The 72,089-nt window shown below is 33.7% G+C and overlaps 1 protein-coding gene across 1 annotated transcript; it reads right to left on the reverse strand.

The window, feature by feature from the left end:
- Nucleotides 1-16,062: 16,062 nt before the first annotated feature.
- On the reverse strand, nt 16,063-58,322 carry LOC145279671 (succinate dehydrogenase [ubiquinone] flavoprotein subunit, mitochondrial-like). The gene is made up of 16 exons (XM_080130935.1): nt 58,174-58,322; nt 54,058-54,153; nt 53,069-53,230; nt 50,185-50,328; nt 43,905-44,069; nt 40,525-40,673; nt 39,093-39,217; nt 38,401-38,569; nt 35,118-35,313; nt 33,003-33,203; nt 30,468-30,560; nt 20,474-20,572; nt 19,568-19,711; nt 18,851-18,964; nt 17,491-17,587; nt 16,063-16,223 (listed from the first exon to the last, which is right to left on the reverse strand). The coding sequence occupies exons 1-15, from the start codon at nt 58,231-58,233 to the stop codon at nt 17,501-17,503; spliced, it is 2,004 nt and encodes a 667-aa protein (XP_079987061.1). The 5' UTR covers nt 58,234-58,322; the 3' UTR covers nt 16,063-16,223; nt 17,491-17,500.
- Nucleotides 58,323-72,089: the final 13,767 nt, after the last annotated feature.

Here is a 72,089-nt window from a genome sequence, read left to right on the forward strand (position 1 = left end):
GTTTAGATTTGAAACAGAAAACAAAAAGCTATTTCGGAGTAATTTCTATGAGGTTTTGAATTTTTTTTTTTTTTTTTTTTTTTCAATCTATACATTTGTTATGATTACTTTTGTTTAGTCAAGCAGGAGTATTTTCACCATTTGAGTTTACATCCCACCCAAGAAAAAAATATCTAAGAATGTTTATAACCTTTCCCCCATATAATAATCGATATTTTTCTGCATTGCATATATATATATATATATATATATATATATATATATATATATATATATATATATATATTTGTAGTCAGAGGCATGCAATCCTGTTTCGTTGTATCACAACTCATCAGTGCTGCTAGACTAGCATCTCTGCCAAGCCGAGGATTGAACCATCGTGTTGATAGCCAGCAGTTCTGCACATCGACCCACGGGAGCGGTGGCCGCAAATAACCTCGCCAAATGTATATTTTAAACAAACATCCGTCCACCACTTTTTATAGTGTTCAAACCGCTTATTTATAAACAAACAGCGAGCCTCGCATTTTTCAACCAATTAAGTAGCGGATGAGATAAACAAAAGCGCAATAACATTACACTTAGCTGGTGTTCTTCTGCCCTTTCGAAGAAGAATGGTTCTCCGCGAATCCATTTTCTTCTTTTTTTTATGTTGGTAACATAAAGAGACGTTATTAAAGAACTACCTTTACTATTTGAAAAAACGTTATTAGCTAATGAAAATACCGTCTTCTTAATTATTCATAAAATTAAGACATGCGCAAAGATAGCTTTATTTTACTGTGCAATATTATATATTAAAAAAAATGTTTATTTCTAACATACTTTCTTAAATAAAACATGAATTCTCAATATGTTATGTTACTTGATTTCTTGTTTCTATACGTGGAATTTTATATGAAAACATTGGGTTAATTAGAATCTTAACTCGTTATTCTAAGGGAGGTAAGCATTTTACTACGAATTGTAAGAACAATTTTTTTTTTTCAATTATATTATTTAATCTAACAAACTTTTATAGCATTGATAACAAAAAAATTAAAATGCGACATGATATTTTTTCTTAAATTCGAGTAATTTTAAGAAAAAAATACATTTTTTAACTGCTTTAGTAGAGTTGTTTTTCTTAGAACAATAAGTTAAGATTCCAAATAACCAAATAAATATTTATATAAAGGTAAATTGTTAGCATTAAAGAAATTGTTTAGTTAAAACAAACATGTTTTTTGATTTCATCATGGATAAAATGTCATCTTTTAAATCAATCTTTTAAACCTGCAGCAAATATACATGCATATCTTTAGCAAAGAAAGAACACGTTAATTTTTTGACTCTCCAAGAAATACGTCACTATTAAGAAATTATTATGAAATTATCACAAAATTAGTATGAAATAAAATCTTTTGAAATCTGAATATTTATATTCTGGGCTATTTATTTGGAGGTACCATACGTTTTTATTTTCAGATCCTACATTTCATCTGTTTATTCCTCGACTAGTGACGGAAATATATTTCTAAGGCATTATTTTTTATTATCATTATTTTTTTTTTTTTTTGTCCCAATCATGAGTTTCCTTTTTGAGAAAACAGTATTTTCTCAATATTAAAAATCGACCTTGTTTCTAACATTAGATTGCTATACCAAACATTTTTTTCAAGGGAAATAATTCAAAAGAAAAAAAATAGAGTTATTTCCCATAGATCAGTTCAATTTTATGTAACGTGAATAATGAAATTCTAAGATAACATTAGAAACTTGTATGAATGAACAGAACTGGGCACTGTTTTACAATTTGTCATTGTGCTGAGGGAGACAACTATCTTTTACTAAGAGATTTATTCATTTTTCATCTTATAATTTAGGACGCTCAAACCAACGATAATTTTTATTAAATCAAAACATTAAAAAAAGAAACTTGCGACAAATTTTTTAATCAAACAAAGTTGATAACATTAATACAAAATCTAGTCTTAACGCGATTATTAAGAGAATCGTTTCTGTTTTCATTATAAGAAATTATCTTCTCACCTGTTTTTGCTCTAAGACAGTGGTAAAAAAAAAATTCCTCTGTATAGAGCTGGTAACATTTCGAAAGGTAATAGTCTTAATCAGGAACTGGAATACAGGTTCAGCCAGCACAGCAGTACAGCACTGCCACAGCACTGTTCGAAGACCGGATTAATTACAGCCGTTTGAAGAGGTTCGTATGATGCCTTCCGCTGAAAGATTCAATTCTCGACTAGAAGTTCATAAAGAATGTTCAATTGAAGGAAAAGTCATTAATGACAGGTCAATCATTTTTTTTTTTTCACGGTGGTCACCACTTATCAAGGCCCGGAAGCCACGCATGGATAAGGGTTATTGCAAGTACAGTACGTTAGTGTGGAGATTTAATAAAGTGTCTACTTAAGGGGGCGGTTCATCAGGAATTTGTTTACGTTGAACTTGAAGACATCCAGGTTGTAGTCAGGTGGGAAGCAGGCAGACGGAACAGAGTTCCACAGGCGTGCAGTTCTAAGAAAGAAGCTTTGTTTATGGAATCTGTTTTGATTTAGGCATGGATAAAGAGTGGGGAAATCTTTTGACAATGGATTCAGCTAGACCGGTGTTTTTCGTGAAAGATTGGCGAGGGGGAACCAGATATTGGAGTTCAAACGAGCACCTGCCATGGAAATAAAGTTAAAACAAAGATAGGCTCGCAACGTCTCTTCTGTGGGAGAGAGGTTGCAGGGAAGAGAAAAAGGCATCCCCCACTAAGCCACGAAGTCTATTTTGTACTCTGTCAAGGCAGGATAGGCTGTTTTTAGCAGCTCCTGCCCAGATATGGCAGCAGTATTCCATCCTTGGACGTACTTGGCTTTTATATAGATAGAGAATTGCATTAGTAGTGAGATATCTTCTGGAGCGGTAGAAGGATCCCACCATCTTTCCAGCAACCTTGGCAACAGACCTGATGTACGTGTTCCATTTCAGATCAGGAGTAAAGGACAAACCCAGAAGCTTGTCAATTTTGACCTCAAAAAGTCTCTGGGAGACATATATAATGATAACTGAGCCTAATAATTTACGCTTTAAAAATGAAGTCTCAAGGAGACGAATGGTAGAGGCGCCCAAATGTCTTATATCCAAAGAGAGTTGAGTCCCATCCTTCTCCTATGGCTGCCTGTCTGGAACTACCTGAAAAGGAAAAAGACAATCAAAAACCCACCAAACTCAACGCTCGACGGTTAAAATCTTGACCAATCTGATTGGTCTAACCAAAGACAGTTGGTGGCCAATCAGTTAATGAGGGGCCTGCTTATAATTGTAGAATTTCTCACATCATATAATAATTTACGCCCTAAAACCAACGAACCAATAATATTTTCATTGGATGAAAACATTTAAAAAAGAAGTTGGGGAAACTTTTTTCTACATTTTTTACGACTATTTTTTTTTTTTTTTTAAAGTAAAAAGTAAATATTATGGTCAGGATTTGTAAACATTAGTCTTTAACATTCGCGAAAATGCGACAACAGGAAATTATGATTTTTTTCAAACAAAACTTTTTAATAAAACAAGGATGAAAATATGAAAAAAAAAGGCTGCGGCGGCTTTTTTGGAAACTGAACAAAGCTTGTAATATTAATAACATCAACATCTAGTTTTTAATATAAAAAATAAACCACAGTTTTGTTTAATAAAAATTACAATTCCTCTACGGCTATCGTCACATTTTCATTTTTTGTTATGTTAAAAGGGGAATAATTACAAATAATAAATTTTGAGTTATCTCCCTTAGATCGTATTCTATTTTTCCATTTTTTCTTTTTTTTAAAGATTCTGTTCATATATTTATTTAATCTTTTTAAAGATTCTGTTCATGTATTTCATTTAATCTTTTAATTGTTCATGTGATCAGAATTGAGGAAATAACTTCTATATATGTCGATGAAGTTTATCGTCTCATCGAGAGTTATTGACCCCTGTGGAGACGATTAACTTGGTCGAAACGTGGATTAATTCGCCTTGGTTTTTCCTGATGTTTATATAATTTTACTCTACAAATGTACTGAGCACTTTTGAAAAATATTTTCAGTTGAATAAATTTAAACTTAATATACATGTATATCTTTTCTTTCTTTTCTATCCTTTTTCTTTTCTTTTTTATTGATTCCCATAATTTCTTAGAGATCCATTAGGTGTATCAGAATTTTTGTAGGAATTTTTGACACCCCTAACACGAAACTGCAAATAAAATATAAAAATCTCGTAATTTCTCTGTTAAAAGTGGGTTGTTTATTTTCTTTATGGATTATACTTCCAAAATAAGCTATTAAAGTTGTTTTAAAAGTAATAGAAATATTTTTTTTTAACAGTAATGAATTTTCCGAACTCAATATTTTTCAATTTTTAAACTTTAAAAATCTTTCAAAATTTTTCTATTGATTCTATTTTTACGATATTTTCAGGGTCAATGTGAAATTTTATGTTCTTTCCAATAAACCGAATATAATATTTTAGACAAACGTTTTTGTTTTTTTTAATTCACGCCCTCCCCCCTCATTTCAAGTGTCTATTAAAAAGTAATTAATTTACTCACCGAAAAGTAAATAATTAATTTACTCACAAATTGAAGAGAAAAGGTCAATAAATAATATATTCAAATTTAAAACAAAAAAAAAACGTAATGTTTTTTAGAATTTTACCTGTAAAGTTTGAAGTTTAAAATCTTTTTTTTAAACCACGTTATTTTTTTATTTTTTTTTTTTTTTGTATTTAAATGGAACCTTGGTCCTTGCTCCTTTAATTGAAAAAAAAATTAGGGTTTGAATTACATTTTTCGAGGAGTTATAAGCTTGGAAAGATGGGGTGGAATTATTCACTATTTTCACGAAATTTCTGACACACTTAGAGATCCATATCTTTCTTTCTATAATTTACGAGATGGAACGATAAAATTGTCGTCCTAAAGAAAACATTACAGCTTTATTTAAAAACTTTTGAAAAACTCAATTCAGGTAACTTGATTATGTAGTAGAGCTGACGACTATTCAATGTAGCCGCCTTTAGCCTCAATCACCGCCTCAATATATGTCTGGAACTGGGAGCATGTCTTTTCCATGCAGCGGGAGCTCGGCGGATGGCGCCGATCAGGCTGGCTTTATTGTTGTCTTTAAGACTCATGTACTGCTGCATAATTTTTTATCCGATTTAGGGCAAGTCTGATTTTGTTGTAAACTAGTGTTTTCGATAACTAATAATAATCAAAATAGCACGCACAACTTGTAGAATTTTATTGATAAGTATGACTCGGTATATTTTAGTAGTTATTTTGTTGTTTTTTTGGAGGGGGGTACTTCTAATTTAACTTCTTTTTTTCTTTTTTTATTCTCCATTTTTCTTCCCAGGATGGAATGCGATCATAAGAAAAGAAAAAAAATCCAATCAAAATTTCCAGAAACAAAGATGGCTTTTTGTCCCGGTTGAAGCGGAAACCTCTAACAGGTAATCTGTCATTCAATTCCAAAGTAACAAAATACTAATATAAGGGAAAAAATAAAAACACGACTTTAAAAAGCCCCCAAAAAGTCAACATTCCTTTTAACAAATTGATGCATCCGTCTTCTGGAAAAAAGTTACCAAAAGTCTGAGAAAAAGGAATGATGAATTTCTTCTGATCTTCCTACTTTCCCTTGAAAATTTTACAAAAACAAGCTTTTAAATTTAGTAATCAACTGATATAAGTTATTGCACTGTAAAAATAATTAAATTAAAACAAAAATTATTTTTCTTATCTCGAATCAAGTAAGAATTCCACATTTTACTTGATTGCTTAATTTAAAATGCTATTTGTTAGAATAACTTTTTAAATTTAATAATTAAGTAAAAACATTTTGTTGTAATTTAATTATTTTACTCTGAAATAATTTATATACCTTGGAAATAGATTAAACTTTAAAAAGAATTGTTAATAAACATTTTAGTACAAAAATCCACTGATATCGGCCCACTGCTTTGAATTCGAAATAGGGTCATGTGAGTGAGAAAAAAAACGAAAGTAGAATCAGTGAGACAACAGGTACATGAGAACCTCCCAATTTACTATGTCTATTAAGGTGAGGTTTTATTACAGTCGTAAGACCTGCTTTGGGGTTTTATTACAGTCGTAAGACCTGCTTTGAACGTATCTAAAGTTGAAACTGACTTTGTTTAAATGTTAATTTTAACAAATCAATTGCTTATAAAGTGGAACGATGAAGTTGTCACCCTAAAGAAAACAGCACTACAGTTTTATTTTAAAACTTTTATTGAAAGAAATCAATTCAGGTAACTTGATTATGTAGTAGAGCTGACACTATTCAATGTAGGCGCCTTTAGCCTCAATCACCGCCTCAATACAGGTTCAGAACTGGGAGCATCCCTTTTCCACAAGTGCTAGTGGGAGCTCAGCGAATACTTGGCGGATGGCGGCGATCAGGTTGACTTTGGTGTTGTGGGAGGTCATGTTGGTGATGTTCTCGACATATGATCAAACGAAGTAGTCTAGCAGGTTCAGGTCTGGGGAGGAGGGGAACGAGTGAGAGAAGGGTACAAATTCATAGCACGCCTTCTGTAGCCAAGCCTGGATCTTTGGCCTTGTGACCGGCACCAAGTCCTGCTGGCACAACCAGGTCTACCAGCAGCTACTTGATTGCACCAGGAAATTACACACTCTTCAACACACCCAGGCACACTTTGGTGTTAACTTTCAAGCCGACTTCTAAGATGTGAGGTGGCATGATGTGGTTCTCACTCGAAACCACACCAAAGACCATAACTGTGGCCGGAAACTTTGAGCTGTACCCTCAAGCGTTGAAACGTCAGGATTTGCATGTTGCGGGTACTGGCAATGGTCCTGTTGTCATAACTTGGATTGGCAGCGACCTTTCACAGATCACTAGAAAGGAACTATATAAGGAATTAGTAGGGGGGGGCACCAACGACCTACTTGTCAAACGTCTGGGGTTGTCGAAGGAGGAGATCTGCTCCCGGTGGAGCTGAACATCAGGTTTAAGTCATCTCAACAACTGAGTTTTCCTTGACCTGGCAATTGGCCCGAAACGCATTGCCTCTCAATGCTATACCGAAAAGTGCCAGGCTAGTGATGTCATCTGAGTGTCCCTCTTGCAGGATCCCAGCCAAGGAAATGCCGGAACAGCGCTCTTCAAATGCAACAGACTCAGACGGTACTGGGCATATGTCAACAAGGTGACGGCTCGCATCGATCCCGAGCAGCCTCACCCGCTGGACGTATCCTACATCATCCACAGCGCAGAGCCACTGTGGAATAGGGAGAGACAAATGGTGTTTTTTGCGATCCTGGCCATGGTCAGAACGGTGATATGGAGTTCTAGGGTGCAAGAGAAGCGCGGAGTTGAATCTTTTGCTGATCAGGGTCTAGTCCCCTTCTTCAAGCACCAGCTGAAGGTAAAGATCAGATGTGATAGGAAAGATTTTTTTTTTATTACATTTTCACCCCAAACAAGGCACATTGCCACTTTGATGTAGGGGGCGACTATCAGGAACATAAGCTACAGGGGTACTATGTGGGGAGTTGGGCAGCAAGATGTCGGTTCACGTTACACTTGAACTTCTGCATGTCAGTACAGTTGGGGAAGCAGGAACCTGGAAGGGAATTCCAAAGTCTCAACGGTGAAGGGGTGAGATTTTGCTGCTTGTCAGGGGTATTTATGTCAAGGGGGTACAAGTGCTTGTACCTATTTACTATGCCTCCCCACGGGACAGAGTTAGACACCAGGGTCGTTTTTTAACGTGGAGAAAAGGTACAAAAATAAAAATTGTCTCAGTCGTGAAGGATTTCTCCTCCACCGAAAGAGAACAAGAAGTGCTTGTAGTTCTTCGGAAATTCACTGTTAAAGTACATGTAGAACAAGAGGGATGCTACATTTCGTCGATGGGACAGAGGCTAAGCTTAGATGACAGTTCAGGACCTATTAGGTTGGTAACTCTCTTTTGAACCTTGTCTAGGAGTGAGAAACTAGTAACGCATTACATCACGCGGCTTGTGACCAAAGATGGATAAAGATAGCGAGTTTGTGCATGCATAGAAATGTCAAGGTGAAGTTTGTGTTCCCCACCTAAGGATGGCGTGCACGGTTCCAGTGTTTAGACTAGGTTTTTAGCTAGCTAAGTGAATGTTCCCTTCATCTCCGATAGAAAACCTCGAAGAAACCCACACCCTGATTTTTTTTTTTTTTTTTCATACCCGGCCAACCCAATAAGTGATCTTGAAGCAACTTCACATACACCTCCCCCCCAACACCATTTTCTTTGATCCTGCCCAGAATTCAGCCACATCTAGAGAGCAACCTGCTTGTTTTCGACCCACACCAAACTGGAAAACAGTGGGTGTTTTACCACCTAGATAAGGTTGGGAGAGCCGTACTAACATTTTGATTTTACTTTTTGGACTTTTTTTTCCCCCTCCATCCCAAGCCAATGAAATACAATACGACTTTTTATGTAGTTCTGTTTACAAATTTATTTCAATGTTTATAAAATGCACACAATATGGTTTGAGATCTTAAGTAGGACAATCCCCGGTGTGTGGGAGGTATTGTGGTGAATGATAACAATAGCTAGGACTAGCATAGCCCAGAAAAGGTACAGTGATGAGGATGTCCACAGACCTCCCCACTCCGCAATTTTTGAGTGGCCTTGTATCAAATTTTTTGTTTATTAATGTTTTTGCAACTTTTCAGAGTAAATAAAAAAAATATAAAACTCAAAACAGGCTTTTAATGTCAATGCCAGAGCAAGGATAAAAAATTAAACTTATATATATATATAAGTAAAAGTATCTACTGTGTGTGTGTCTGTGGACATCCCCCTATGCAATAACTCTGTCAATTTTCAGTCTACAGACTAAAAATTTGATATACAGGGGTATTGAGATTTGGGAAAATCTTTGTAATCTGTTTTCGGCCAGAAATTTGGCTGTTAAGGGGTCAAAGTTCAACGATTTGTCCTCTGAGAATTCTACGAAACTGCTCCGACAATTTTTGGTATAAACAATTGAAATTTTAGATATAGGTTCCTTGATTTCAGCCCAAAACAATAAATGTTAAGGGGTCAAAGAAAAAAATTTGACCTCTGCGATCTCTACCAAATTACTCAGACAATTTCTGGTTTAAACATTTGAAATTTTACATAAAGGGTATTCAGAGATAGGGCAAGCTTTTTAATCGGTTTGGGTCGAAAATTTTAGCTACCAATATATAAATGTATGTATGTATGTTTGCATGTCTGCCTAAAACTTTCGACAAAGGCAACAGATTTTCACAAGATCAGTATTATTTTGAAGCTCAACCCTTCAGACAACAAATACTGAAAAACTGACTAAAAACAATTTCTTCACCCTTAACTGGGCACTTTTTTACAGGGAGAGGTCACTTTTTTCGCCAATATTTTCGAAAGTCATCCCCTCTTTTCGATTGTCTAGCCTTAATTTAAACCTACATCACTTTTGGTTTGACGGTGGTCGTAACAGTAAAAACATCACTTTTCCCCCCCCCCCCCGTACTTTTCCTCCTTCACAGTATGGGTTCGAGCCTGCCTTCCTACTACCACGTTTTTGGGGGGTTTTTTTTGCTCAACACACACCTCCAAACACCCGGGCACCCATGCTAGTGTATATATATATATATATAGGCCTATATACATACATATAAATGAGAATGTGTGTGTGAAGACAACTCTCAACCTATATACTCAACAAAATTTTTGATCTACAGACTTGAAATTTGGTATATAGGGTATTCAGACATGTGGAAAACTTTTTTTTAATATTTCCATTACATTTGATATTACTACTAGGAATAATATACTTACAGCCACCAAAAGTATTGGCCAAAAATGAATTCCTATTAAGACATATTGTGCCAACAAGGAAAACTCCAAATCAAAAAAATAGTTATAATAGTCATGAATTGTTTTGGTTCTTTTATTATCAAAGGAAGAAAAATTTTCAATCTGGTGCAATTTTCATGTCTTTCTTCACTTGAAGATTCTGAAAGACATGACAAGTATTTTCATCACTAGTGTACAATCAACCAATTCTTTCTATTATATCATCGATGATGTGGCATTTCATAAGTATCTGTATTTTTATAACTGATTTCATCTTTAACAATGTTTTGTCTTCAATCACATGAGAGGAGCCTGGAAAAGACAGAATGAATCTGTATGGAAATGCTTTTGGTGATGTTTGACAAAATGTGTACATTCTAAATATTGATTAGATTTCTTTTATTGTATTGACCAAAAAAAAAAAAAAAAATGCAGTGCTGGTCATTTTACCAAAGAAATTTTGTCTTATGGTTTTACTAAATTTTTTTTTTTTTTTTTTTTTTTTTTTTTTAAATGCAGAAGCATTTTCTCGTTCTATTTTTATGAAAAATTGGTCCAGCTTTTCAACCAAAATCAATCATAACAGTCTTGTAGTCTATTACATTTATCTGTATTTCATTTGCTTATTTAATATTTTATTCATTTAGTTTTTGCATAAACTTTGTGTAAATCATCTGCCCCCTTATATTTCTAAATTTGTCTTTTCATGCTTATAAAAATCAATTTGCATTAAACTTTTCATGACTATCCTTCGTCTTCAGTTTCATATACAATTTTTGTTACTAATCCACTTTTACAAATATTTGATTAATTCAAAGAAATTTTAAAAAACAAATCATTGCACTTCAAAACTTTTCTATCAAATAAAGTTTGAGACTTTTTTTTTTCCACCCATTGTGCGGTTTCAGTTGAGACGCTTTCATCCTAAGCCGTCTATCCCTTCCTATCCCTCATCTTATTACACGAGTTTATAGAATTTTTTTTTCTTCGTGAAATTAAATAATGACAGAAATTCACACTAACAATGTAATTAGCATAAAATCAATCTCCAAGAAACTTTTCTGATTTACTTGGGAGAATCATTTAACATCTGCTTCTTAACCATGTAAACTATAATACTATTTTGCTGGACTTGAAAAAAAATATAAAGTTGAAAGGTCTGTTATATTTTACACCCCTCCCCCTCAACTTTCACCATAATATTAAAGTTATGGAGCAAGTGGTTTGGACTTTTCTTTTGCAAATATTAATTTTTTCAAAGTAATTATCTTATTGAATTAATTTTTGGAATTATTTTGGAGATGAGTAAATTTGTTTTTTTATTTAATTATTTGGACTATTATCCTCATCTTCTAGTTTTTTTCTACGTTTCGGCCAATTATTCCTCTGGACTTCATCAGGTAAACAAATCGCAACGGGATAGGAATAATTTCAAAAAATTAATTCAATATAACAATTGGTACGGACCCAACAATTGGAAGATTGTAGATTTATAAGATCAAAATATCCAACCTTTGGGGCCTGTGGCATAGTGAATAGAGATGCAGGAATATCAAAAATTTCAAGTGAGTATTGTCTGGAGGTAGCGGTTTCAATCCCACCCAAAGTCGGTCAAAGGATAAGTTGACCAAACCGTGGTGAGATAACTACAACTACTGAAAGCAATAATTGCTCTGGATGTAGTTGGAGGAATCGACATTTCTATCCCGTTGCGGTTTACCTGACGAAGGCTAAAGGAATAATTGGCCGAAACGCCGTAGAAAAAAAACAACTAGAAGATGAGGATAATAGTAAAAAAAAAAAAAAAAAAAAAAATTATCTTATGTAGAGATTTTGTTCATCAATAACAGCTTTTTTTTAAGCACAATAAATCCATTAGAGAATTTGTCTTATTTCAAGGGACAGGCTAACTCAAATGGAAATTTGTCTAATAAAACTTCGACAACTTTCGGAAATTAATGAATAGAGCTAGAACAAGAGAATATTCTTTTCATTATTTTGACTCTTGAATATATATCAGTTAATACCTTCTATGTTTTTAGATAAAGTGATGTGGTTCTTGATTAAGTTTGTTTATCTGTGTGGGATATATACTCGAGAGTCCAAACAATGAAAAGAATATTCTCTTACTATTCTATTACTGAATACATAAATTGCAGATTCAGTTTTTACGCTGAGTATTTAACATGATTGCATCTAAACTTTAACTATTTATACTATACTATTACTTGTAAAACCTTAACCTTTTTTTCCTTATTATTGCTCTAACTAATCAATCCTTCTACTATAGTCATTTTTGACTTATGAATTGAAGTGTAGGGAATATGGGGGCGACACATTTCTACAGAATTACATTTGTTGTGACTAAAATAGTGTAAGGCCATACCCATCCCTTAACAACCGTTGAGCTGTTGAGCTCAGCGCTTGTGTGCCGCTGTTTTTTACTCCATCTTGTTATCATTCTAGAGGAATCATCTTGGTGATCACCAAAGACATGAGAACTGGTTTACAAGTACATAAAACAATACAAACTCACAAGAGAAAACACAAATTCCGATGCATAGTGTCTAAATCAGTTGTGCTGTGTGTAACACAATCATGTAGCAGAGATAAAAGCCCTTCTCTAATCGTTTGTTGATAACTGTTTGCCAAGGTATCTTTGATCAATTCATTTTCTCATCTCCACCAACTGCAAACTCAAACTGATTCCTAAATATATTAACTCAGAACCAGAAATCTTAAGCACCATGTCTTTGTCCAAGCAAACATGAAATTAAGTCTTAAACCTGCATAATCTCTTGAATGTTTCGTCCTTACATTGCAATGAATTTCATTTCATACAAAAATAAAATAAACCATAGAGGGAAACATGACAATTCCCTTTTCATTGGCTATTATACCAAAAAGTGCAACTCCTCAGATTGATCCACTTATCCTTGACATTTATCTTATATTAAGTGCTTATGTAAAAGACAAAGAACAAAGTGTGGTATCTGTTCTGAAACTTCATTTTTTCTGTCATCATTAAGTGAAGGGGGGGGGTCTTTCAAAACTAAAGCAATTCTTATTTTTGTTTCAATTCAGAGTGCCCCTTTTTTGGGGGGGGGGCTGGATTTTTCCTACATTATAAAACTGATCTTGTGTTTTTCTATACTTTCTTTATGAGACAAATAAATAAAAACAGACTTTAAAAAGAATATAATGATGTATCAAGTACCATTTTTTAGTCTTTGGTATGACTTGAGGATCACACCCATCTTCCTATCCAATGGGAAAGGTTAACTATTATGTCAAAGAGACTAGTTAAAGAATAACTAAAATAAATATAAGATAAATGTTTTTTAATCTGTTTATTTTTTGTTTTCTTTTCCTTCAAGATTGTGAATTTTTTTATCAAGTGCAATCGATATTAATACAACAGCTTACAAAATGTAAATAAAAAAAAAATTACAGATATATATAGAATCTCTTTTCAGCAAAAACTAAATGCTGTCATAGATTTTTATGGCAGATAAATCAAAGATTTGTCTAAAATAAAGAACTGAGCATCACTTACAATAAAACAAAGATGGTAAAGATTGCATAGAAATTATTGTAATGCAAGTATTTTCCCTTTAAGAAAACAAATTCATTTTCTTCCAAACACTTGAAACATATCTTATGCTTGAAAGAAATAAAGAATAGGATTTCATAATAGAAGACACCATTTTGTTTTGTTTTACATTTTATCTTTCCAAAAGACTGCAGATTATTGTGGATTACATTTAGAAGATGATTATTGAAAAATATATTTTCATGGATTGAGGAGCTGACTTTACTATTAAAGCTTCATTGTAAAATTTGTAGTCAGTATTTATGAAATCTAATACTTTTATATAAAGGCAGAATTGGCATTTTACATTTGAAATAAGCAATTTTAGTTGCATCAAAAATCAGTGTCTGCTTTATAATGAAGCTATAATAGTGAAGTGTATCCTTTTTTCAACATTAAAATATTTTCATATTTCATAAATTAAATGAAAACAAACAAAAAGACAGAAAAAAATGCGTCGATTCTGAAGCTCAATTTTTTCTCAAAGGAAATTCCAAATTAAAAATAACTCTAGAAGTGAACCTGCCTGCCGTCATCTCATATATGATGTGAGTCAGTGAGTGATTTTTAAGTGCAGCAATATTCTCAAAAGGTGGATACAACAAAAATGATTTTTCTAGAACACAAATCTCAAAATGTCAGATTTAGAAAACTTTTTATGCAACACATTTTTACAGTTTGTTAAGGTGTATGAACCAACGAATAAAGATGCTATTTGTCTTTTGACAAAATGAAAACCATTATTTCATATTTCTTTGAGAAAGTGAATCGGTCGCTTGAACAGTTTGGAAATATTTGCTAACTGTTCAACTCTTGTCCAATCTCTTTGTCTAAGAAAAACAATAAACCAAAGGGAATTTTTGCATATACAACAATAGCAAGATTGAAATAGGACTGTCAAATATTCTTCTGCTGCTTAAGTAAGCTTTGGAATATTTTAAATGTGGTTCTAATAAAGAATACAGCCTAATTTACAAGTAAAAGTCAGATGCTTCTAAAACAGATGTGAAAAATGATAAAGAAAATCTATTGGGGGAGATCTCAAAACAACTTTACAAGCAAGAAACAAAATAAATAAGCAAAAACGTTTTTTTACAAAAGCAATTTTCTATTTTAATAACATTTCTGGCAACTTATTTACACTTCAAAAGGAAAAACCAGCTGCTCATACACGAGAAGAGAAAAACCTCATCTAAACCTGATGCGGATACATATGCTGCCACTCATTCTTTTCATCTGTGGACACAAGTTATGAAACCCAATAATAAAGTGTTCAAATTTTAATTCACAAAAATCTGATAAGCTTCTTAAAATAAAAATAAAAAGCCTGCAAATGCAACAACGATATTTTCTGATCAGGAAATTCTTGTCAAAGATTCGACTAGGAAATAAATAAACACTTGAATCTATGTGCAGATACATAATAAACTGATTTTCACAAGTAGAACATTTCAATGTCAATCGAAAAGTTGTCAGGTGACTCATTATTTGGGAAAAAATTTTTAAATATTTTAATGCAAAATGTTTTATGTTTAAATTTTACAATCTATATCAAGGCAAAATATAATATTGTACCATTAAAAAAACTTTGGTGAATTTAACCAAGAGTGATTTTTAAATATTTTTCTAAAAAAAATGTAATTTCATTTTCAACAAATTACAATCCATCATATCTAAAGGTTACTAATTACAATACATTAAATAAGATGACTTTCAGCAATTTTGCAATTTTTGAAGATTTGTGTTATTTGGTTACATGACATCAAAATATTTTCAAATTAAAAATTGATTTGAAACAATTCCATTCTCCCTCCCTCCCCCCCAAAATACCTCTTCAAAACTAAAATGTAAACCCCCAACCCACAAAAAAAAAAAAAAAACCTTTCCTTTCACATATTTTCCAGATATGAACCTTTGATATTTCAGAGATCATTCAAAATTCTGACAAGTGACAGAAATCAAATGCATTCTGTCTGAATCAGATTCATTCAAGAAACATTGTAAATGTTGAACAGAAGTCATTTATTTGTTTTATTGGTACATGTAAAAATGATCCTGAGAGGATGGTTTTTTTTTAGTAGAAAAAAGTTTGTCACAAAAAGGTTTTAAACTTTTTTCAATTTTAAATAAAAAAATTGATCTTTTAAAGTCATAAAAAAATCTTAATATTTGAAATAGTTATATACACTTATAATATAAGATTTCTTATATTGAATCTTAAAAAATGAATTTTAAATTTTACCCACATAACTTATTTGGGTTTATGATGTTAAATCCCAACATTTTCAAAAGATCCAGTCTGTTACCTTTGGCCGATACAGTAGAGAAAGAGGAAAGCCTATTTCTTTAAAGTATGAGAACAAGGGAAAAAAAAAAAGGATCAAAAACACAGAAATGTAACTTTTACCTTTTTTGCAAAGTAAAAAAGTGGAAAAGTTTAAACTAGATTAACTTCTGCACGTAAAACTAATGTAGTTTTCTTGAATTACATTCAAAATAACTACCTTCTTGCAATGAAGACCCAAGGCTAACTTTTTGGCAATAACAATGACAAAAGAAAAAAAAAAGAGCCTATATACAGTGCATGTTGCTTTTTTGTTATATTTTTTTTTCTAACAAAGAAAAAAGACAAATTCATATGTGAATCTCTTATAAAGATTGGGGATCATCTTCGATGTGCCATCCAGGAAAAGGAAAGAGGCAGCAGAGTGCGGAGTAGTAGACTGCACTAAATTAGCTGAAAAAAAAAAAAAAAAAAAAAAAAAAAGGATTTAAAGCAAGACAATAAAACATTTACAGATCAAATCTAATTTCACTCAAAATACATTCCTGCTCAAGAAAAAACTTCACTGTTGCTAACTTTTTTTTTTTTTTTTTGTTGACTAAGTTTCAACCAATGATTCCATATACAATGCTGTTATTTTTGTTTTATTTTACAGTATATCAAACCTCTTTGGGTTATTTAATGCAAAATCTAGTCATTTTGGAAAAAGGTTTTATGCTTCAAATTTTTAATATATTCAAATATTTATTCATGATGTTTGATTTGATTGTTTTTGATTTTGCAGAAGATGCAGAATTTTGAAAAAAGAAATGAAAAAATACCAATATTCAGTGCATATTAAGTCAGGAAGCCAGTATCTTCAGACAGCCTACTACAACTACCAGATCAAACTATCTACAACGGTGGGTGTTTTTCTGTATACATTTATGTAACAACCATTTAAGATTAATTTTTTTTACAAAAGAAAAAGAAAAAAAAATGGCATCATTCATTACACAAAACTTAAATGTTTTATGATATCTCAACCATCGTTCGATTATTTTATGCTTAATTACACGCTTTTTTGAATATGATTATTTTTTTACATTAATCTGAAGAGATTTTTCTTACATCTGATCTTTCAAAATGGCCACCCATTCAGTATTGACCAGGATTAATGTCACTTAACCTCAATGATTTAATGCCAACTGGTAATTATAGCCATATGTTATTGAAATATGAAGGTTGTTGAAGTATAAAAACAATGTTTTTCAACATAATTATTTTGATACTAATTTTATTTTTTGTCTTTTTAATTCATAAAAATGCCTAACATGCCAAAAGCAATCACGTGGATTATGACTATTATTCTTAACAGTTGTGTTATTGTGGGTACGACATTCATCCTAGGTGAGTTGAATCGGCTTACTCCAAAAGAGGAAGTGTCAAGGGAATATTAAATTCACAGGCAGTCCCCAGTTGCGTGTAATGTTTGGTACATTTTGATCAGGAAGCCAGTATCTTTAGACAGCCTGATCTGGTAGCACTAGATGCCCCAACAAGTATTACCACTCTGGGCCAAAATGAACCTAGAAGCAATGGTAACTAAGGGACAACTCCATATTTACCACAGCCCCCAAATGGGGCCTTACCAGTGGATGTCAAGATAAAGAAATCTTGAATTGTTTCATAACAATAAGTGTTATTAACAATTAAAAATAAGTAATTAGTAAATACTTACAAATCTTAGGTTAATATGAACGAACAGCGGGCACAACATAAGGACAATCTTGCATGTCCAATGTGTCATCTATAACTGGTCTGTAGGTTAAACTGACCTGAAATAAAAGACAATGATTAAAGAAAAGAAAAAGGCAATATTCAAAATAATATAACATTGTCTTTTTTTAGATAAATCTAAAGTTATTGATAAAATACCTAACAGGAAATGCTTTAAAAAAAAAAAAAAAAATGAATTAATTTTATTTATTGACTGAAATATTTTAACTCTTGTGAGAATTCGTTTTATTTAACTGACATTTTCAGCATATTATGAATGCATTTGATGCTCTGAAGGTACATGATACATAAATTCCTGGATCTCCCAAAATTATTATTTCTGTTTTGCTTGTTTTAAATCAAAATCATATTTTATAGTCAAAAATATGATAAATTTAATTATAATGGAAAAAGGCACTTGAGAAAGATTTTTAAAAAAAATGTTTAACTGGTACATTTTTTCTTCTTTTAAACAATTAATGAAAATATTGTAGATCAAATTTTCACAGTCAATCCATAATAATCAATATTATCACTAGAAATTGTTTGTTGGTCACTTATAGATTTTTTTTTTTTTTTAATCATTCAACAATATTAAATTACAGTTTAGCATGAAACATCTTGAGATGCTGAGCGTGTCAAAGGCATTTAAAAACACACAGCAATAGTCACATCGTTGTACTGGTTTCTGTTAGTACAACAATACTAACGTAATTCTATCCAGTAATTTTAAATTACTGGATAACATTACAAATACTATAGAAAATCAAAATTATGCTTCTACTTACTAATAATAATGCACATTTTAGAGTACTGAACAAAATTGACTAAATTTAGCATGAAGATATTTTAGATGTCATAGATGGAGATGGATTAAAATACTATTTAAATATATTATTTAAATAGTAGTAATAGAACTACAATAATTATTATTAGAAACACTATTGTACAGAATTGCAATAAATTTGGAATAAAGCGGTCTTGGAATGTATTAAAAAAGAAAATGTTTGCTAATGATTCATGGATAAATATTGCAAAGCTCCTAGTTTTCAGGAACATGTAAAAAGGCTACACACCCCCAACCAACTTCACCCCCTCAAAAATTTTTATGAATAAGAGTTCACAACAGAGCTACTGCAAAGACAGATAAGCTTATCTGCGAAATACCAAAGATCACTGTCGGAAAGGAATAAGGGACGGATGCTAAAAGTTTGAAATGTTGTCCATGGATACAAGATAAAAAAGCTGTCATTTGAGCAACTTCTTGGTGGAAATGAATTTAGTTTTAACAAAAATATTTGTTTTTAATATGAAAGTCTTACTTTTCCTGTTTTGATATCAATATCGCTGATCGTATGTTTTCTCCAATGTTCTTCAATTGGTTTCTTCACTTGGCCTTCCAAGGGTCGGCTGTAGTCATATTCATCGATACGTGTCTACAAACAGAAAACAGAAGTTATTAACGAATTTGTCCAAGTCAAAGTAAATTATCACTACGACTGACATTGCAAATTCATTTGCCAGACATCTATAACACTAAAACTCTAGTAATCGTGAAGATTTTAGATGGTCAGAAGAAAGGAGGATGAAAATAGAGCAGCAGCAACAAAAGAGAATAAGAATAAAAAGATAAGAAAATGAAAATGACTGGAGCACAAGCAATATATTAAAGACAAATGAAGGGCAATTGAGATAAAATATCTATCTTTATAATTGGGTCATGGTACTAAATGTAATCACTAATGAACAATATAGCAATGGTGACAATTAAAACGTTACATTTCATAATGAAATAAAAATAGGGTATGATGATACAATAGGGGTGTTGTCAAAAAAATAGTTTTTTTTTTTTTATTATTTGGTTGAAAAGAACGGATAGAGCTATTAGATTTACAGTTAGAGCAGCAGGATTATAGTTTGACAGAAATAGACAAGAACAGAGAAACAAACCAAAGCCTGCAATATTCTGACCTTGATGTATAATTCATCACTGTCAATCTCATAATTCAGGAGGAAAAAAAAACAAACGAGAAACACACCTGGAAATCTTCCCGTGCATGAGCTCCTCTGGATTCTTTTCGATTTTCAGCCGAATAAATTGTTTGCATTCCATTAATCATCAAGTTTTGTAATTCGAGAGATTCAATTAGATCTGTATTCCAAACTAAACCACGGTCAGAAATCTGGAAAAGAAACAGAAAATCACATTAACACAATGCGTCATGGCATATTAACATCTATATTGGCCACAGCGTTAGAAACATCTTGATAGATTAAATCATGGTTTTAATGTAATCATATCAAATTACATTTGATAAATAATAAAAAAGAATGTTCCAGAAACATTACACTTGCGTAATCTTTTTAAACTGCTAAAACCACAAGCAAATATTAATTCAGTTTTTAAATGTTATTTTAATTTTTACAAGCATGACAAAAATTTCTCTAAGAGTGTGGTCCTATTATTAGGCTATAGTTGGCTTTGAGGCAAACTTATTTGGTGACATACTGCTGTCAGTTAAATGTCAAATGACGTGTGGGGAAATTAGAGAAGAGTTTTTATAGACTGACATATTGTTTATATTTCAGAATTTGCATAAGACACAGTCTCTCGTAGAGGAAATTAGGCCTTAGAAGAGATGATCATGGGACAGGAAAACACAGCAGATAAACAGTAACAAGAAGCATCCGTTAAATTCAGATACTATCCTTTCCCTGCTAATTGGATGATGAGGGTTAAGTTAAAACCCAGTTTTAACCATGTAACAATAAGATATTTTGTTAGAAACAAATATGAAATTTATTGAAATGACTGACTGGGAGTTAGAATCAGGAGTCAGCAATTTTTGAAGGAGTCAGAGTTGCCTCACGAGTTGTTTTTTTTTCTATTTTTTTTCCGAACAAAAGGCACCTTTGATTAGAATCAGATAAATTACTTTTATTACCTTCAAATCATCCAACTGAGAATAAATTTCAGACATCACTTCACAGCCTTTCTTCAGAGTGTGACCTTCTCGGAATACAGCCGCATGGTTTTGCATGGCCTAAAGAGATTTGAAAAAAAAAAAAAAAAAAAAAAAAATTTTAATTAAAATAAAAAAATAATTTACAAAGTGAAAGGAAAAACTATTGCTCCAAGATCAGTGCAAATTATTTCTGGGAAAACGTTTCATTTGGAATCGATGTTTTGTTAAATTGAAAGCTTAGATTGGAAACTGAAACGTGAGGAGGAAGAAAAATGAAAAAGCTCAGTTACTTGTTGCTACCAAAATTATAAAATTCTCGAAGAATGACGAAACTGTAAAATATTTTTGACTCCTAATGTATGAAACAAATGAATTCGCCAATCATTTTTATAACCACCGGCTGTGCTAACAAACCAATGAAAACCTTCTAAAATTATTATAAAAATTGTCGAATTTTGGATTCAATCAGTTCACCGCTAACTACATCACGGACCGCATTTGATTCTTGGCCACCATCTTGGTTACTGCCAATTACACTCAGGATCTAATCTGAACTACGCCGCCATCTTTGTTCAACATAATGTCACAACACTTAACAGGTTATGCGCCCAGCCATCGTCTTTTCTTTGATGGATCGGAATCTAAATCTGAATTGTGGCAGGTACAATTTCTGGGATATCTAAAGATTCGAAAACTACACAAAGTGATACAATCTCCAACAGAGAATCCTAACAACTCCGAATTTCTCGAAAAGAATGCGACTGTTTTTGCAGAATTGATTCAATGCTTAGACGATAGAAGTCTGTCTCTGATTATAAGAGATGCCTTGGATGACGGACGGAAAGCATTGAACATATTAAGAGAACATTATTTATCAAAAGGGAAACCGAAAATTATATCACTATATACAGAACTAACGTCTCTGAAACATAACGAGGATGAAACTATTACCAACTACGTTATAAGGGCAGAAACAACCGCCAATGCCTTAAAACTCTCAGGTGAAATAAGCGATAGCTTGTTGATATCAATGATCCTAAAGGAACTTCCAGCAGATTTTAAACCATTTACAACTGTTATAACGCAAAAAGACAAACCCATAATTTTCAATGAATTTCAAGTGGCATTGCGCAGTTACGAAAAGACTAATCGTATGCTCGTGGACAATAATAACTCCAGCAATATTATTATGTTCAAAAATGCTTCTTGAAAACAGACACCAAATTACGCACCGCAACGTGTTCCCCAAAAGTAATTTCCCCAAGAAAAAGAATAAAATTCTCTGCTATAATTGTGGACAACCCAACCACAAAAGTTTCCAATGTTGATATAAAAGCTCTAAAATGGACTTCATAAAAAACGTTGAGAACTTTGAGGAAGAACATACATTTCTATTCACATGTAACTTTGACAATACCACAAACGGTAAAAATCTTGTAGACTGTGGTGCTACAGCACACGTTATCACCAAAGAATCTGATTTTATTAAGTTTGATTCAAACTTTAATTCACAAAGTCATTTTGTCTAACTTGCCGACGGTAGTCAAATAAATGATATAGTCTTGAAAAGAGGCGATGCTAAAATATCCCTAAAAATAATAAAGGTGAAATCTGTAACTGTATTCTAAAATAATGCTCTGTTCATATCTACATTTAAGCAAGACATATTTTCCGTGCAGGCTGCAACTAAACAAGGCACGAATATAAAGTTTGGCCAAAACAAGTCAAAATTGATATACCCCAATAGAACTGTATTTGACATTAAAGAAAATGGCCGACTATATTATTTAAAAAGTATGGTTCCCTCAAAAACTGCCTGTCACAACTTAGAAACCTGGCATAAAGTTCTAGGACACTGCAATACAGCTGATATTAAAAAAAAAAATTTTTTTTTATTACATTTTCACCCCAAACAAGGCACATTGCCACTTTGGTGTAGGGGGCTACTATCAGGGGCAACAACTACTGGGGTACTATGTTGGGATTTGGACAGCAAGATGTCAGTTCACGTTACACTTGAACTTCTCCATGTCAGTACAGTTGGGGAAGCAGGGACCTGGAATCGAATTCTAGAGTCTAGCGGTTCTGGGGAAGAAACTACTGGAGTAGAAAGATCTTTTACATCTAGGGATCTCTACTGTGTGGGGGTGGAATTTAGCTGCCTGTCGGGTTTGTCGAGGGTGTCTACGTCATGGGGGCACAAGTGTCTGCAGTTCACCTGAGCATTCACCATTAAAATACTTGTAGAACAGGCAGAGGGATGCAACGTTTCGTCGATGGGACAGAGGCTGAAGCTTAGATGCCAGTTCAGGGCCTATCAGATTGGCGACTCTCTTTTGAATCTTGTCTAGGAGTGAGAGACTAGTAGCAGATGCACCAGCCCAAATGTGACAGCAATACTCCATACATGGGTGAATGATGGCCTTATCGAGGTACAGGATACTTTCGGGTGTTAGTAGTTTTCTAGCACGGTAGAGAGAGCCTACCTTCCCAACTCATGTTTCCTGTGAACATTAAGCCAAGCAGTTTGAAAGATGTACTCTCAGATAAAGAGTCACTGGCCATTACTATTGGTGGCAGAGAAGGGTTCTTGTAATTATTGAAGGAAATTAGTTTAGTCTTGGCAGTATTGAATGTGACCATCCATTTCTGTCCCCATTCTACTACAGATTGGAGGTCATCCTCTAGTGTTTTTGCCATTTCTTTAGATATGTGTTCGATAGTTTTCCTGTCATGCCTGTTATAGAGTGTGGTGTCATCAGCATATATACCCATCTCAGAGGCAATTTTGTTGGGGAGGTCATTAATGAATATTAGGAACAATAGAGGTCCAAGGATAGACCCCTGAGGCACTCCTGCATTTATATCATTGTTTGGATGTACGACCGTTGAGGACAATCTGGATTTTTCTCTTATCTAAGAAGGATTTAATTATGTTAAGTATTTTACCAGTGATACCGTATGATTTAATTTTCCTGAGGAGACCCTCATGCCTACCCTGTCAAAAGCCTTAGGTATATCTAGAGCTACCGCTCTGCTCTCCCCTGCTTTGTGCAGTGAATGGTACATACATTCAGAGATTACAGTGAGGATGTCTGCTGTGGAACGGGCTTGTCTAAATCCATATTGTTTGTCAGTCAGTAGTTTAGCATCTGTAAGGTGACGGACTAGAGCATGGTTAATTATGGTCTCTAATATTTTGGCAAAAAATGGGAGGAGGCTAATGGGGCGATAATTTGATGGGTCAGTTCTTTTGCCAGAATTCTTGAATACTGGTACCACAGAAGTAGTTTTCCAACAACCCGGATAGTAATATTCATTAAGGCATTTGTTGTAGAGTTTAGAGAGAACTGGAGCTACTTCGGCTGAGCACTTTTTTAATAGCAGAGCTGGGATGAGATCGGGTCCACATGCTTTTGAAGTGTCAAGGTTTTTATGATAGCATGCACCTGAGCAGAGGTGATTTTTAGATCATCTAGCATGGCGTCTGTCCGCAAAGGAAAGTCGGGCAGGAGGTGGTTGGAAGGGTCCAGTGTGGAGTTTGAGACAAACTGACTGGCAAACATATTAGCCTTGTCAGTTGCTGAGCAAACAACCTCGTGATTGTTGGTTAGTGGCGGAATTGTTGATTGCCCATTATTTACCAAATGTAGTCGAAGGCATGAAAATAATACCTTCAGACGATCTCCCAAATTGTGATGTGTGTGCGCAGGGGAAAGTGACAAAATATATAAGCAGAACGCCAGACAAAAAAGCTACGGAAATTCTCTCACTTGTACATTGTGATTTAGTAGGTCCGATCAGCCCGATGGGGAGAAATAATCTAAGGTACATTTTGAACTTTATCGATGATTTTTCCGATTTAATTATAGTTTATTTTCTAAAAAACAAATCCGACACTATCCTCGCCACTAACAAATATTTAGCTGACATTGCCCCGTACGGCTCAGTAAAATGTATTCACTCAAACAATGGGACTGAATTTACTAGTAAAGACTTTGAATTTCTCTTAATTAACCAGCGTATTAAACACGAGAAATCTGCGCCGTATTCCCCCTTCCAAAATGGCACTGCTGAAAAAGTATAGCGAACCCTTTTTGAGATGACAAGATGCCTACTTATCGGATTGAAATTAACGCATAGTTTATGGACGTACGCTTTAATGGCAGCAGCATATATCAGAAATAGATCGTTCAATAAAAGACTAGGCAAGACCCCGTATGAAGCATTTTGCGGTGTAAAACCCAAAATGAACCAAATGCATATATTTGGTTCAGATTGTTTTGCATTTTTAGAAAATAACAGTAAACTAAATACTAAAAGCGAAAAAGGTATTTTCGTAGGTTATGATAAAAACAATCCAGCATATTTAATTTACTTTCCAGCTCAAAATGCCATAAAAAGGGTGAGATTGTTATATTTTGACGGTCGCTTATTATACTTAGATGATGAATGTTCTTTTGTTTCCATATTAACTATTCTTGTTAAGAAGGATAAGTCTTAAGTGTGATGAGAGTCTTATTATAAGTGATGTTGCATCTTAGAGAGAGTCTTATTACAGTGTTTGTCGTTGAGAGAGTTTTATTACATATGATGTTGTAAGACTCAGAGAGAGAGAGATGTTGTTGTAAGAGACTTAGAGAGATTGTTCGTTTATAACGATTCCTATATTTTAAATGTTCATTCCTTAGACGTGTAGAAGAAGAAAGCTCTTAGAATGATGAGATAGTGTTCACTGTTCAGACATTGTGTAGACATGAGATGTCGAGACGTGTATGTAATGACATTTTATAACACAGACATATAATAATAATTCACTTTACCTTTTTGTAAGAATCACAAACACAAGACAACGTTTTTATCAAAACACATAACGAATTTATTTCTTCATGACCGGCCGTGGTTTCCATCATCAAGAATTCAAAGCTTCACATTTTAGTTTCAAAGTGACGTCTCGCTTCCTAGACGTTCGAATTCCAAACTCCAGACCCTCTCTGAGTTTTTCACTGACTGTCTCTAACTAACTATCACTTCCTATATTGAGAAATCCATGCATCCCGGCCACGTGAGCAAAATTCACGTGTTTCAACATGCGCGACTTTGCACGTTTTTCCGACATTATGATTTCCCAATAACCTATTTTTTCTTTGATGTTTTTACAAAGGAATTCAACCTACATATCTAATTTATTTAACCAATATTTTATTATCCACATTCTTTCTAACAATTGAATAGTTTATTTATTATTTATTTCATCCGAATTAACAATTTACTGGACATTCCATTTAAACCTATTGTTCTTTAAAACTTATGTCCAGGGTTCGACTTCTGCTTTCTCTTATTTTCATTTTAACTAATCTCTCTATTTTTATACTTACATGAAAAGGGGACAGCCCTTATGTAAGAAGATGTGTAAAATTCAATGATACATTAAATTTAAAAAATAGCGATCCAGTGGATGAAAAACGTGAAGTATTACCTAGCATCTTAACTGATCACAATGAAAGCATTAATATGATAACAAGTACAGAACTACTGACAAAAATATTAACCAGACACATCGATACCCAATAAGGGATCGAAAAAGGCAGACTTCTTACAAATTGAAAAGATACAAGATTACGCAGTGGATTACTGTTACTCATTGAAAAACACACCAGAAAGTTATAACGAGGCGATTAATTCAGAAAATCAGAAAGAATGGAAACAAGCTATGTTATCCAAATTGAAAGCGTTATCTGAAAATAACACATACGAAATAGTGGTAAAACCAACAGATAAAAATATAATTTCTTTATGCTGGGTTTTTTCAAAAAAAAAAAAAAAAAAAATCACAGCTTCTAGCAGTGTAACTTTTAAAGCAAGATTTGTTGCAAAAGGTTTTTCACAAATTTCTGGAGTGGAATATTTTGCAACATTTTCACCAACAACGAATTTAACGACAATTAGAATTTTATTACAACTTGCCGCTCAATACAATTTAAAAATACATCAAATGGATGTAAAAAATGCTTATTTAAATGCTCCAATTGACTGTGAAATCTATATTTACCCTCCAGAGGGATTTAAAATGAAAAATAAAAATTGCGTGTGGAAGCTGAATAAATCATTATATGGACTAAGACAAAGTGCTCACAATTGGAATCTAACACTCCATAATTATTTAATAGAACAGGAATTCAAGCAATGTCCCGTAGACGCGTGTATGTATACCAAAATAAATTGTTGATTTTTTGGGGGGAGGTTGACGATATATTACTCGCCTCAAACTGTAACAACACTTTAAAAGATGTTAAGAATAAATTAAATAAAAAATTTAAAATGACCAATCTTGGACGACTGTCATGGTTTCTCGGTATAAAATTTACCTGTGAAAATGAAACTATAACTATGAACCAATCACGATACATTGAAAAAAATTCTGCTCAAGTTCGGAATGCAAAATTGCAAACAGCGTTCAACTCCCATCGAAATGGACATAAATAAAAATATAGGGACCGAAACAAAATCCATAGATAATCGATTATACAGGGAAATGGTAGGAAGCCTCATCTATTTGATGACCGCAACTAGGCCTGATATATGTTACACTGTAACAAAGCTATCTCAAAACTTATTGAAACCGACAATTAAGGACCTTAATCATGCAAAACAAATCCGTCGTTACCTAAAAGGAACCAAGGAACAATCTTTAATATTTAAAAAGTCTACATATCCTCTAAATTTAGTAGGATTTTCAGATTCAGATTGGGGTAACTGAGGATAGAAAAAGTATAATAGGGTATTGTTTTAGACTGTCAAAGACTGGATCTATGATCTCTTGGAAAACTAAAAAGCAAAAAATTGTTGCCCTTTCTACTTGTGAAGCAGAATTTGTGGCTCTCACTCATTCCGTGCAGGAAGCAATTTTTCTAAACACCCTTCTAAAATCTATTTTAAAACCAGATATAAGTAAAAAAACCTATAGTAATTCATTGTGACAATCAGAGCAATATCTTATTAGAAAATAATTCTATGATTCATCAAAGGTCGAAGCATATTGATATCAGATATCATTTTATAAGGCATGAAATAAGTAAAAAAGCTATTACTCTTACTCATGTGATGTCTGAGCATAATAATATAGCCGACATTTTCACTAAACATATAAAAAGAATAAAATTAAAACATTTTATAACCAAACTTTTTGGAATTTAATCATGAATAAATCTCTTTTCAGAAAGCCAAAAAGAGAAACATGAACAGTCGAAATCACACAAAAAAAAAAAAAAAAAAATGTAAATTATCCCGGGCACGACGTTAAACTGCGACCATTTCTATCTTACTAACCAAATTAACCAACTAATACCTAACATAATGTTTCCAGTTTTTGTTAAGAAAAAAAAAAAGTCACTTTTTAAAACCTTTTCTTTGTAAATTTCCTTTTTGTCAAATAATCTTTTGTATCATTTTTTTTTTTTTTGGCAAACAATTTTTTTTAAAAAAATGTATATTTGTGAATTATTGTACATATGTTTATATGCATTCGAAAAGTATTCTACGAGGGGCGTGCAATAAGTAATGCCCCTGACCCACTTCCAGTTGTCTGATCTAGCTGAAATTTTGCATGTGCAATGATTTATATCTCTACGGGTTATGTGGCAAATTACAGCCCTGAACTAATTGTGGTTTCTGTTTTACAGGTGTTTGAATGGAGTCAGGTGTGAAATGGAGCCTGTTGAATGTCGAGCAGTGATCCGGTTTTTGTATTTCAAAGGATGCACACCACAGGAGACTTTTGATGAAATGAGAGAAACTTATGGTGATAATGCCCCATCATATGACCTTGTAAAACGCTGGCATCGTGAATTCAAACATGGCCGGAAGTCTATGGAAAAAGCTCCCAGACCTGGTTGCCCTTCTGCCATTGATGAGGCATCTGTCCGTCAAGTTGAGGCTGCCATTTTGGAAGATCGGCGCATTACTATTCGCCAAATAGCCCAAGATGTCAAGATTAGTACAGGGTCTGTGGAAACTATCATTCATGACTATTTGCATAAGGTGTCTGCCAGATGGATTCCCAGGTTGCTCACCATTCCAGAAGCGAGAACGCGTCAAGTGCTCGGGGATAAATTTGGAGATGTGGCTAGAAGATGAGTAGAAAGTTTTTCAAAAGACTGATTACACAGGATGAAACCTGGGTCCATCATTATGATCCAGAGACCAAAGCCCAGTCAATGAAGTGGAAGCACTTGGACTCACCACCTCCAAAGAAGGCAAGGGTGCAGCACTCCGCTGGCAAGGTCATGCTCACAGTCTTCTGGGACCAGGACGGAGTAGTGATGACAGATTTCCTGGCAAAGGGTACCACAATTACAGGAGCCTATTATGCTTCACTTTTGAGGAAATTAAGGGAAGCTATCAAAATCAAGAGGCGGGGAAAAATCAGCAAAGGTACCCTCCCCTCCTGCAGGACAACGCTCCGGTCCACAACTCGCATGTCGCCAGATCAGAAGCACGGGCGTGTGGTTATGAAATCCTCCCCCATCCTCCCTATTCTATTTACACACAATGACACTTGTGCCTCAATTAGAGCCAACACTCCTGACATCATGAAACCAAAAAAATAAAAAATAAAAAATGGTCTTCAAAAGTCTAGATATCAGCATGATAAATTTTACTGTTATATCAACTTTAATTACAGAGGAAAGAGGTCACATGACTACAATCCTTAAAAACTTTGTTGCTGGAAACTTGGATCATTTGAAGTCATATGAAAGAGGGGAACCATGGCCTACTATAATAATATGTATAGTAGGACATGGGGGCACTGGAAGTTTGCAAAGCCATCTAAACCATTGTGCAGCTGCTCATGGACTAGGCACATTGAGCATCTAATTAGAATTTTCTTTTGTTTTAACAAAGATTCTCTTAGTTTTCTTTTCAAACAATTACAGGAAGTAGAGAATAATGCTGATATTATACCTATTTGCTACCTTCACCATGAGGATAAACGTTGTCAAGAGAGTGTAAGAAACTGTGTTAGATTTATTTTCGAGGGGAGTAATACAGGATAAAACCTTTTGAAAAGAAAATTTATTCCTTAGTCCTTTCTATGCCATTGTAATTCCAACTTGAGCAATGCTAATAATCCTGCTAGTATACATATAATTTTAAAATTCAAAGAACGTTTTTACATTTATATAACTACTATTAGAAGTATGTCTACTATATAAAAGGTCTTCATGTATGTCGAGCTAAAACTACAAACATTCACAAAGTTAATATTTTCTTGATCAACATTGATCCTGATAAATATCTAGAATTTCGAAAAAAATAAATGTTCACCCTTTGATTCTAAATTGTGTAGAGATTTTTTTTTTATTATTGGATTGTTTTCAGCCATTTAATGTACTAGCTAGAGGGAAGTAACTGATTTTTTTTTCAAGGAGTTATTTCCCTTAGACAAACTCGTTCCTCAAGAAATCTTTAAAAGTGTGTGTGTACGTCCAAAGAAAAGAATATGCTGAGCAAAAAAGCAGTGGGTAGAAAGAGGGAGAGGATTGAAGTTTTAATAGAAATATATGTAACTTTTGCCCTGAGTGACGCTGAATTGCCCTGCTAATTTAATATAAATGTTTCAAGTTATGGATGCTCCAAAAAAAAAAAAAAAAAAAAAAAAAAAAAAAAAATAGATAAATTTTTATGGTGTCATTTTTAACCTATATATTTTATTTTTAAAATTAAAATGAGACAGATCAGAACGATTGTCAAATAGTGTGAATATTGATCATGCTAGACATGAAAAACAAGAAAAAAAGACTGTCAAAGGATTTTTTAGCAACAAATTATAGAAGAGGATATAATCATAATAAACCTGTGTTTGACCAAACAGGTCATTGGCAGTCTAGTAAAATAAAAAATAAAGAATTAAAAAAACATATTAGTCAAATTCAATCTATCACACATCTTTGAAATAGAAATTGGACAATACCTTTTGCATCTTCAGGCGTAACTCAGCTGTGGATATACTTCCATTGGCATATCGTAGCCGATCAAGATTGGCAACAGATTCTTCCCCAGCATTCTAAACAAAGGTAAACAGAAAAAAAATGAAAATTAAATTAACATAAATCAAAAATTATTAATATTACGAGATAAGCAATCACAAAAGGTTTAATGGCATAGTAATATTTCCAGGTTATTTCATACTAAATCCAGTCGTTTTTGTATAAAATTTTATGTAAAAATCTTCCAATATTTATAGATTAATTATAGATTAATGTTTGAAATAATTTCTATTTTATCCATAGATTGTGTCTTAACAGGTACTGAGAATAATGGCAACAAAAAGGGGGGCTTCATATGCTTGAAAGTTCCCAAATACGAGCCTCACCATCAGGTGTCAGGAGTGGGTTGGAGTAGATTTAGAAAGTTGAGATATAGGGTAGTTAGAAGAAAAGGGGAAAAAAATTATAGAAAAAAATGGTAGAAAAAATGGCAAAAATAGATATCCATGGTGTTGTGAGGCTAAGAACTTGCCTAATAGTTTCTACAATAGTGTTACAAAAACTGTTTTTTATGATAATAAAACAGAAATGAATTAAAGGACAAAATAACTGAGTAATGTTGAAGAAAATGAAAATGAATATTTCACTTTGATTTTCAATCAATTTTAATCATCTTTTATAAAATTAAGTTTTATGTATAAATTGAATGTTAATATACACACACGCACACTTATATTCTATAAGGAAAATTATCAATATGTGACCCCTATTTTTTTTTTTTTTTTTTTAATTTTTTTTTTAAAAAACAAAATTTTCTTGTTAATAACAGAAAAATAAATTACACTTTGAAAATTCAAGAAAAATCAAATTTCTATTCTGTCATTATATAATTCCATTTCCATAGATATAACTTGTCTTTTTCACATTTTTTTAGAACTAATGTGGCTTTAAGCAAAGCAAAGTTTAAGATGCACCCCTTCCCTGCAAAAAAAAAATAAAAAATAAAATAAAAAATAAAATACTCGATTTAAGACAATTTTTTTAATTACTATGTTTTATTGCTAAATCTAGAATTTAAGAAAAGGTGTCTTCATAAAATAAAAAACTTAATAAAAGTGAACAATTTAGCAAATTAATGCTTGGTCGACATCGAGGGAAGTAACTTGTAAATTAGCCGAGTGCTTCCCCCTTGCACCAGAAAACAATAATTATGGGATACACCAGTGGTGCTCAACCTTTTTTTACTCATGGACCCCTTTTCCCTTCTTTTTATCTTGGTGGACCCCTTCATAACTATTGGTCATAAGACAATCTTCTATTTTTCACTAATATACATTTTGAGGTTTTAATAATCAAAGAAATATTATATAATTAAGATTTATTTTTAAATGAAAACTAATTTAATGCAAATAAAATATTCTACAACTATAATAATTATAAGTAATAATAATAATTCTGTGGACCCCCAGAAATATTCCATGGACCCCTTGGGTCCATGTGTTCCCCGGTTGAGAACCCCTGAGAAAAACAATGATTGACACTACAATTGTTGATCACATCTCCTATATTTCCACATCATAAAATAGAGGATATAATAAGTGGTTATGCTATTTATTATTTATTCGAGTTTAAAGTTTTTATTTAATATAAATGGGTTCTTTACTCATGAATCAACGTTTATCAAAGCCAAAAGCCACTAAAGTATAAGTGCTAATGAGACTGTCAGTTGGATGAAAGGATTAAAAAACGATAGATGAAATGGACAAAATTTGATTAAGAGGAATAGCTTTGGCAGGTATTTATTGACATTGGTTTGATTGTTTTGTTTTATGGCATATCAACTCTCTTCATCTGAATCTGGTCATTTTGAAAAATGTTTTTATGCTTCAAGTTCTTTATGTTTTCAAATATTTATTCATGATGTTTTATTTGGTTATTTTGTAGACAAAAAATGTTTGTTTTTGCATAACATGATTGAGTTTTATAAAGGGGCAAAAAAAAAAAAAAAAAACAATAGCATCGATGTTTAATGCATTTTAGGTCAGGGACCCGGTATCTTAAGACGGCCTAATCTGGACTTGAAGACAATCATGTTGTAATCTTCTAGGAAGCAATACTACAATAGCATGTTTCAAAGATGGGAAGAAACTGTTCATGGAAGTTGTTTAACAATACAAAGAAAACTTCTTTGCAGTAATAGTAATAAAACGAGTTCTTGCTGTGGATTGTAGCTTAGTGGAGCACCTACCATGGAAATGAAAATAGAGTAAAGACTAGCAGCATCTTTTCTGTGAGGATAGGGGTTGAGAGAAGAGATTATATCCTACTAGATTGCGAAGTCAATGAAATGAATCAGATAAATCTAATTCGAATTTATTTTAGATAAAAAATTTTAAAACTGATATCATTCATATATAATAGATAATAACTGGTATCATTCATATATAATATATAGAATTTAACTCAAACAATCGTGTGATAGTTTTCAATGATGATTACAATAGAGTTCATAATCTCACCTGTGAGATCTGGCCAATAGGATCACCTGGTTTATTTTCCTCAGCAATGGTGTTGGCACAAGCTCTTCCAAAGACAACCAAATCCAAGAGAGAATTGGCACCCAAACGATTAGCCCCATGCACAGAAGCACAAGCAGACTCTCCAGATGCATACAGACCTGGTACAACTGTGTCTCCTTTTTCTGGATCAAACTTGATCACCTGTAATGAAATTTGACAAAGAAAAAAAAAGTTTCAATTTAAAAAATAGAAACATGCCAGGAATGTCTCTTCTTAATGCAATATTTTAGTGGATCAGAAATAATTCTAAATGATGTGTTTTATACTTTTAATATTTTTTTTCTTTAGATGGCTTTCCACATGGTAGGGACATCTCTAGAGAAGATCAAAAATTGCCTTATAACTGATTTTGAATAGCATTTGCTCACAACATTGCGTTCATAATTGCCCTCTATTGCCTCCACAATAGAGGAGTTACAATCATTGAGAGTATCTATGAGAAAACTGACCACATTCAGTCTTCTCATCCCTTGGCTAACATTCACATTTGTGAAAACTTTAACATTCACAATGTTGAATGGATAGCCCACTCAAAGAAGATGGATGATGAAAGGGAGCCTGTCATGATTTCTTCAGGACTTATGACTAGGGCTATGACAACAGCATATTCTTTTCATTGTTTTGACTCAAGTAAATATCCGACACAGCTAGACACAGCTAATCAACCGAAACCACATCACTCTATATAAAAGCATATAAAGATATCAACAGATACACACTCAAGTCAATACAATGAAAAGAATATGCTGTTGTCCTAGTCCTACTTATGACCTAACAGATTGTTCACAGATCCACCCATGTGCCTGACTGACAGACACTATGCTAGTCTTTTTATCTTAATTGAAAAAAATAAATAAAATGAAAGTCATGATATATTAATTTTTTTTTCTTTATTTGTTTAAAAAGAAAACCAAACTCAACTTGAATAAAATATATAACTAAATATATAGATCAGGTTCTCTTAAATATTTCATCAGATAGACCACAAAGATGCTCTCATAAGTTCATATAGTTTGACTACTATTTTTTAATAAATGCCACTTATTAATTTTTTTTTTTTTTTTAAACTTGATTAGATATTTTTTGTTTTTTAATTTTTTGGGGGGGAAAGAAAAAAGTATCTATTAGATTTTGAAATCTAGTCAGTTCAAAGAGAGTAATTAAAACTGTGTTCCACACTCAGATATCTTAATTATTCTAAAGGTTATGATTACCTCCGCTTTATTCTTTCAAGTAGTTAAACCTAATGATTCCAACCTATCCTTATAATTGAGATCATTAAATCCTTTTAACTCGGTCATTTTTATTTGTGAGCCTAATTTTGATATGACATTCTTAACCTTAAAATGGAAGGTGTTACAGGAGAAAAAACAAAACATTTCTATCCATATGAATATACAATATGTATTTTGAGTTATAAGCCATTTTAGTTTTAGAAGAGAAATGTTCTTCCAAACAAAATCGCAATATTAATCCAGAGAAGCTTTGAATTGTAAAGGCTTGCAACCGGAAATAAAATGTAGAGTTTCCAGTAAGTAGATGATTTAAAGAAGTCTTGAATTGTAAAGCTTGCAGACAAAGAAGAACAATGGAGTTCCTTCCTGTGTGAAGATGAAGCTATGTGCAGGAATTCTAAAAGATTCAGTATATTTTACAAAGGGATTCCGGTTTCGTAATGGTTGGTAGCAGAGCATGGTTCCATCTGATTGGTCAGTTCATATAACCCATGTTTATAAATAGAACCTTCTAATTTTTTATTATCATACTCTTATTTATACCAAAACATTGCAGTAGGTTTATTTGTATTGAAATACTTATAGGATATTACATTTAAAAACGTGAGATTTGATAGGAATTATGCCTGTGCACATCATCTTTTGTCTTACAAAATAGTCACGACAGGAGCAGGAAATTATTTTTAGCTTACATCTTAAAGAGACCAAAGAGAAATAAGAGCAATTTCTTCAGGTGCCAAGGTTGATTTTTCTATATTGGGATGCTATAATCAAATGTATAAAAGGATATTGTTTTTTGAGAATAAGGAAAATGGAATACCTGTCCTTTAAAGTTTGTTGGGATACCTCCCATGTTGTAATGCACAGTAGGAAGTACTGGGATGGGTTCACGAGTTACGTCTACTCCAGCAAAAATCATGGCTGTTTCAGAAATTCCAGGCAGACGAGCTTTGAGGACATCTGGCGGAAGATGTGATAACTGTAGATAGACATGATCCTTTTCAGGACCAACACCCCTGCAAGACAAACACAGCAATTAGTATAAAATTACTTTTTATGAAAAAGTTTAACATTATAAATATTAAAATTTAGAACATGGACATTTATTTTTAAACATCAAATTCTTTTTAAACATGTTTATTTGAGAATATTTTGTTTTGTAATTTTGTTTAATCAATTGGAAGACTCATACTTTCCCCTCCAAACTAGAACCATCAAGTTCTAATATATGACATTATTACTCTAAATTAATATTTTCTTTTGTACTCATGACGTTCACTCGAGAACATAGGTTAATGGGTTTGCCGAGTAGACAGCAAAACAAAACCCCAATGATTGGAGATGATGCAGTATTTGAATATCTAAGTAGGCGGCTCAACAAAAATTGTTAACATTGAATTTGAAAACAACATGTAAGCAACCTCATGGTAATGTGTTCCACGAACAGATACTTTTTGGAAAGCAGCTCTGCTATGAATCTACAATTTAGCTCCATGTATACATAGGAATAAAGGAAAATTATTCACAGTAGTTTAAGTTAAACAAGTTTTTGTTAATGTCTTACAGGAATTAAACACAGATTGGAGCTCAGTTGAGCACTTTCCATGGAAATACCAATAGAGTAAAGAAAGGCTAGCAAGGTTTCTTCTGTGAAACAGAAACTGAAAGAAAGAAAATAGATCTTGTAATCTGTTAAGTCTGGAAAGTACTCCGAGCAGTACCTCCCCAAATGTGGAAACAGTAATTCATCTTTGGATGTATTCAACTCTTACATAGGTAAAAGGATTGCATCAGGAGCGAGATATTTTCTGTTAAATGATCAAACTATTGTTCCAGCAACAGATTTGTACATACGTCTTCTACTTTAGATCTGGAATGTAAGAAAATCAATCCTAGAAGCTTATCAAAGAAAGGGGTTTCTTCAAGGAGAGGGTCGTCTTTTTTCAACCAGGGCAAAGTGAGGATCTGAGAATCAGTGGTTAAATGATAGCTTTATTTTAGATATATGAAAAGTAGTAGGTCACTTTGCCACACACACACACACACTTTGCACCATATGCTTAATGTTAAAAGAGAGAATCAGAAAGATCTTGATCAATGTTTTGTTATCTGTATAAATATGAATAAATGATCTTAGAATGCAATTTGAGAAATCATTAATAGAATATTAGGAAGATAAGAACTTCATTATATATTTCAAATATTACTTAATAGAATTATGAATGATGTGATGTTTAAACTATAGCAACACAGACAATTTTAATGGATCAGATTTATAGGTGAACAACCTGGATGAGGAAGGGTGCTTTGTGCACCTCGATATAAAAAAAGAACAGGGTAGCAGTCCTAATATGTAAATTGAAATAAAATAAAAGCTTTTTACATGGTGTATGATTGTAAAAAAAAAATAAATAAATAAAATACAATTATAATTAACAAAAAATTAATTATTTGTAAATAAGCGTTTCGAAATTATTTAATGAATGTTTGATAAATAAGTTGAATAAGTCGTTTTTGTGAAAAGAAAGATAACTTGTATACATTTTTCACAAGTTATGTCCCCTATATTTGCATCCCAGTTTTCAGAAGTAGATTTTCTAAAATGGTGAGGATATCGGTTTATTGGCTGTCATTACTTGTTGGAGAATGCATACGAGACTTTCAGAATATTTCTTGGTCCCTCCAACAAAAGGAGGGTGGACCTATAAATTCACCCTTGTCCGTCCACTTTTCTCAATAAATTTTTTTTAATTTTGCACAAACATTAAACATGATACGAGTAAAAAAAAGTAATAGAACAGATTTTCCGGGAAAACTCCGGTTGCTTCCCCTAGGTGCCTTTCGGGTTAAAATAGCTAAAATTGACACTTTTGTGATTATTAAAAAAAATTGACACCTTGGATTTTTATAAAACTTTCTGAAAAGTTGTAACTAACTGATTTCTATATGATTTTGTCTATACTTTGCGATAACTGTTAGGTGTGCCCCAGGGGCTTTTTTAGGGCTAATAAAAACACTATTTTTGGAACTATTTTACCATATTTGTCCAAAATTTTCTGTGTATGTCTTTAGCAGTTTTGCATAATGCTTAACACAAATTTAAGCATGTTAAGGCCTTGAGGACTTTTGGGGCTAAATAGGGGGGGGGTGATGGACTTAGTCATTTCTTTTTTTGCATGGTGCAGAACTCAAATTTACATATGTTAAGGGCTAAAACTGCATCGTTTACTCATTTTCACCAGGATCTGACGTCCCCTGGGGACGTTTGGGGTTATTTGGGCCGAACAGTCATTTCTTTTATGCCTTGTATACTATGCACTCACGGGGGACCATGCATGCTTCACTTGTTTTTTTGAAAATGTCAGTGAAAACCATTTTGTTTTATACATTGCAGAATATTACTTAATTAAAGAAAAACCTACGATGTATATGAACATAGCTAGGTGCTTGTCATGTTATTTACGTACTAAGGAGAGTTCTCAGAGTCAACACCTTTGTCCACAATTGATGAAGGAGCAAATAAAAACTAAAGCAATATAAGGTTAACTTTTATAATAGGATATGAACATAGAAGTAAGACAGTACACAATTTGAGTAGTTAACAGATTTCATTGGAGCAAAATTTTGTGTACAATTTGGTGATGTAGAAAATGTACAAATCATAGATGGAACCTCTAGGGTTCGGAAACATGGACACTTTCTCAAAAGTTGGAAACACGTCTGAATGGTACATATAATCGCCTTCTCATTGAGAAATCTCTCATGGAAGATCCATTCAACCAAACAGCAAATCTATGGTGAACTTCCATTTGCATCATCTATTGCCAAAGCAAGCCATCGCTTTAGAGCAGTAAATGACATTCCTTCTCTACTTCTGTAAAAGCCACTCCAAAAGTAAAATGCTCACATAAGGGATGCAAATGTTGGGAGGTGGAACCTATAAGCAGTCACGTGGGACCATAATATCTGGCGTGAAATCTATCATCTCAATTACAATCAAAAGATGATGATAGGTAAGACCTTTCTAGAATGAAAATCTATCTAAAAAAATTTTAAATGATATTATTAAAAGGAGGGTATTAAATGAAAATCTATCAACTGACCTTCCCTCTCTGATTTCAATAGTCATGGCTCGAGAGACAACATCTCGGGAAGCCAAATCCTTTGCATTGGGAGCATAGCGTTCCATAAAACGCTCACCTTCACCATTCAGAAGATAGCCACCTTCTCCGCGGCATCCTTCAGTGATAAGGCAACCAGCACCATAAATACCTACAAAAAGAAAAATAAGCTTAATATATTGGGATCTTACTGATCAACACAAAATTGAAGAATACATTTCTCTATATCTAACTAAATTGTAGATGATCTGCATATTTGCAGGCAAAATTACATTGTTACATCACACTGCAAAGAGGTTAAAACTTAAAAATAATTTTATTTTTATATTTAACCCAAGTTTACCTTATAAAGGAAATTTGTAGAAGACAATATAATGCAGATGTGAATGATTATAGGTACAAACTGAAGCAAATTAAGACATAACAGTGGAATAAATCATGCACCTTTATTAATATAATGTATATGTATTTTTATACAGGGTGTCCATAAAGTCCGTGTGCACTTTAAAAAATTTATAACTTTATTTGTATTTGCAATAAAAATAATCTGTAAAATGGATTTGAAAGAAGTAAATCTATATATATAGGCCACCTTTGTACTTCCTTGCAGCTGCATTCCAAAATTTAGGATTAGTTTAGGCATGAATTCTATATACAAGATGCAATTTTCTCACCTGTGGGATGAAATTGTACAAATTCAAGATCTTCATTGCCAAGACCAGCTCTGCTCACCATTGCTGTACCGTCACCTGTGCAGGTGTGAGCCGAAGTACAAGAGAAATAAGTACGACCATAACCTCTTAAAGAGAGAAAAATAAATGAATGTTTCAATTTTATAAGCATCTTACTTGAATTTATGTTCAAGATTAATCAAAAACAGAGTACCGAATCTGAACATGATTTTATTAACGTTTTTATTTCCTTGGTTTTAAGTTTTGAAAAATTTGAGAAATCCTATGTATGGTGCTTATCCAGAATGCTCCTTATATAAAAAAAAAAAATCTGCATCATGTATATACTCGTGATGGAAAGAAAATATTCTACACCAAAAATCATGTAAATTGATCAAGTAGTTTTATTGTTAAATGAGAAAATAAAATTTGTTGGCAAATGAATAGCAGTGATATTGCAACACCATCTTGAAAACAAGGGAAATAATTCCAAATAATTCAAACTTGCAAGATTTTAGAAACCTATGTTTAACATTAAACATTAGAAAAACTTAAAATTCAGATTTTCTTCATAAAGATAAAACTACTTGACCAAATTGCATGATTTTTGGAATACAATATTTTCTTTCTATCACAGGGACTAGATTTTTTTTTTAATTTTTGTTTTTTTTTAATATAGGGGTAATTCTGAACAAGCACGAATGGTTTCAGCTAGTAAACAACATATCTATTTAATGTTTGATAAAAGAAATTTTTGCTTACAAAAGTAAATTTTTTGCTTAATACATTAAATTTAACATGAAAAGTCATTTTTATTAATTATGAAAAGTCATTGTTATGCAGATAAAACATAAGAGATATTGAAAAAAAAACGCTATGAAGATATTTTTCTTTTCAGATGCTTTCACACATTTTACATGCCTAGAAAATAAAACTATTAAACCAGACAGTTATATGAGACAAGGAGAAAGAAACAACCTTAGAAGTTAGGGTGCCTAATTGTGATGGGTTAAATACAGCTGAGAAGGAAAAATTCCAAGATGTTATGTATAACATAAAAAGAAACTGGAATCTTAGGAAGATCTTTATCATTCGAGTAATTATAGGAGATACCTAGACTCATGAAAAAGAATTTCAAAAACTAGCTGACAATTATACCCGGTGATTCAAGTGCAAGAGAGACACAGAAAATTTTGAAAATTTTTTTTTTTTTTTACACAGTGATCACCACTTATCAAAGCCCGGAAGCCACTCAGGGATAAGGGTTATTGCAAGTACATTACGAGTACATTATGTTAATTTATAAATACAGGCTTTTATATTTTTAAGTTGTAAAATGATTTAACAATTTAAAAACAAAGATGTTTTTCCAGGCATGTGAGAGAAAAAAAAAAAACAATCAAAATTGGGGGTGGAGGGGATAATCAGTACTTACCCTGTGGAAATGACAGTATTTTTAGCCCAAATTCTGTGGATCGATCCATCTTCTAGGCAGAGAGCAATCACACCTCGACATTCTCCATCTTCCATTATGAGATCCAAAGCAAAATATTCAATAAAGTATTGCGTCTCGTACATTAAAGACTGGAAAAAAAAATGTTGAATATAAAAGAATATAAATAAATTTTATATTTGATCCTATTTTGATAAAGTTATACTCAATATTACAGATCAAGTATTAATATAAGACAAGATACTGTGATGAAAAATAAAAATTTACATTAATTCACCAAATGTTCAAAAGCAATGGAATATAACAAAAGATTTTTATCCTTATTCCATGGAGTTTCAAAAATTAGCGATTTTTCTTCAGACAAAATATCTAGCAAAATAAAAGTATAGAATTACTAGTTAACATGAAACTGAAACTTTTGAAAATTGCAATGATCTATGCTTTTATTTTGCTAGTTATTTTCTCTGGTGAAAAGGCTATATTTACATCATTTATTAATTCATCGAATATTCAAAACCAAAAATACAATGAAAATTTTTTATCTTTATTTCAGTTTCAAAATCTTGATTTTGTTTTTGACTTTGCAGAACATGATTAAGTTTTGCAACAGAAAAGAAAAAAAATAAAACAATAACATCAACATTTAATGTATTTTAGGTCAGGAAGCCGGTATCTTCAGTCTGATCTGGTAGCATCTAGTAGGAGGAGAGATAAGTAGATGAGGTAGCTCGATTTTATAACAAGTTGTTAAATTCTTGAGACGCACACACTTTCTACAGCCAAGTATTTCATAAAGTCTTAAAGAAGACCTTTTCAAAATCTTTTTTTTTCTTATTAAAAAAAAAAAAAAAAAAAAAAAAAAACATTGAGAATGAAGTCTCTAAATTGTAGGCCATAAAGAGGATACCCTCTTTCCAAATCAAGCCAAGTGACAAAAAATAGGATGTAAAGCATTAACAATTCATTAGAAATCACTCTTTACTTAAAGAGAAAAAAATTATCACAGATGCCTGCAATACTAAACAGCATTTTCAGTTACACATTAGTATAAAGAACCACCAGAATTGCCTTGGCAATTACCCTTTATATGTAAAGAAAACTTCATTTCTAATGTTTGTGAGAAAAACTGGTTCTTGTCCAGAATCCCCCCCCCCCGCATATTAAAACAAAAATAAAAAACTGTATGATACATATACTCGTGGCAAAATGAAAATAATATCATATTCCAAAAATTACATAAATTGATCAAGTAGTTTTATCTCCATATATAATATCCCCTCTGGACCAAAGTATCGTAGATTTGCAATAACAGATGTCACATACAAATTCAATACATCTAGGCTATTAACCACTATCTTAAGTAGTTTTCAAACACCATTTTAGAAACATTCAGCCGTGATAATAAAATACTACATTGCATCCTACTAGTAACACCATCACAATTGCAACATCGTTAAGAGTTCCTATTTTTCTCTTTAAATATTTAGTCTTACCACTGCTACCAGTTGTCACCAGGACGAATTCTACACGTTCCACAGATTCTGTGATTACACCGACCGTAACTGGCTCATACATACACAGACCTAAGATAATATTTCCAATTTCCGATTCATAAATAATAAAGGCCCCCCCCTTACAAAAGTTTGTCTATTCTGATTGGCTGAGCTCTGAAAATTCTGATTCCGAAATTCAGCTTCTCACTTTATAAACGAACGCTTACTAACATTAAAATATGGTGTCACGAAGAGATATATTTCGCCTGGTGTCAAATTCAACTATAATATAAATCTGACCTGTCTGTTTAAATGTAAATGTATGTATGTATGTATGTATATCTCGCAAAAACTTTCGACAGATGTGACGTATTTTCAAGAGATTGGTATCATTTTGAAGCTTGACCCTTCGGACAACAAATATCGAAAAATTGGCCAAAAACATTAATTCCTTCACTCTCAACTGGGTATTTTTCTACAGGGAGGGTTCGCTTTTTTTTTTGTCAATATTTTCAAAATTCATCACCTCTTTTCGATTGTCTAGCCTTAATTTAAACCTACGTCACTTCCAGTTTGGTGATGGGCGCAACAGCTAACGTTTCACTTTTCTTTTTTCAGTTTCTTTTCCTCCTTTGTGGTATGGGTTCCAGCCTGCCTGCCTACTACAACTTTTTTCTTTTGGTGTTTGCAATTTTCCTTTTTTTTGCTCAACCAACACCCTTATTACATACCTCCACTTTCTTTTCTACCATCGCATCATGGGTTCAAGTTTTTATGTAATAACATTATGCTTTCTGATGGCCAGCCAAACACCGTACATGAGCATGTTGTTTGGCTTATGGCAAAACTATTTGTCAGCAACAATTTTACATGTGTTGTTCGTTTACAAATTACCCAAAAATCTATAAATATCAAATTAAGGTGAATGTAAAAGTCCGTGAGAAACAAACAATTTAACTTTTTTTAACCTTGAATATTACCTTTACTAATGAAATATAGAGAATACGGCTATATTGAAGATGTTAACTCAGGACTAAATTGAAGAGCTCCCAAATATTTGCGATTTTTTTTATTATTATGCTGGAAAAAAAAATTATATATATATATATATATATACACTACAGTTTATTGAACAAAATAAAACAAACTTATTTTTTTACAACAATTTTATTTCCGCAACATATTTCTTTTAATAAAATTCTGTAATTTTTTTTTTTTTTCCGAATAAAAAAAGATGTGATTATTTGGAACCTAAACTCTTCAATATACAAATATATATGGAATGCATCCATTTAAAACATCATCAATCTACACAAGCACACAAAAAATAACAATGTGTAAAATACATAAATAGTTATATAATTACAGACACTTTGTTTTTTCAATTTAGCTTTTTTGTTTGTGAAAATCTGGCTCTAGTTATCAATTTGGCCTTTTTTCTGAAAGATTTAGCTTTAAATATTTAGAAGAGCCTGGCAACCCAATTAGGGTCAGCTAATTGGACACGGTTACCCTTTTAGAACCTTTAAGACACGCATAACTTTTAGAATGCAAAATAATTATAAAAAGAAGAAATGGCAAACCTGAACAATGCTGCCCTTACCATTTACTGTTTTTGGGGGTTTTTTTTTCACTCATTCATAAATTTTTCAGGTAGATTATCAATGCTCAAAACATTAACGCTGAATTCAAAATACAAGTTGCCAGATATTTTCAATAAGCCATCTCAACAAAAATAAAACAAAGAATTTGATTAAAAAAAACTTTAGTATTTGCTAAGATTTTCAGATTATTTAAAATAAAGAGATTAAAAAATATTTACCAAATTTATATAAATCTAATATTCAAGTATAAAATAAAAATACTTACACGTCCGTACAAAGTGTGCAAAAGTGAATGACCCGTACGATCGGCCACACAACAACAACGATGAGCCTGACCACCTTTGCCATATTTCAAACTCTGACCGCCAAATGCCCGTTGATAAATACGGCCATTTTCTAATCGGCTGAATGGCATTCCATAATTCTCTAACTACAAAAGAACATTTATTAAAATCTTAAAGATCTGAATTTAAAAGAAAACAGACAATAAAAGAAACATCTTACGAATATACCCAATGAACCAAGAGGGATAAGCATAATTGCACAACAGGAGTTAGAAGGCATTGACGTGGATTTTAGTTATGTGTTTTATTATTAAAAGCTTAAAGAATATAATTCAGAAAGTAAAATGAAAGTGAATCTACATGAACTAATGGAAAAAAGTGAATGTAAAGTTAAATGTATTGTTACAAATCTATCAAGTGTGGAACGGAGAATTTCATAACTGGGCATGTCAATAAAAATAGAGGAAAAGAGCTTCTAGGGATTTTTAGGATCAAACTTGCATATTAAAGAGATATTAATATACGGCACAATCACATTGACACACCAGTTATTACCAGATCAGCAAAGTTAAGCAACAATGAACCTGCCCAATATCAGATAGGTGACCATTTGGAAAAGCTAGACGCTGTATGTAATGCGCAGAGTCAGAAATTTCCAGGTTGGTATTTGGGAGCACATGGGGAGATACACCCCCTGAATGAAGATGGAAAGCAACAGGGGAAACTACTGTCTCTTTATTTGTCTTCCTGAGAATACCATGGCTCTACAATTTGGAGGGTTGTGGTTGCCAATGCTGTTAAAACAGCGAGACCACTGCATGCATGCAATATATTTTTATTTAGATTTACCATCATAAACAAACATGAACAGTAATCCAGCAGTTTGTGTGTGATACTTTTTAAAAACTATATACAAAAGAGACCAATAAATCATATGACGAGAAAGATTTGTACTATTTATTTGAATGTAGGTATAATCACATTAATACACCAGTTCCCATTAGATCACCAATTTCAAGCAACATTGAGCCTGTTCAGTACTAAATGAGTGACCGTTTGAGAATTCCAAGTGCTTTATGTGCTCTCTGCTTATCTCTATATTGTTTCCTGTTATGCTGGACATTTTGTTGCCACTGGACTCGAGCCGTTCCGATTCAGGAGAGGGGCGTTTGCCAGTAACTTTTTCCCCTTCTTTCCCTTTTTTGAATTTCAGGTTCGTGCCTGCCTACCACAGCTACTTTTTTTTTTTTTTTTTGCGGTCGCACGGGCACTCACTATTTTGATTGAAAGAAAATTTGTTTTGATCGATTTTTTTTTTTTTTTTTTTTTTTTTTTTTTTTAGGGAGGGAGATCTGGAAAATATTTACTTCTCTTCGTATCCTTTCTGTCAAAATATCTGGTGGGGAGGCTGTTCTTTTATTAGGCGATTTCATTCTCTTGTGGGAGCATTGATGAAAATTGCAATATCCTTAGTATAGCAGCTGTGTCCAAACCAAACTTTGTGTCCACCCAGGCAATGCTGGGTATCCATGCCAGTAGTAAATAAATTCCCAACTAATTAAGCAAATGCCATGATCCAAAATTAAAATCTTCAGTCTTACTGTCCACTAACTGAACTATTTAAACTTTCTTATAGAGCTTAAAAAATTACCTTAAAATAATAGTTTTGATGTGATATCACACACTTATGATCTGCATCATAATTTAAAACAAAATTCAAACATAAGCGATAATAAAAATAATGAATAGGTAAACATTATCAAAAGCATTGGAAATTATTTTAATAGTTCAAAATATTTATTTTGCTTTAACAATGTATTGGTATAAAAAACAATTTAATATATACTAGAATATATAATTCTAGTGTATAAAAACAATAAATATTGCATAATTCTATTTAATTGTAACAAAAAATATTGTATTAAATAATTTAAAATTTGTGAAAAAAATTTTTTTTTTAATTATTCAGCAACTAATAAACTATCTTTTTGCATATTTAACCTAAAAAATAACCTTTATAAAAAAAAAAAAACTAGGTTTACACAACATTAGTACATAAAAAATAACAGAAATGAAAAAAAACAATCTCTTATAAAAACTTAACAGACAATATATAATCGCCATTTCATCAAGGTAAAATTAAAGATAAATTGTTTACAATTTAATCTCTTTCTTTTAAATACATTTCGCATGTATGAGACTAGAACATCAGCAATACACAATAAAAATTTAGGCCAAAGATAATTTCTGTCTGACATAACTTTTGAAATGTATTATTTTGTTAGTTTTTTAATGATATTATTACATATTTTTCCATTTACAAAGATCTTTGCTTGTATAAAGTTCAGATATTTTCAACAGAACATTGCTAAATGACAATGTACTTATATCTTTTGCCAGTAAATAAAGTATTACATGAAACCATTTGAAGGTACGAAGAGACTTTATTGCCGAGTATACAAACACAAACTGGTGGGGCCTCTCGATGCTATACTAGTGGGTAATTGTTACGGCTTTACCTTATGTGCTACAAAAAAAGAAAAAATTTCCTGTTTTTCTCTCTCTTACTGTCCCTCTCTGTCCTACTTTAACCAAGTCTGTCGACCTGTTCCACAAACCCCAAAAACTCAACATGAAATATCTCAAAAAACACAAATAAACCTAGAACCCCATCCTCCAATGTAGACCACTACTACCATGTTTCCTTCTCCACCATCAGGGGTCTATGTTCCAATCTTCCAGAGGTTGAAACCCAATTACAGGAGATGAAACTGGACTTACTCTTTCTAAGCAAAACTGGCATAGGGCCAACCACTTCCCTAGATGAGATCATAATAAAAGGATACTCTAACTTAACATCTAAATCTGACCCCTAAGATCGCCATGGACATGGAATATGCACCTACATTAAAGATGGCTTTCCGTGTGGTAGAGATATCTCCAGAGAAGACCCTAATTTACCTTCCGGGTTGCACTTGCTTACACCACCGCATTTATATTTGCCCTCTATTGCCCCAACAACAGCGGGGTTACTGTCTTTAAGAGTATATCTGAGAAAATTGACCTCATCATTCAGCTAACATTCACATTTGCAGTGACTTCAATGTCCATAATGTGGAATGGCTGACCCACTCAAATAAGACAGATGATGAGGGGAGGTTCTGTCATGATTTTGACATTGCCTATGACCTCACTCAGATTGTTCACGAACCCACCAATGTGCCTGATACTACCGGTCAGTATGCAAGCCTTCTAGACCTTTTTCTCACAACTTCCCCTGAGCTATGTTCATGTTCCGTTCTATCTCCCCTGGGATCCTCCTATCACACAGTTGTATCAGTTAAGATAAAAATGAAATACAATAAGTCTTCAGATGTACCTTTCCACTGTACTGTATATCTATGGCTGACTGGGATAGCTTCCGTACATTCATATCTGATCTACCTCTGCATTCCATGTTTAAAAAGGATGTGTCCTCTATAGTATCAGACCTGACCGAATGGTTAATTGTAGGCATAGACCGATTCATACCATCCAAAAAATTCCAACAAAAACCTAATAGCCAGCCATGGTTCTCCCCAGAATGTGCAGCTGCCATTGCACACAGAAATCACTCTTTCCATAGCTACCAACATAATAGATATACTGTGACCAAAGTTGCTTTCAAGACTGCCAGCAACCTCTGTTAAAGAGTAATAAAAAATGCAAGAGAGCTATATGCTCAGTCCGTCAAATCCAAAGTAGCTGAGCAGCGGCTTGGTTCCCACCAGTTTTGGCAAATAACAAACAGGATCCTGAACAGAAGCGTGCATTCTATCCCAACCATCATCAATGGACCTGAGGTCATCTCATCAGCATCAGACAAGGCCAAACTATTTGCCAAGAACTTTGCAGCTAACTCTACCATCTGCGACGAAGGTCATCAACTCCCCATATTTCCTCCTACAACAGACAACACACTATCCAACATACAAATATCTGTGCATGAGGTTGCCAAGTTAATCAAGAACCTTGATTCCAGTAAAACAACTGACCCAGACAGCATTCCAATTATAGTGTTGAAAAAGCTTCAACTAGAACTTGCCCCCATACTTACAAAACTGTTTAAGTTTTGCCTTCAGTAGAAGTGCTTTCCAACACCCTGGAAAAGCTCGTCAGTATGCACTCAGGTGATAAGTCATCTCCCTCTCAGTACAGACCAATAAGTCTCTTGTGTGTCATGAGTAAGTTACTGGAATCCATATTAAATAAAGAAGTAGTCAACCACCTCAGCAGAAATAACCTCCTTAGTGACATGCAATATAGTTTCTGTTCTTCTAGATCTACAGCTGATGTGCTAACAGTTATATCTCATAGAATTAGTGAATCTCTCGACAAAAGCTTCCTTTCTAGGGCAATTGCTCGTCATATCAAAGGCCTTCAATAAGGTATGGCATAAGGGCCTACTTCACAAGATTTCCAGCTACGGTATAACTGGAAATGTTTTATCAATAATTAAATCATTTCTCTCTGATAGGCTCATAAGAGTAGTGGTTGATGGGCAGAAATCAGAGGCCCAAAGTATTAATGCTGGATTCCCTCAGGGGTTCATCCTGGGTCCAACTCTCTCCCTGATCTACATCAATGATCTCCCAAAACACATACTTAAATCATTCGAAATGGAACACGTATATCAAGTCTGTTGCCTGGGCCACTGGGAAAATGGTGGGATCCTTCTACCGCTCCAGAAGATATCTCACTACTGATGCAATTCTCTATCTGTATAAAAGTTAAGTACGTCCAAAGATGGAGTACTGCTGCCACATCTGGGCTGGAGCTTCTAAAAACAGCCTATCCTGCCTTGAAAAAGTACAAAATAGACTTCGTGGCTTAGTGAGGGATGCCCTTTTCTCTTCCCTGCAACCTCTCTCCAACAGAAGAGACGTTGCGAGCTTGTCTTTGTTTTATCGTTATTTCCATGGCAAGGGCTCGTCTGAGCTCCAATCTCTGGTTCCCCCTCGCCAATCTTTCATGATAAACACTCATCTAGCTAAAACCACTGTCAGTAATTTCCCCCACTCTTTATCTGTGCCTAAATCAAAACGTAGATTCTATGAACAAAGCTTCTTTCTGAGAAGTGTACGCCTATGGAATTCTCTTCCGTTTGCCTGTTTCCCACCTGACTACAACTTGGACGTCTTCAAGTCCAACATAAACAAATTCCTGATTAATCGCCCCCTTAAGTAAGACCCTTTATCAAATCTCCAATACCAACTATTACTACAATATTATCCCATTGATTACTGTACACACAATAACCCTTATCCCCGAGTGGCTTCCGGGCCTTAATAAGTGGTGATCCCCCATGTAAAAATACAAAAAAAAAACAAAAAAAACTAATCAAATGTACAAAAAAAAAACAAATAAAAACGAGCAGATGAAAAGGGCAAATAACTATTATGCTCAGAGTTATTCCCCCTTATATAATAACCACTAAATGGATATTTCTGTAAATAAAAGAACTTAACATCTGATCAGCAAAACTTGTCTCAGCATTGGAAAAATATTCATAGATAGAACACTGAGTAATAGTAAAATCAAAACATTTAACTATCAGTCTTTGTCCAAAATTTTCTCTATAATAACAAGAATAAAGAAAAAACCTGTATGATGTACGTACCATGACAAAATGAAATATATTCCAAAAGTTATGTAAATTAATCAAATATTTTTTTTTTAAATAAAAAAAATAAAATTTTATGAGCATCCAAGGAGTGACTGTCTCCCCACCATTTTGAAAAAAATAAATATCTCAATAAAACGAGATAATAATTCAAACTTACAAGATTTATGGTGTAATACCTACAATTTAACATTAATCGCTTAGAAATGATTTTCTTTATAAAAATAAAACTAATATATCAATTTACATGACTTTTGGAATATATTTTCGTTTCATCACAGTTACATTATTTTTGTTTTTTTAATATAGAGGGAATTCTGGACAAGAACTATCATCAAATAAGGAAAAGGATTAATTAATGAAAATTCATTTTGTACAATAATATGCAAATTAATTAACCTTCAGACATCAATCACATTGACATAACTATAATTACTGTTCTACTACCATAAACAAGAATTTGCTCATTTAATCTCACTGTTAGTGCAACTGGTAAAACATTATAAATATGAAGATGATAGGATACTTTGAACTGTTCATTAATGTTTTATACAAAACGGTTAATGAGTTGTTTTTTTTCATTTTCCCCTTCAAATTACCTCAATAACAGCTTTGGGGGCTTCTTCACACATATAACTGATAGCATCCTGATCTCCAAGCCAATCAGATCCTTTCACTGTGTCATAGAAATGGTAGCGCCAATCATCTTCTTCCATATTTCCAAGAGCTGCATTAATTCCTCCCTATCAGAAAAATGAAAATGAAGTAGAAATATATAACTGACAAGCATTCGTCGTTTCATTATAGCAGTTGTAGAGTTTATTTGATCTTCGTGTGTTAGTTGCAAATGGTTATTGGAGCTCTTATTGAGTGACATCATACCAAAGTTAATATATCAATATTCTTTTTTTGTCATTGTGTGCATAGAGTATGTCCATGTAATTCTTGCAGAGGAAGCCAGTTCAACCAACCTAGGGTGAATGCCCTTGGCATAAACACACACGTGTGTGTGCATGTGTGTGTATATGAATGCCCTTCACATAGATACACACCGACCTGTGTGTATGTGTGTGTATGCATATGCTAAAATAAAGAATTTCTTTACATTTGAGTAAAAAATAGTCTTATAAAAAACAGAAAAAAATGTGTAAAATTATAGACATTATCATAATTTAATTATTCAACTTGTCAAAAACATTTTAGCCAAGAAACACGTTTAAAATTACAGCAAGGTATATGTAGTTTTATTATATATATATATATATATATATATTGAAAAGCATTGTACACTGGAAAATAATGCTAAAAGATTTTTTTTCAATAAATGAAAACAATGTAAATCAAATTTTGCCTAGCTCTGTCTTCCTCAGTGATTGTTTTTGTTTTTTTTTTCATTGGCAAGTTATAACAATGAATGCCGCTGATAGCTGATCTCTCCAGGTCAGAAATAGAGACAGTTTTCTTTTTTGTTTTTGTCTAAACTCTTGATGTTTCTAATATTACATATTTTTAAGAGGCTTGATGGAAGAATATTTTTAAAATCAAACATTTCTGTAATTTGTAATGAACTTCCTGTCATGGGCACCACCAAATGACCCAACGATCATCAATGTCTAGACTCGCAGGTCTGAGGTACTTTAGAATTTCAGCATGGCAACAAAACACCATCTAATCAAATTAATCCTTTTGTTTTGAGTGTGCATGCATGGGCAGATGACACGTACAAAAGACTGAAGAAATTAAAAATCAGTCTTGAATTAACCCTGGACAGGAGAGAATTGCAGAGATTGCAGCCAACCGTCAATAAAGGCGTTAAGAAATAAAAATGAAAATTTTTATCTCTTAAAACACTCTCACTGGTGAAGGGAGAAAAGCAATCAACTTTTCTTATTGTCTCAACGAGATGTGAAATGATTTTGTCATAAGAAATTAAAACACTTACTCAAAATTGGAAATTGTTGTATCTCGGAAAGATATGAACAGAACATATGTGTTCACTTGCATGCCTCCCCACGAGAGCAGAATGTGTTCACTTGCATGCCTCCCCACGAGAGCAGAATGTGTTCACTTGCATGCCTCCCCACGAGAGCAGAATGTGTTCACTTGCATGCCTCCCCACGAGAGCAGAATGTGTTCACTTGCATGCCTCCCCACGAGAGCAGAATGTGTTCACTTGCATGCCTCCCCACGAGAGCAGAATGTGTTCACTTGCATGCCTCCCCACGAGAGCAGAATGTGTTCACTTGCATGCCTCCCCACGAGAGCAGAATGTGTTCACTTGCATGCCTCCCCACGAGAGCAGAATGTGTTCACTTGCATGCCTCCCCACGAGAGCAGAATGTGTTCACTTGCATGCCTCCCCACGAGAGCAGAATGTGTTCACTTGCATGCCTCCCCACGAGAGCAGAATGTGTTCACTTGCATGCCTCCCCACGAGAGCAGAATGTGTTCACTTGCATGCCTCCCCACGAGAGCAGAATGTGTTCACTTGCATGCCTCCCCACGAGAGCAGAATGTGTTCACTTGCATGCCTCCCCACGAGAGCAGAATGTGTTCACTTGCATGCCTCCCCACGAGAGCAGAATGTGTTCACTTGCATGCCTCCCCACGAGAGCAGAATGTGTTCACTTGCATGCCTCCCCACGAGAGCAGAATGTGTTCACTTGCATGCCTCCCCACGAGAGCAGAATGTGTTCACTTGCATGCCTCCCCATGAGAGCAGAATGTGTTCATTTGCATGCCTCCCCACGAGAGCAGAATGTGTTCATTTGCATGTCTCCCCACGAGAGCAGAATGTGTTCATTTGCATGTCTCCCCACGAGAGCAGAATTTTGTATGAGATTATCCATTGAGGACAGTGGATTAGACTTATTCGAGCATCACGAATTCAACATATCCAAGGAAGGCATAAGAAAAAAAAAGAAAAAAAAAAAAAAAAAAAAAAGAGAAAGAATATATAAAATATAATTTGGACTCCAGATTAGTGTTCTCCTTTCATTTGCCTCTGCCACTGATAAGCATGCTTCTTACTAATATTCTAAGATTTTGTCTATTCAGAAAATCTAAGAATCATCACACTATACACAGCTCGGTATCACATGGAGATTTTCCCCATTTGATGGACTAGTGCTGGATGGTGGATTTTCACTGGTAGACTCCACTACCCATGTTTATGCAGATTGTTAAGAGAAGATGTAATATTTTCTTTCTTAAATTAAAGACATTTTGTTATTCAGACTTCCGCAAAACATTTGGAATGTAAAAGGATAGGAAAAATTCACTACTACCATCAATTAGACATTTCCTAAACATCCATCTCAACCCAAAACGTTACAATAGATCTAAATTATTGCAGTTACTAAAAAGAAAAAAAACAACCATACCAATTTTCCATAATTGCACCTCTGGAAAAATGTATCATATGGTCAATTTTATTACAATAAAACAAAACTAAGAATTGTTATTTCGAACATGATATTTTACCTGAGCAGCCACAGTGTGTGATCGTGTTGGGAACAATTTGGTGACACAAGCAGTTTTGAAGCCTTCATTGGCCAAACCAAATGCAGCTCGTAGACCAGAGCCACCAGCACCAACCACAACAGCATCATAAGTATGATCAACGACTGGATAGTCACGCGAAATCTAGAAAAAAAAATGTGAACGATTTTTCAGTTTACAAAATTTCAAGGAAGATGTATTCAAGCATATAATTTAAAGAGTCAAAATTACAAAACCTCTTTGACTACAAATTTTATAATTACAGAAAAAAAAAAGTTATCTTGCTTAAAAATAATACTTCAATCAACTGCTGATTTATACTACCATTTGTTTGAATACATTTCTAATTAAATGCTTTATCTTACAAACAAAATATGGAAACAAACATTTTGCCATTACAAATTTCCCATGCATATTTAAGTAGAGAATTTGCAATATTTATATAAAAACATATAATGTAAAAATTGTGAAACTTATCAGGTTTCAAATTGTTTTCATGTAAAATTTAAGATAAAACTGACAGTTTTATTATGTTATGCATTACTTTGTTTTAATTACTTTGTTTTAATAAAAAGTTTTTCTTTTAAAGATTTTGATACCCAATTTTTGTTAAGAGCTAAAAAATAAAATCATTGAACGTTAACTCAAATATGATGATGGTGGTGGTCCTCCCTTGATTAAATTTTTCTGAAGTTCAATTAAATGAGTTACAATATCATTTTAGTTATTGTTTTAAATTATCTAAAATACTTTTAAAATAAAGTGAATTTAAAAAGTGACATCTGAACACAAATTGCCAAAGGCAGATAATATCTTGTCTAACAATTTTATCATGAAATATACTTGTGCAGATCAAGTGTTATTGCATTGTCCCAATAATAGCAGATATTAAAGAGGAAATGCATGAATGGAACGTCATGTGCACATGCATACAAATGTACAATTGTTATACATATAACAAGTGTGTTTACCTGTGCAGATGCTGAGTGTTTAGCATCAGTGTTACGTCCATGGACCCTGAAATGAAAGTTCTGGTTCTGCTGACTTCCAAGACATGAACTTTTAGCCTGAAAATAAATTAAAAAAACATCAATAAATGATTATGTACCCAAACAAATAACAATGAACCAATCAATTGAAAAGTTCTAATCACAATTATAAATAAAACATTTTCCTGTCTTTTTGGTCACTTAGAGGCTCCAAAAGTACCTAGCAAAATTCCAGAAAATTTGACATGAAGCATCCTTTTAGATGTTGATTGTGTCATCAAAGGGTAAATATATTACAAGGTGTTTTAAATAAGTTCCAAGACTTTCTTCATCTGGGCACTTTTATTGATAGTACACACATGAAACTAGTCCCCTTCGAAGTAATCTGCAGTTGCAATGCCTGGAAGGCCCCATGAAAGTCTTCTTGTGTGAGTGTCAATGACCCTCATCACAGTCTCTTTCATCTCAATTGTTTTATAATGACAGCCTCTAAGGTTTTCCTTAAGCTTAGGGAATAACCAAAAGTCACAGGGAGCAAGGTCTGAACTATAGGGAGTGAGGAACTGTCTCGATGCCCATCTTAATAAAATAGTCTGTGACAAGGATGGAGCTTGGTACAAACTTCCTGCAAATCTTCTGCATCTTCAGTTCCTTACGAATAATTGTGTGTACAGTTCTCACACTGACATCAAACTCTGCACTTATTGTCTCTATAGACACACAACACTCCTTATGCATGAAATTTTTATTTGGTCAATCAACTCTGGTGTTCTGACTTCCTTATTCCTCCCACACCTCACATCACCCCTCACAGATTTCCTTGAATCTCTTATGCCACTCAAAAACTTAGGCTCAATTCATACAAGATGGTTCAAAAGCAGTCTGAAGCACTTCAAATGTTTTTGTGGTATTTTTTCCAGGTTTAAAAGAAAATTTTATTGCATATCATTCTTCCAAAATAACCTGACATCCAGATTGCAGTTTTGAAATTCATCAGCTGTGACAATCAAACTTTAGTAGAGTGTATTCCAATTCTTGCTGCAGCTGTTCATTTGAATCTGAAATCATAATTGGTTAGTCATCTTATAAGATGTATAGCAATAACACACTTCATTTTCAAGAGTCTACAACAATTTTAAAATGCCTGTACAAAAAAATAGTCTAGAAACTTATTGAAGGCACCTCGTAATATTACTGCTACTAACATTAAAAACATATTTAAAGCATCTTGATCAGAGGTGTCATAGGAATGTTAAATATATATTAATATACTAAACTTTTAGATTAGGAAACGTGAAATAGTTATATTTGGCAGCATTTTACCCTACCACCAACTAAAATAACATTTTTCGAATGTATAAAGTAATCTTGTTGGATCTTCCATGTTGAACGTAAATAGCGACAAATCAATGTTTGATTCTTTTAGCATCACAAGGGAGACATTTTTGAATAATGATCTAAAAAGCTCAAAAGGTAAAGGAGATACTTTCTCTTTTCAACACAAGGTAAAAATACATTTTTTTTACATTTTAACCTCCTCCCCATCTCTTTGTGATTTAAACATTTTTTTTTATTTTAAGCTACAATGACATTAACCTCAAACTACTCAGATACATATTTTTTTTAAGGTATTTATTTCTCTCCCTCAATGAGAAATGTGACACAAGGATCAGAAAGTGGAATTGAAAAGTCAGCTCTTCCAAGGAGGGAGCACTCGGACCCTGCAAAAGATACTCCATCGGCATCCTCCGGTAGAGACACCTCAGGCAATTAGCAATAAACTCGCTCTCAAAGAGAAAAAGCAAAGCCTACGAGAGTGGACATCCTAAAACTGCACAAGACAAGCTACATATTCAATCAAACGAGACAAGGTTATTACAGAAATGGTGTAGATTATTGATTTTGGGGTTTCTGAAAATTGCAAAAGTATAAGCTTTTACAACTATGTTGCCATGAAGAAATACAAAATTTTATTAACCCAAGTCCAATAGTCAAACTAAGTCTCTTAATGAGCATTTTTTTTTTTATTGATAAACGTAACAGTAAATTTCTGCCATGTGTAGATATTAAATTACAGTAGCATTCATTTTTTTTTTTTTTAACTTCAATTCACGCCACAAAATGCACGCTACTACAGAGATATAAGGTGCTACGGTGAGCGAGAACTCCTACAAATTTGTCCCCCAAGCGAGTTAAGATATCCCTATAAATCCAAACCAAAGCTAAAGATTTTTTTTTGTAGTAAGGTGATTACAATATTTTTTATATAAGGAACATGCTAAACAAGTATATATGCCAAATTGTATGTAAGCACAAATTTCAAATGTCAGAATCTCTAACGGGTGTTGAATTATCTATAAAATTAGGTATTATATATATATATATATATCTTTAGCATATAAAAGGAACTTTATGTGCATGAATTTGTTCCCTATGGACTTGGAAGCAGCTGGAACGATTTGTTTTAAACTTCACACAAAGGTACTTGATGTGTCTGATGTTACATAGGTTTTGTATCAGGATATTTCTGATAAGTATCGAAAATTGATAATTTTTGTTTATCATTTTTAAAGTGATTATCGAGACTTCAAAGACATCGCAGTCATCTTTTCTTGTTCTCCGGTAGCGTTTGAACTGAATAAATATTTTACATTAAATAAAAACTTATCCAGTTAGGTAGAAAAATAACTTATCTTGCCTTTGATAACATTTATTTATTATATATTTGTTTTTTGTTTGTTTTTAATTTTCGAATCTATGTGCATAGTAAAACAAACCCATTTTTTTTTTAATCTAATAATTTGTAATCGATGAGATTAACGTGAAAAGAAAAAGTGCAAATTGTGGAATTTAGAAATGGTGGTCAATTTTAAACGTCCACCAATAAGTCTTATGTTAAATGCAATTGAGTAGTAAAATTGTTAAAAATCGTAAAATTGGATTTTCTTAGTTTTCAATAAAACTACTTGATTGATTTTCGTGAGTTTTGGAATATGACGACATCTGCAACAAGTACGTACATCCGACTTTTCTGCATTTTCTTTACTTTTAGTTATCGCTAAAAGTGCTGATTTGAATAAGCACCCCTTTTTTTCTTTTTTTTTAAGTCCTAACAGATTTTATATCATTGTTCGTAATTTTTACTAATTTCGACATGACACGTAATTACATAAGTCTTTTTTTTTTTTTTTTTTTACATAAAATGTATTTTTGATAGGCAAATGCAATAGCAGCGATTTTTTTTTTTTTTTTTTTTTTTTTAACACGTCCCTGTGTTTTTAAGAACAAAAAAAAAACGGTGCTTGCACACTTTTGCAACCACGCTAATTTTAAGTAGTTTTTTTTTTTTTTTTTTCCTCAGGTTAAATTCAAGCTTCGCAATATCTTTTTATTTATGAAATTGTTACGTGAAAGCACAGAATAGCTACAAAACACTCTCCCCTCCCCATTTTAAGTATGGCTTTCAAAATAATAATGTTATTATTTCAGCACGGTGGCAAAAGTGCACAAGTATCACAAAAACAATAACATAGAACTGACAATTTTTTAAACAGTTCAAATGAATAGTTTTTGTTTTATAATTTTAACCTTGAATTTCTACCAAATGTTAAAGAAAGAAATGAAAAATGATTATTTTTAATCGATATTTTTTATTAGTAAACAGTAAGAAATTAAATAAGATTTAAAATATAAACTTTTCTTGAAGGTCAATTCAGAAAATTGAAAGCGACTTTGCTGCCCCCCCCACCTCAGCTTTTTTTGTTTACAAAGCCAAAAAAATATCCAGTTATACAAAATAGAATGTACATCCAAATCTGAAAAATACCAAGATATCTTTTTATTTATATTTTTTAACAATTTTAAAAGACTTTAGCTTTAAATAAATATATGCGTTATGAAATTAACATGTGCTCAGAAAAAAAACTACAAGGAAATACCCGACAGGTCACAACACAACTGAACACGCGTTATATAACTACATAGCAGTTCGGTTCAAATATAAAGAAAATGAGGAAAACAAGGATAAGGTCCTATTTCTGAAAAATGATCAACTGTATGCAATCTAATCCTCAAAAAATAGAATCTAACTCTTCTTACCAAGTTGTTCAGAAAGAGTTTTTTAGTCAGTCCGGACGAGAATCTAAGAATGGACGCCATCTTGAAGCTCTTTACTTTTAGAGATTGAAACGCATGCGCACTCTTCTCTTTATATACTCAGACGATCCGCCGTTATATAATACAGATGCACATAAGCGTAATAATAATACGACTTTCACTTTAACATTTGATTATATAATAGTTATGTAAACAACGTTTTAATCCGTCTGCTGACGTAAACTAAAAGAAATGATAGCGCTTCGGAATAAGGACCGCATCTTTTGTAAATCTATTTTTTTTTTTGTTAATTTGCAAATTATTATATTATTCATTATTTATTTTAAAGAAGAGAGTTAGAGAGAGAGAGAGAGAGAGGAGAGAGAGAGAGAGTTCATTTCTCTGTTATATCCTTATTGTCAACTGAAATTCATCCTTTAGGGCGTAGAAAGTCCGATCCGCTGCTTTTACATAGACATTAGGGATTTCAATTCCACCTGCTATAAAGTAAGTGCTGTTTTATAATGAAGGTATAATTCCGAACAAGGCATTAAAAAATATATTTTTTAATAGTTCTCTAATCAGCAATATGGAGTTTGTTTGGGTTTTTTTTTGGGGGGGGGTAAAAAAAAACATTGCAAAATTATAGGGTCTCTATTCCCAAACTCTGCGACATATCTAAAGCCTTTGATAGGGTATGGCATAAAGGTTTACTTCATAAGATCGCTAGCTATGGTATAGCTGGAAAAGTCTTCTCAATTATTAAATCATTTCTTTCTGATAGGTTCATAAGAGTAGTAGTTGAGGGGCAAAAATCAGAAGCTCACAGTATTAATGCCGGTGTCCCTCAGGGGTCCATCCTGGACCCAACTCTTTTCCTGATCTACATTAATGATCTTCCAAATCACATCCTTACATCATTTGTAGACATTTATGCTGACAACACTACCATTTATGGTAGCACATCTAAGACAGTAAACGACCAAGTTCTCTCCAATTCTCTCTCCTCTGATCTTGAGCACGTAGTACGATGGGGAAAGGAGTGGCTGGTTACTTTTAATGCATCTAAAACCAAGCTTCTCTCTTTACATCATCAACATTCTAATCCACATTTGGCATCAATTGAAATGAATGGCTCTCGTCTTCAGGAGGCCTCAAGTTTTGACAAGGTTCTGGGCTTGACCATTACTCCTGATCTTAAATGGAACATGTACATCAAATCTGTTGCCAAGGCCGCTGGAAAAATGGTGGGATCTTTCTATCGATCCGGTAGATATCTCACTGCTGATGCAATTCTCTATCTATATAAAAGCCAGGTACGTCCAAGGATGGAATACTGTTGCCACATCTGGGCAGGAGCTGCTAGAAAGGACTTGTCCTGCCTTGATAGAGTTCAAAATAGACTTCGTAGCCTCGTAGGAGATGTCCTTTTCTCCTCCTTGCAACCTCTATCTCACAGAAGAGATGTTGCGAGTTTGTCTCTGATGTATCATTATTTTCATGGAAAGTGTTCAACTGAGCTTCAATCTATGGTCCCCCCTCGCCAAACTTTCACAAGAAACACTCGTCTAGCTGTAAACACTATCAATAATTCCCCCCACTCTTTATCTGTGCCTAAACCAAAACGTAGATTCCATGAACAAAGCTTCTTTCTTAGAACTGCACGCCTGTGGAATTGTCTTCCGTTTTCCTGCTTTCCGGCTAACTACAATATGGTTGTGTTCAAGTCTAAAGTAAATAAGTTCTTGATGAGCCGGTCCATATAAGTTATCAAATTTACCAAATTTTCATTACTAATGATTACTATATTGTCCAATTTCTACTGTACACTCTTTAACCCTTATCCTTGAGTGGCCTCTGGGCCTTGATAATGTGGTGATGCCTATGTAAAAAAAAAAAAAAAAAAGAATAACTAATATTACTCCATCCCCTCCTCTCCCACAAAAATAAAATGTATTAACCAAAGAAACATAATTAACTTCTAAATTATTATTTATTTTATAAAGCAGTGTCCCGGTTTCAACCAAAAGAAACCACTCATCAAAAGAAGAATCGAATTCAAAAAACATAAACATTACTGCCGACAACCTTTCGACGAGTACATTGACATGAATAATTATCCTGTGGAATTGGAACACTGTAATTGTACAATTCCCACTGAAAATAATATCCACAACTTTCTCAGCTTCAATTTGATATAACACATGATAATAAGCCCCAAAGAGATGACTTCCTACAGTACATTAAAACACAAAAAACAAACACAAATCAAAAACGAAAACGATGATCAGAAAGCCGCTTTTGTCTACGACTACATGCACCAGATGAGTATAAATACAGCGGTAAGTCGTGGTTAGATCACTGAATGATGAGGTTGGGTCCGTCAGCGACCTAACTCAATGCAGCAGCAGCAGTCGTGCCCACACAAAATAGGTTAGATTACCTCCTCGACAATATCAGCAACAGCAAAAGTCCAAAGTAGAAGATCAAAGGCTCGGTTCCTTTTTTTTTTTTTTTTTTTTTTTTTACACGGTGGTCACCACTTATCAAGGCCTGGAAGCCACTCAGGAATAATGGTTATTGCAAGTACAGTACGTTAGTGTGGAGATTTGATGAAGTATTTACTTAAGGGGGTGGTTCATTAGGAATTTGTTAATGTTGGACTTGAAGACATCCAATTTGTAGTCAGGTAGGAAGCAGGCAGATGGAACAGAGTTCCACAGGCGTGTAGTTCTAAGAAAGAAGCTTTGTTCATGGAATCCACGTTTTGATTTAGGCACAAATAAAGAGTGGAGGAAATTTTTGACAGTGGATTCAGCTAGACGGGTGTTTATCATGAAAGATTGGCGAGGGGGGGGACCAGAGATTGGGGTTCAGACGAGCACCTGCCATGGAAATAACGATAAAACAAGGATAGGCTCGCAATGTCTCTTCTGTGGGAGAGAAGTTGCAGGGTAGAGAAAAGGGCATCCCCCACTAAGCCACGAAGTCTATTTCCCATCAAGTTTTGGAAAATAACAAATAGGATCTTGAATAGATGCAATCCCTCTATCCCGACCATTGTCAATGGGCCTGAAATGATTTTGTCAACATCTGACAAAACCAAACTCCTTGCCAAGAACATTGCAGCAAACTCAACCTATGTGATTAGGGCCACCTACCTCCCAAATTTTCCCCCAAGAATGAAAATAATCTGAACGACATCCACAAATCTGTTCATGATGTTGCCATACTCATCAAGAACCTTGACGTCAGCAAAGCAACTGATCCTAGCAATATTCCAATCATAGTACTCAAAAAACCACAACGGAAAAATAGCATGCATTTTTGCAAAGTTGTTCAGTTGATGCCTTAAGAAGAAATGCTTCCTAAATCTTTGGAAAACATCATCAGTTTGCCCAGTAATTAAAAATACTGGAGATCGGTCTACTGCATCACAGTACAGACCAATTAGTATTCTATGTGTCAAGAGTAAATTGCAATAATACATGTTAAATAGAAAAATTGTCAACCCCCTCAACTAAAGAACCTACTCAGTGACAAGCAATATGGTTTCTGTCCTGCAAGATCAACAGCTGATGTATTGACTGTAATTTTATATAGGATCAGTGAATCTATTGATGAGGCTTACCTCTGAAGCTGTTGACATATCAAAGGCATTTGATAGGGTTTGGTATAGAGGTCTACTTCACAAGATTTCCAGCTATGAATGTCATAGCTCAAAGTATCAATGCTGGCATACCTCAAGGATCCATCCTGGGCTCAATTCTCTTCCTTATCTTCATCAATGATCTCTCAGATCACATTCTAAGTTCATTTGTCGACATATATGCAGACATCGCTACCATCTATGGTAACATTTCAAAGGCAAGCAATAACCAAGCTCTCTTTCTGAGTTTATCTGCTTCGACCTTGAGTACATGGTGCAATGAAGTCTAAGGTGGCTGGTTAATTTTAACACATCGAAAACCAAGCTTTACACTATAAATGCTCTCATCTCCACTTGGCCCCAATTGATATGAATGATTCTTGTCTCAAAGAACTTTTCTACTTTTACAAGCTTCTGGGTCTGACTTTCACTCCTGAGCTGAAATGGAAGACTGACATTAAATCTGTTGCCAGAAAAATGGTTGCACACTGCTCCAGAAGGAATCTTACTCCCAACGCAATCCTCCACCTGTATAAGAGCTAAATACGTCCTGAGGAGTGAGCTGCTTGGAGCATCCTATCGGTCCTTGACAATTCAGAACCGCCTTCTAAATCTAGTAGGTGATACTCTTTTCTCCTCTCTGTAACCTCTTTCTGTCTCTGTTCTATCCTTATTTTCTTAGCAAATGCTCATCTGAGCTACAATCTGCCAAACTTTCACTAAAAGGACTTCTCTTGCCACAACCACTATTAACAATTTTCCCTGCTTTATATCTGTGCCTAAATCTAATCACGAATTCCATGAACAAAGTTTCTTTCCTAGAAATGTCCAAAAAAAAATATCATTAGTTAACCAGAAATTGGGTGTTCATTTTACGTTAAATTTATATAGAAAAGTGATCCCTACTTTTTGTGAAAGTAATTTCTTCATATCATGAAAACAATTTCTCTGCACCATTTTTAAATATGTTATATTCGTTTTCAGCAACTCCGAAAACCCTAAAGGCCCTCATTGTAAAGGTTTTGGGAAGTTGGAAAGAATCTTGACATTGACAGACTTTACTATAAATTTTAATGATTATCTATATTTTTAACAAAAATTTAAATTTTGTAAAAAAAAATCGTTTTCTCCAAAAAATAAGTCATTTTAATCGAATAAATGTTCAGATAATTTATGTTTTATTTTGAGTAATTGTATTATTTTAGTGTAATTATTTTGTTTGTAACTAATTAACTAGTTTGACATTTTTGGATAAGGTTGCGTGAGCCTTTTCTAGTCTCATATTGCTTGTCATATACATACGCGCACACAAACATACGCGCCTACATCCACACACATACATACACTCACATACATGTGTATACTCACACATGCGCACACGTACGCACACAAGGACAACGTCACTTCCCCTTTCAAAGGAAATCCACACATGCGCAAAAGACCACCGGAAACAAGTATAAAAGCAAGAGACAAGCTGTCTCCAGCCTCTTTTCAGACCAGCTTCCTAGCTGGGCGGTCTACAGACCAACAGCGTGCCTTGTCGGCATGCGCGCGCACGCGCGTGCCTCACTCCACTTGCTACTAGGTGGGACAAAAAGCTAACAAACAATATGTACACTTTATATGCTTTCTCTCTCCACGAACTGGATTGACATTCTCACTCTTTCTCTCTCTATATATATACAACTTGTCCCTAAGAATACTTTCGCGTAGCTGACTGCTAACATGGCGTACAGCTTAACCCACTATCTTTGTCTTTGTCTACACGCTGGACTATCATTCCCATCTTCACTACATTACTCACTTCTTTTCCCACGCGTGAACAAATGATAGTGACCCGAACGTGAGATGAACACGCATTTCCTTTTCTTTCTACACCACCAGTCCTGCAACAAATGATGGTTACACCCACGCGGACATGAACATGTGTTATATCTAAAACATTCATTCTTTCAACAGTAAATAAACGACACGTTTATCTTATCCATCAATTGAGTCTTTGTTTCCTTCAATTCCATTCGTTTCATTATTTTCTTTTGTAACGGGATTAGGATTTATATATCCTAGTCCTCTACAAGGTCTTCCTGAAAAGTCTTAAAGGTGTTCTGAAAGAATGCAAAAGAATGTCGAAAAATGCCGTAATATTTTCTAATTTTTAAAGTTGTTTTTTGCAAAAAAAGGGACAAATTTTTAGGGGAAATGCTGCTTTAAAATAACATATGATTAATCGACATCATAATCGGCCCCCATATCGAGTGAAAAACTGCAGATTTAACGATATTCATTTTCCGAAATTTGCATCAAGGCAGATAATTCAAGGGAAGCAACTTTATTTAGTAATTAATTGTGTAGTATTGTTTAGTATTGTATCCTAATTTAATGTCTGCTATTAACAATTGCTATAAAATATTCTGATGATCGTAATTATTTTTCATTTATTTTTGAGGTTTTATTTGTAGAATTGGTGACAGTTTTAAAGAAAATTGCAGTGATGCAAGGATTAGTATTTTATAAGTAAAAGTTATCTCCCTTGGACTGTAACACGTTCAACATATTGATATATGCTATGAGAAATAAGTTGTTCTTTCCTGCAATAGGAACACATTCGAAAATAAATTCTCTTTTGGTTTAGGGCCGTACAGAACATAATACTTGGACTTTGACTGCAATCTTTACATCTAGTAAAAAATTACTTTCTAATCAATAATTTTAAGTCTTTAGAATCATTTTAAAGTGTTCACCGTTGCGCGTTGCGGTTGCGGTATTTGTTTATTTTGTCGCCGTGCGAAATTTGAAAGCTATTTGGAAGTCTTTAAAGTGTCGGAAGTCATTTTTGGTTGTAATAAAATTTTAAAGGTGGTGTAAAAAAAAAAAAAAGCGACCCGATCCCCACAAAAATAAATTCAAGACAATCTTCTAACAGTAAACCGTTGTTTATACTACTGTCTAGTTTGTTTTATTTTCATTCTCAACTCCTTTCTTGGTGGTTGTTGTCCAAAGGTTTATCAATATTAAAAAACAAAAATAAAGAAAAACGTGTATGATGTACGTATTTGCAACGGAATGAAAAGGTCATACTCAAAAAACAACGTAAATTGATCAAGTAATTTTATTTTTTTATAAAGAAAATAATTTTGTTGCGGGACTACGGGTGTCGATGTTAAAAATAAAATTTTTTAAAAATGTATAAATGGAGTTGAACAATCAAAACAAAGATAAGCAGGGGCGGAGAACAAATTTTGCACAAAATCATAAGTGAAAAGGAAAGACCAGAAACTTTTCCCACGACTGAGGTAATAAAATGTTCTTTATGTAATAAAGTAGAAAAAGTTCTTTTTTTTTTTTTTTTTTTTTTACAAGGTGGTCACCACTTATCAAGGCCCGGAAGCCACTCAGGGATAAGAGTTATTGTAAGTACAGTACGTTAGTGTGGATATTTAAAGTGTCTACTTAAGGGGGCGGTTCATCAGGAATTTGTTTACATTGGACTTGAAGACATCCAAGTTGTAGTCAGGAGGGAAGCAGGCAGACGGAACAGAGTTCCACAGGCGTGCAGTTCTAAGTAAGAAGCTTTGTTCATGGAATCTACGTTTTGATTTAGACATACATAAAGAGTGGGGAAAGTTTTGACGGTGGATTCAGCTAGACGGGTGCAACTGGGTTTTATGTTTGGGAAGCAAACACGCGCTCTAGTATATATATATATATATATATATATATATATATATATATATATATATATATATATATATATATAAGGGGCATTTCAAAAGTAATGTCTCCCGTTTTTTTATTCCATCAGAATGGATCAGAGGGAATTGTAAATTGAATTGTTATGATAACTGAACTTATACATTCATGACTTTGAAGTTTCATCTCTCTGTTGCAGATATTGACGGTGCGATACTCTTAGAAAGCAACTTCTGTCATGGGCGTGCGCCAGAAGTAGAAATACATCATTGAATTCTTAGCAAAAGTGCATTGACAATGGTGGTGACTATGTAGAAAAATAAATTATAGTTGGTACAAGAGGTCACTCATTTTAATGGTACTGCTTCTATTTACGAAGTTCTTTAATTATTTGAGTTAAAAATTAAAATAGGGGGCTTTCCTTTTAGAGTTCCATTTGTATAAGAAAAAAATGGTTGTATTTAAATCATGTTGTATGGACTAAAATGATAGCATACTTAAAAAAAAAAAAAATTAAATACAACCTGGTGCAATGGATTAACGAAAATTCATAGCCAAAGTTTGTTAGCTGTTCTTTTTACTGTACGCATCCTTTTCATTATCTTTCCAGACTGAGGAAAAGCTGCCTGCAAATAAGTCATTTCATACCTTGAAGCAGACTAAGTCAAGACAAAACTGTTGGAAGACAGAGGGGGTTTACTCTTCTGGATGTTCATATTAAATCACTGACCTGAAAGGAAGCAGCATAATATCCATAATCATTTTTTAATAAAAAATTATCTGAACATTTAAAAATTGGCATGTTCACACGTGTAGTGCTTCCAACAGATATCTTTTCGCTCTGTCTTTGAGCCGTATGACGTCATATCCGTTTTTATAAATTTCCACAACATAGTAAATCTAACTTCATGTTCACCAAATTGACTCCAACTGAACTTTGATTTTCTATTATTTTCAATTAACCAATTTATGTACTAACGAGTCCATTCGCTCAATATTTAACGAATCATATATTCAAAAGTGTCAATAAATGATGTTCAATTATTTTTTAATGCAATTTGGCTGGAGATAAATTAAATTTAAGAAAATATTTAGTTGATTAAGATGATTAGTTGTCTGCCTTGATGCCTAACCAACTTTTCACCGGAAGAGAAAAAGAGGTGAATACATCATTTTGTAGTGACACTAGGTGTAAGATCGACTTCTATTTTATAGACAAAGTTATAGACAAATTTCCTGTCACATTAAGAATGGAAATCGTATTCATATAAAATTGAAACATCACAAAAACACAACACATAGAATGGTAGTAGCAGTTGAAACCCATGGGATGAGAAAAGGAGTATTAATGCATAAAAATGGATGCACTCATTGTTACATAATAAGGCCTGTATTAGAATGGAAAAGTTTGAGGGTCAGAGGTGATCTGAAATGGAAGTCACGAAACCACATAATTTCCGGGTGAAGATGTACTGCACCTTAGTTGGCTAAATTTTAGGCAGAAAGAATGTTTCTCAAGAATGCACAATATATCTCATTTAGTAAGCTGTTTTAACATATTTAACTCTGACTGTTTCTCTTTATTAAACCCTATATTTAAAAAAATATTTATTGCAGTTCGGAACATTGTTATACTGGAGATATTTTTTATGAATCACCTTCACATCGTGGACTGTTTAAACTGTTAATAACAAAGATAATTCTATCTCTCTCTATTGATGCAAGCTTTCATAAAATCATTTAGAATTTTTCAAAATAAACATCAACCTATGTATTTCTTATAATTACTTGCATATCATATTAATAGGTGGAATAATTTGATATTTATAATTTATGTCTATATGCACACACATACGCATACACACACATACATATATACGAGAATACAATCATATGTATAGAACTCTATCTTTAAAATATTCCATTTGTTCGTTTCTTAGTCGATACGTTACACTTTGAAAAAGATCAAATACAGTTCTTGAAGACTAAACTGCTTCAAGGCATTGCTTATTGGGTAATCACCCGATAACAGCTCTCAGACTCTGTGAAAAGATGTTTGTTAAGATTGAGATTTCGATTACACCGGGCAGATGTTGCATGATAGTGCAGGGGCAGAGGTGTAGACTGTTAACTCGATGGTTGAGTTTCTATCCTAGCTTGAAGTACTTGCTAATCTGTCATACTGATGAGCTGTGAACAGCGAAACAGTACTGTCTGTGGATGACTACATATATATATATATATATATATATATATATATATATATATATATATATATATATTACAGTAAAAAACTGCGAGCATAAAAAGTAATGTGGTTAAGCTTAAACATAGAAAAGTAAAGAACTAGTTGTTAAAACTGGAAAAGAAAAGGACAAGATATTTTAGTAAAAAATATAATAAATTTATAACTAAAATATTGCAGCATTAAGAATTGATTATATTATGCAATAAATTAAATTTTTAACAATTCTTAATGCTTCAATATTTTAAGTTATAAATTTATTATATTTTTTACTAGAATATCTTGTTCTTTTCTTTTCCAGTTTTAACAACTAGTCCTTTACTTTTTTTCCATGTTTTAGCTTAAACATATTACTTTTCATTCTCGCATTTTTCTATTGTAATCCATGATTTTTTCAGGCTTCCAGTTAATTCACTTGTTCTTTGTTTAATTTCAGTCTTATTTCTTTTGCCCCCATAAAGATAGCATTTTTTTTTTTTTTTACACAGTGATCACCACTTATCAAGGCCCGGAAGCCACTCAGGGATAAGGGTTATTGCAAGCACATTACGTTAGTGTGGAGATTTGATGAAGTGTTTACTTAAGGGGGCGGTTCATTAGGAATTTGTTAACGTTGGACTTGAACACATCCAAGTTGTAGTCCGGTGGGAAGCAGGCAGACGGAACAGAGTTCCACAGGCGTGCAGTTCTAAGAAAGAAGCTTTGTTCATGGAATCCGTGTTTTGATTTAGGCACAGATAAAGAGTGGGGGAAACTTTTGACAGTGGATTCAGCTAGACGGGTGTTTTTCGTGAAAGATTGGCGAGGGGGGGACCAGAGATTGTAGTTCAGACGAGCACCCGCCATGGAAATAACGATAAAACAAGGATAGGCTCGCAACGTCTCTTCTGTGGGAGAGAGGTTGCAGGGTAGAGAAAAGGGCATCCCCCACTAAGCCACGAAGTCTATTTTGTACTCTGTCAAGGCAGGATAGGCTGTTTTTAGCAGCTCCTGCCCAGATATGGCAACAGTATTCCATCCTTGGACGTACTTGGCTTTTATATAGATAGAGAATTGCATCAGTAGTGAGATATCTTCTGGAGCGGTAGAAGGATCCCACCATCTTTCCAGCGACCTTGGCAACAGACTTGATGTACGTGTTCCATTTCAGATCAAGAGTAAAGGTCAAACCCAGAAGCTTGTCAAAACACGGGGCCTCACCCAGATGAGAGCCATCCATCACAATTGATGCCAGCTGGGGATCAGAGCGTTGATGATGTAAGGATAGGAGTTTGGTTTTGGATGCATTAAAGGTAACCAGCCACACCTTCCCCCACTGAACTACGCGCTCGAGATCAGAGGAGAGAGAATCAGAGAGAACTTTGTCATTTACAGCCTTTGATGTGTTGCCGTAGATGGTTGTGTTATCAGCATAGATGTCAACGAATGATTTAAGTATGTGTTTAGGGAGGTCATTGATGTAGATCAGGAAGAGGGTTGGGCCCAGGATTGACCCTTGAGGGACTCCAGCATTTATATTGCAGGCCTCTGATTTTTGTCCATCTACCACTACTCTTATGAGCCTATCAGAGAGAAATGATTTAATGATTGAGAAAACATTTCCAGTTATACCGTAGCTGGAAATCTTGTGAAGTAGACCCTTATGTCATACCTTGTCGAAGGCCTTTGATATGTCAAGAGCAATTGCCCTAGAAAGGAAGCCTTTGTCAAGAGATTCACTAATCCTGTGGGATATAACCGTTAGCACATCTGCGGTAGATCTTGCAGAGCAGAAACCATATTGTGTGTCACTAAGAAGGTTATTTCTGCTGAGGTGGTTGACTATTTCTCTATTTAATATGGATTCCAGCAACTAACTCATGACACACAGGAGACTTATTGGTCTGTACTGAGAGGGAGATGACTTATCACCTGAATTCTTAAATACAGGGCAAACTGATGAGGTCTTCCAGGGAGTCGGAAAGCACTTCTCCTTAAGGCAGCGCTTAAATAGTTTCGTAAGTATGGGAGCAAGTTCTGGTTGAAGCTTTTTTAACACTATAATTGGGATGCCATCAGGGCCAGTTGCTTTACTGGAATCTAGGTTCTTGATTAGCTTGGCGACCTCATGCACGGATATTTGTATGTTACCTAGCGTGTTCTGTATTATAGGAGGAAATATGGGGAGTTGATGGCCTTCGTCGCATAGGGTAGAATTAGCTGCAAAGTTCTTGGCAAGTAGTTTGGCCTTGTCTGATGCTGACGAGATGACCTCTGGTCCATTGATAATGGTTGGGATAGAACGCACACTTCTGTTCAGGAATCTATTTGTTATTTGCCAAAACTGGTGGGATCCAAGCCACTGATCAGCTACCTTGGATTTAACAGACTGGGCATATAGCTCTCTTGCATTTTTTATTACTCTTTTACAGTGGTTGCTGGCAGTCCTGAAAGCAGCTTTAGTCTCAGTGCATCTATTACGTTGGTAGCTATGGAAAGAGTGATTTCTGTGCGCGATAGCAGCAGCACATTCTGGGGAGAACCATGCTAAAGCTGCTTTCAGTACTGCCAGCAAGGTCTAAGAGGCTTGCATATTGACCGTGTGTATCGGGCACACAGGTGGGTTCGCGAACAATCTAAGTGAGGTCATAAGCAATGGCAAAATCATGACAAAACCTCCTCTCATCATGTCTTATTTTGAATAGGTGAGCCATTCCACGTTATGGACGTTGAAGTCACCACAGATGTGGATGTTAGCCGAGAGATGTGAAGACAGTATGTGGTCTATTTTCTCAGATATGCTCTTAAAGATAGTAACTCCGCTGTTGTGGGGCCTATAGAGGGCAAATATAAATGCAGTGGTGTTAGCAAGTGCAACCCTGAAGCACATATAGGGTAAATTAGGATCTTCTCTAGAGATATCCCTGCCACATGGGAAGCCATCCTTAATGTAAGCACATATTCCATGCCCACGGCGATCTTGGGTGTCAGATTTAGCTGTTAAATTAGAGTATCCATTAATTACACTGTGCAACAAATTTGAATTGAAAAAAAAGTACAAGACATATAAGACCTGTTTCGGTGTAAGAAAAGTATGCTGATTCCAAATCTGACATTTAGTTCTCTGGATTAAGTACCATTTTCATGTACTTTATTATTAATTATTTTGAAAAAAAAACACCGAATTCACCAGTTTAAACAACGTTTGTCCTCTTAACTCTCTTGTGTAGAGTGGCATCATCCTTTTTTAAATTCCAGCAGTAGTCTGCCAAATACCAATGTTCCATTTTCCTTTAAAACGTTTTTCTATTAATGAAATATCTTGATGGAACCTTTCGCCATGTTCATCACTCACATGGCCAAGATTCTCAGCAAAAAAATCCAAATGAGAGTGGAGCACATGAACTTTTAGAGACATGTTACATCCCATATCATGAAAATGATGCAATAGATCATTCATAACTTGCACATAGTCTTCTGAACGATGTTTTCCCAGGAAGTTATCACAAACTTTCTTGAATGACTCAAAGGCACATTTTTCTTTTCTCGTGAGATGTGTGTTAAAAGTTTCATCAAGAACAATTTTTCAAATTTGGGGACCTATGAAGGTACCTTCTTTTATTTTAGCTCGACTTAATGAAGGAAACTTTTCTGCAAGATATGCAAATGCCAAGGAATCCTTGTCTAGTGCTTTCACAAATTGCTTGAACAAACCGAGTTTAATATGCAAAGGTGGTAAATGGATTCTATCACTTTGCAGAAGTGGTTTGTGTTTGATGTTATGTTTTCCTTGCTCAATTTCATCTCTAGCAGGCCAGTGCTTGCGTACATAGTGTTCAGCTCTTGCTCTAGAGTCCCATAAGCACAAGAAGCAACAAAATTTAGTATAGCCTGGCTGAAGGCCAGTGAGCTTGAAATCTGCACAAACATGCCATTTATGGACTTCATAATGTATGCTTGCTAAAATTGTTTTTAAATTTTCATATGATTCTTTCATGGTTGTGCTGTAAGCTATAGGAACAGATGGCAGGGTGTTCCCATTGTGAAGCAAAACAGCTGTTATGCTTTCCTTGGATGCATCTAAGAAAAGTCGCCAGTTGGTGTTATCATATTGTATTTCCAGCTGTTCAAAAAGTCCAACAATGTCATTGCAGAAGCATAAATCATCTGTCAAAGTGAACAAAACATGCAAATTTTGTGCACGTTTTCTGTACAATGTTATTTTCACACCTTTTCTAAGAAGATTTTGTTTTTTAAGCCTTGATGCAAGAAGTTCACTTTTGTCTTTGGTTAAATAAAGATCCCTACATTAAAAAATGCCTTTCTTGACGAATACCATGGCTTTTCGGAAGGTGG

The sequence above is a fragment of the Euprymna scolopes genome, chromosome 7, assembly GCF_053919585.1.
Source record: "Euprymna scolopes isolate OS-2025 chromosome 7, ASM5391958v1, whole genome shotgun sequence".
In the NCBI taxonomy this organism is placed as follows: Eukaryota; Metazoa; Mollusca; class Cephalopoda; order Sepiida; family Sepiolidae; genus Euprymna; species Euprymna scolopes.

Bases quoted from the DNA above. Each gene is read 5' to 3' on its own strand.
- LOC145279671 (XM_080130935.1), bottom strand. From the start codon at position 58,233: ATGGCGTCCATTCTTAGATTCTCGTCCGGACTGACTAAAAAACTCTTT. The intron at 38,570-39,092 runs GTGAGAAAATTG...TTCTTTTTGTAG, and splicing joins TGTACAATTTCATCCCACAG to GTATTTATGGTGCTGGTTGC. The intron at 30,561-33,002 runs GTGAGATTATGA...ACCTTTGTTTAG, and splicing joins CTATTGGCCAGATCTCACAG to AATGCTGGGGAAGAATCTGT.